Source organism: Thermobia domestica, chromosome 15, assembly GCF_964235325.1.
Source record: "Thermobia domestica chromosome 15, izTheDome1.hap1.1, whole genome shotgun sequence".
Classification (NCBI taxonomy): domain Eukaryota; kingdom Metazoa; phylum Arthropoda; class Insecta; order Zygentoma; family Lepismatidae; genus Thermobia; species Thermobia domestica.
Genome location: NC_137468.1, coordinates 102,271,843 through 102,340,708, shown reverse-complemented (window position 1 = coordinate 102,340,708; position 68,866 = coordinate 102,271,843). Strand labels below are relative to the sequence as shown.

Genomic DNA, 68,866 nt, shown 5'->3' with positions numbered 1-68,866 from the left:
TATTATTTTGAAAATTGTGTCATGCATATTGTACAACATGTATCTAGATATTGTGATGGTTGTCAACATCGTTCGTGGGTGCATACCTGTATTGATAAACAGTTTATTTGTGATCAAATGGACATTGAGTTTCCACCAATTGATATTGCAATAGACCTTAAAAGACTTCAACTGGAATTAAAATTATACGCTAAAGACAAACTAGTGCAAGAAGTTCAAAATACATTGTATCGACAATATCCAGATCCTTTATCTGGTATGGATGTATGTGGAGTGTAATAAAATGATCCATTTCAATGATTTGTTTTTTCATTTCAAGTACAACCCCATGTTCTGACGTGTACTATTGCACCATGATAAACAATGTTGCCAGAGGTTTTTGTTCTAAACAGTTCCGGTTCTTTACTAAGGAGTGCACAAACTTTTAAAAATGTCAAACCAAACTTTGAAACAAAAATTTCAAACAAAAAAAATTTTAAACAAAAATTTTGAAACAAAAATTTCGAAACAAAATTTTCAAACTAAAAATTTCAAACGAAAAAATTTCAAACTAAAGTTTCAAACAAAATTTTGAAACAAAAATTTGAAACAAAAATTTTCAAACTAAAAATATCAAACGAAAAAATATCAAACCAAAGTTTCAAACAAAAAAATTTCAAACAAAAAATTTGAAACAAAAATTTCAAACAAAAATTTCGAAACAAAAATTTTCAAACTAAAAATATCAAACGAAAAAAATGTCAAACCAAAGTTTTAAACAAAAATTTCAAATACTTTTTAAATGTTAAACAAAGCAAAACTGAATGCAGCAAAGATTTGAAAATCACCAACCAATCAGATTGCGCGAAAGATAGTGATCAGCCAATCAGATTGCACGAAAGATAGTGATCAACCAATCAAATTGCATCAACAATAACTTTGCCAATGTCAGATTACATCACCTTGTGACTAAATTTCAGTGTTGTAGCATGTATTCCCTTAAGACTATGAGTCATAAGATTCAATAAGGTTAGCTATCAGATTTCTAAAGCTCAAGGTCAAATCAATCACCACAAATGATCTTAGACTATGAGCTGTGACTAAAGTTCAAAGTATTGTTTCAAATTTTTCGCGCCTTATGTTAAAGTTCTGTTTATCACAATTCCCAAATTTAAAGAATACTTCTCTCGATATACCTAAGTCTTAGAATTAATCATATCATTATATGTTCAATAAGGGCAATAATGTCCGTCAATTGTTTACCTGAGTAGAACCAACTGTTTTCTGCAAGTGTGTACTCAAACTTAAGAAATCCCACAACAAAGGAAATGAATCCCTGTATAATATCTCATCAAGGTCAATCACGTGGTACATCGTATTGCTTACGTTTATATTTGGTCCATAGGCTGGAATAATCAAAACCAATGACGCAATTTCATTTGACAATTCTCAAATTATCCTACAATGGTTAAATGTACCAATGTCCTGGACTCCTAATCCCATCATAGGTCAATAACTGATCACGTGATCATACTCATATTTGACAATGATTTACCCAATGAATGAGATACTATCCAATTTTAAGAACAATTACCAATTATTGATACAACAATAAGAATTGTACCCCTCCCAAAATTTAAGATTGGTACACAAATACACCTGTGTCTTATGAAAAAGTAATAAATCCTGTACTTATTCAATAATAAAGCCGGTCAATAACCTTTAAATTTTGATTATTTGGCTATAAGAGGAACACCAACATCTACAATGGGTCCTAGAAAACGTTTACCGAATTTTGTTATTTGATAATTCCCAAATTTAAAAGGGAACATAAACATATGAAGGTAATAAACCTCTGTACATACCCATATAACGTGTTAAATACTTATCAGAGGGGTCAATAACCTCCGAAATTTGATTTTTGGTAGTTCTTTACCCATGAAAGAGAACAAGGTGGACCATGCAAATTTATAGTGATACATATTGAAGACCTGTACTATGATACCAAATGCTTATATTAAACAATTTCTAAAACCGAGTGGATGGGCCAAGATACTCCTCCCAAATTTTAAAGGGTACATAAATGTACCCATGTCTTATGATAGGAAATGAACCTATATACATGCCCATATAACCATATACGGTAATAGAACCTCATCAAAGGGGAGAAATTGGGCCAAAAAACAAACACGTGGTACAACATATTGCTTATGTTTATATTTTGGCAATTTTTTTATCCATGAAAGGGAACAAGGTGGACCACCCAAATTTATCATGATACATATTGAAGTCATGTACTATAATACCGAATGCTTAAACTGGAAAATTTCCAAAATTTAAAAGATTGGCCTCCCAAAAAATTTAAAGGGGTGCATCAATGTAGCTATGTTTTATGATAGAGAATGGACACCTATACATGATCATATAATCATATAAGGTAATAGGACCTCATCCAAGAGAATAATTAGGCCAAAAACCAAACACGTGGTTGTACTAAAATTTGACAATTTTGTACCCCTAAAATGGAACGAGGTGGACCACCCAAATTTATAGTAATACATGTTAGGGTCCTATACTATAATACCAAATATGTAAAATGGGCAATTTCCAAAATTAAAGGGGCGAGCCAAGGTACCCCTCCCGGGGTGCATCAATATACCCATGTCTTATAATAGGAAATGGACCAATATACATGACCATATAACCATATAAGGTAATAGGACCTCATCCAAGGGAATAAACCAGGTCAAAAACGAAACACGTGGTTGTACTAAAATTTGGCAATTTCGTACCCATGAAAGGGAACGAGGTGGACCACCCAAATTTATAGTAATATATATTAGTGTCCTATACTATTATACCAAATGTGTAAAATTCGCAATTTCTATAATTTAAGGGGTGGGCCAAGGTACCCCTCCCAAATTTTTAAATGGGGTGCACAAATGTACCTATGTCTTATGATAAGGAATAGACCCCTATACATAACCATATCACCATATAAGGTATTAGGACCTCATCCAAGGAAATAAATTGGGCCAAAAGAACAAACACGTGGTTGTACTAAAATTTGGGAATTTTGTACCCATGAAAGGGAACGAGGTAGACCACCAAAATTTATCATAATACATGTTAGGGTCCAGTACTATAATACCAAATGTTGAAATTGGGCAATTTCTAAAATTTAAGGGGTGGGCCAAGGTACCCCTCCCAAATTTTTAAAGGGGTGCATAAATGTACGTATGTCTTATGATAGGGAATAGACCCCTACACATAACCATATAACCATATAAGGTAATAGGGCCTCATCCAAGAGGATAAATTGGGGCAAAAGACCAAACACGTGGTACAACGTATTGCTTACGTTTATATTTTGACAATTTTGTACCCTTGAGAGGGAACGAGGTGGACCACCCAAATTTACCATAATACATGTTAGGGTCTTTTACTATAATACCCAATGTTTAAATTGGCCAATTTCCAAAATTTAAGGGGTGGGCCAAGGTACCCCTCCCAAATTTTTCAAGGGGTGCATTAATATACCCATGTCTTATGAAAGGTAATGGACCCCTGTATACGCCCATATAACCATATAGGGTAATAATACCTCATCAAAGGGGATAAATTAGGTCAAAAACCTCCGAAATTTGAATTTTTGGCAATTTTTTAGCCATGAAAGGGAACAACATAGACCCCCAATACTGATAGAGGTGCATACTATGATCCGAGGCTACCACACCAAATTTTTAGATTTGGCAATTTCCAAAATTTAAGGGGGTGGTCCTTTGTACCCCTGCCAAAATTTAGGGGGTGGGCCATGGTACCCCTGCCAAAATTTAGAGGGGTGGTCCTAAGTACCCCTAGGTCATTGACCCCGGGCCAGGGACCATGGGTCCTGAGGCAGGTACCCAGGGGCCAAAAAGTGTCCTCAGGTCATGCCATTACTACTCTTTCAATGAAGTTTGTGTTGATATTTGACCCACAGTTATTTTGCACACGCTTATTGTAGAGAGTCGAGACTTGATTCATCTTGTTTCATTTAACACGAACTTTCATACGATATGCAAGTTGACTCCCCTTTACCATTTAAAAATTTTTAGTTGGACCTCGTCTGGGTCCCTGAGACAACTTATTTTACTTTGATACGTTGTACTTTTGAAATGATGAAAAACATGTTTTTCTGTTTTCATATTTGTCTCACCGTTTCAGATTTTTCGAGATTGCAACGACTTTATGGACATGCTTAAAGATTTTAAAGTGCTGCTCCCAAGTGGAATGCTTGAGACCTACCCAATCTTGGTAACCAGTTATGATCTTACCTTGACCCAAGCTTTCAGGAAACATATACATCACCCTCAGTTTGTGGGTTCAGATTCAAGTATATCCCTAGTAAGTCTTAAATTTTAATATTTGCCTAACTACAATATAGTCCATACATAAGGTATATGTCTATATTAATCGATACATGAGATTGAATCGAACTAAATAATATACTTGAGGGCAGGGATGTAAGGAGAGGTCCCTAGGAGTCCGAACCAAACCCCTTTCGAAATCCTGATTTTTTTTTTGTACAGATCTGTAGATTCTGCAGTCTAATTTTAGGGGTAATTTTACAGATTTTAATATAATTTATCGTCAGATTGAATTTGGACCACCGAAATTCTTGATCCCCAAAATAAGTTCCTGCGTACATTCCTGTCTGAGAATAAATTTTCATATGTAGTTTCCTAGAAAATCGATAAAAATGTATTTTTATGGACGTTAGAAATTAATGTTGTTCGTTGCTAATCTTCTGCATTTGATAATTTTTATTTTGGTATGTTAAATTATTTATTTATTTTTTATATGCTGCATATGAAAAATATACAGTGTTGAGTAGCAGGTTGTATCTGTGGTTAAGAATTTTTTCCAACAATGACACATGTTCTAACAGTGACAAAATACTGCTTATAACAGTTTTCCCTACGCAGAAACCCACGTTATGCCGTCGATAACTCTTAAATTCTTTGCGTACAAATTTGTAATTCTCTCCCACCGGGAATGGAACTCTGAACCGTGTGGATCAAAGGTACGCACGCTAGCCACTAGGGAAGGGATGAGGGCTAGAGATTATTCAATGTTACTACATGAACATAATAATAATAATAATAATAATAATAATAATAATAATAATAATAATAATAATAATATCGGTAATCAAATAAGATATTTATATTTTTGATGCTAAGAAATCTTTCAAGTTTTCTCTCTCTCTCTCTCTCCCTGCAAACTAGAATTTTGGAGACGATGTTTGATAAGTCCATGCTCTGAAGACACGGTTGATTCTTACAGTACAATCAACATTCATAGTAGACCACTATTTATCGGTAACTAACAATTCACAACATTCTAGTTATCAACCACTGTCTTCAAACTTTATCATTGATATTGTTTAAACAATGGGTAATGTAAACAATATTTATTTGTTATCTACACCCAGGGAGATTCCCACTCAAGCATATGACTGTAAAGAAAATCCTTTTAGTTTCACCTTTTTTTTTCATATTTATTTTCAAGTATATAAAACGCATAAAATTCAAATTTGGTCTTCAGAGCAGTCTAGTGATTACAAAGTACAATAAACCAAGCAGAATACAATCGGTGATCCGAAGTTCTGACGTGTAAATATTTGAAAGGTATAATTGAACCCCTTTTCTCCCTCTTAGGATACGTACTTGAATTGAAATGAAATTGTAAAACCCAGCTTGGCCAAAGTTTAATTAAACAACCCTCCAAAATTCATCTGAAACAGTTCAAACATCATCATGGAACAGTTCAGTACAAATAACTCAATCTTCTGAAAAAATAAATAAAGGTACATTGTTTCATAAATTATAATCCAATGTGTGATTGACTCAATTAAACTGCGCAGTCGCCATACCACATAACTACTGTATATATCAGTAGGCAGTCGAAGAATGAGAAAGAAAACAAAGAAAATAACCTTTTCTTTATGGAAGGATGCGCCAAAGTTTACTAATATCTATGTGGACTTAGCCCCAGCATCCAAATTTGACAATTTTGTTCCCAGTGCTATAAAATGCAGATTTTATTACATTTTATGGGTTGCGAAAATTCTTCACAAATACCAGGATGTAAATTTTATTCTGTTTAATGAGCTGTGATACTTTTGTCAACGACCCGTTTGTAATTTTTTCAGGTTGTGATTTTTTTAAACAATGGGCCGTTGTGGAAAATCTTGTTTCTTTAATGAATTACTACAATTTTCACTATGGTCGAGGGATCCCCCAAACTTTGTTCTCTTTAATACGATGAGACAGTTTTGTACTTTTTTCTTTAATTTTTGCTGATCTCGGTCGTGTTCTCAGCGTTGAGTGGAGCATTGGAATAAAGTTTTGTGTAAATTTGTGAAAAATCACTACCTAAACCGATAACTTGATGGACGACGAGAGAACAGAAGTCTACATACATCAAGAGATGACAAAATTGTGGACCCTGTGACGAACTCTTCCGGTGACGACAACCATCTGAGCCTACTGGAAATAAGCAGTGTCCTTAATATCAAAAAACTAAGCGGTTAGCGTACGCGCCTTTGGCGTGGGAGACCCGGGTTCGATTTCCGGCGGGAGCTCATGTGCTTCAGATCCCACGTTAATCAGTAGGTCCCGTCTCATATAGCTTCGCTGCTGAAAGGGACGTTAAACTCAAAACCAACTCAACTCAACTCAATATCAATAAAGAGACATTTAGGCCTGTCATCCATGAAGATTTTAGAAATGGAAGCTGTGCACCTGTTCTGTACCACATGCTCTGAATATTGAATAGAAGGTGCTGCGAGTGTCAAGTTGTTAGAACTTCATCATAACAGTTGATTTCTCGCCAGATTTTCCCAAAACCGATGTCACTGGATTTTAAACATGTTTCAAGTAGCATCATCTTACTAAACGACAGTCGTCGTTCTCGGTCAAACCAGCAAAGTCTAGGCCAACCAAAATTTGCGAGTCAAATTTGTTGATTTTCTTGCCAGGCCAAACCATCCATTGCAACTTCTATCTAGAGGTCATGAAGAGATTCCAGATCACAAGTAATCAGCTCCAACAAATGGAGTCTTCTCCATGACAATGCACCTAACACAACTGTAACATTGTGAGGTAGTCCTTTGAAAAACAAATTACTTTTATCAACCATACGCCGTACTCGCCAGTAGACACCAGTAGGGGACTTACTGTTTCCATAATTGAATTCCATCACAAGAACAGCATGTATGACGATGTTGAGACCATCAAGCCGTGGCGGACAGCTTCCGGTCACTGTACGAACACGCAAACATGTGTATCGAGAAAGGAGAAAGTTAAAAGGACATAACCTTCCCGTAGACAATAATAGACTATATTTGAGAGAAATGTAAGAACGTGGTTGGAACTATACAGCGATGATGCGTCAGATGATATCTTTAATGAAATGGTTCATCTACAAGCGATTCAATCTGCCAATTTTAGTGCTGCTCTGACACCATTTCAGTTGCTCAACACAATTCTTGACTATTGCTCTTCGTATTTTTTGTACTCTAGCGGTTTCCGTGGTGGAGGCTGAAAGATCGTTTAGTGTACTTGCAAGCGTAAAGAATGTCCTTCTCTCATCGATGACTCAACAAAGATTATTTGACTTGGGAACTCTTATAATGGAGTCTATTTTAGCCCGTCAGGTAAATTTTAGTGTTATCATAGACACATTTGCTAGCAGGAAAGCAAGAAAAGCTGTTTTGTAAATTACGAAGTGTAACTCTAGTAATGTAATTAGTATATGTATTGAATGTAATTAGTATAATGTAACTTGCAGTTTTTATACCGGGCCCAATGATAACTGAACCCTGAGGCCCGAGTTGGCTCTCGACGGCCTGCTCATATGATCATATTTCAACGAATATTCTCCTGCGTGAGCAGTCAGTGTGGCGGTTGTGTATTAGAAGGGATGGCCATGTGCTGTAGTGTGCCGTTTGTAGGTCATTTTCAAACTTTCTGTGTTTATAACTTACAAACTTTCAACATATAAAAGAAAAAAATGGATTCCTGAGTTCACGTCGGTGCTACCTGATATGCGACGTGTTCCCAGTTCCTTTCGAATTTTTGACCTTGTATTGCATATGGCGATTATGATCACCACGTATCTATAAGTTGCGACTTCTCTACTACCATCACCCATTAACAGATTTAACATCTTTCTCTCAGATTTTAAAATGACAATGTGCAAAGACTTTTGACTTACCCTGTTGTATAGGCAGTATTGGATAAATTAAGAATAATACAAGAATTTCATTGATACAAATCATCTTTATTTGTGTTGCTTTTCATGAACATGCATGACAAGGAAATCTGTATCTTCATGTATTTTACTTTATTATAATAATCTGAGTGTTAATTATAACATAGGGGGCCGCGGTGGCTCAGTGGTAGAGCGTTCACCTCTGGTGCGTGGGGTCTCGGGTTCGATCCCAGCTCCCGCCAAGTGAACTTTGTGGTGGACAAACACCGTGTGCTTGGGTTTTCTCCCGTTTTCTCCCACTTTCTTCATTCCACCATTTCATTCATTTCTCATAATCACCGTCTCCTTTAGCCTAGCCGGCATAACCGTGGGACGTAAAACAAGATTTCATTTAAATATAACATAAAGGAATTGGTTAAAGGATGAGCTTATCACATTTATTGTTATTTTTTCCCAGAACTCGTTGACCTAGGCACTATAGTATATCGTACCTCCTCAAAAGGCAGTAAAATTGAATATAGAATGATAGCTCAAATAAAAGAATAAAAATAAAAATAATACAAGTAAGCAATGACAATGAGTAATACATCTAGTCTTTGCTACTGTTGCTTCCGACAATTGAATGATGTCTCCCAAGATGATCTTTTGATTTCATGTTATCTTACGAACATTTCTCTTTTTAAAAAGTGAAGTACTTAATTGCTATTGTTACCAACAGTGATGATACGTGAGAATTAGAACGTTTAGGTGCTTTATCTCAACAATATTTCTATCCAAACGATACTTGAGTGAATAGTATTACTTGAAAACAAAAAGCACTTGTTTGTGAAATATTGTAAACACTATTTCTTTCAGCACTCAAAGATGCACGATAAATGTTTCAATCTTTTTGTGAAATTCTTAATTAAACCCATACAGTTCGGAAACGAGCAGTAATAGTTGATACAAGCCTATTTAATATAGTTGTCTTCTAGATGTAGAAATGTTTAAAATAAATTAATAAATAAAACAAAACTATAATCTTCCAATCTAAATTCTACAATTATCAGCATATGACGAAAAAATGGCCCAAAGATAAGAGATATCATATTGAATTGAAGAAAATAATATGAGTAAATGTAAATCATCATGCATAGTTTTCGAGAAATACTATATATATATATATATATATATATATATATATATATATATATATATATATATATATATATATATATATATATATATATATATAGTATTTCTCGAAAACTATATATATTGTAAATTTAAAAATTGATGTACGTTAAGCTCGCCAGTTATTAAGATGATACTGATATCGGAGCATGACTCCAGCTGCATTATGACACGATCAAGGTGACTGCATAGTGTGAGTAGAGACCGGATGTTTAGGCATTAAAAACTTGAAAAATAGGCAGACAGATAGGTACTTAATATTTAAAAAATAGACTAAAATTTAACTCGAAATAATGAACATAAATAATCAATACAATTAAAAAATTCAAGTCATAGATAACGTTCAAAGAATGCAGAAACATGCCTGTTTGTTCATATCTTCTTTTACTGTATATATAAAACCGATATATATTTATATATTCCCAATGAAGTCTTATTTTGAAGAAAATGCATAGAATAGGCAACATAGGCACTAAAGCAAATATTTAGGCACTAAGGGGCGAAATAGGCAAAACAAAATTGGCTTAAAGTAAAACTACAACCCCCATATAAACTTTAAAACGTTATTTTTGATCATATATTTAATATTAAAGCAAAAAAAAATTGGTTAAGTTGATTTTAGCGTCACCTTCAGCAGCGGGGCTATATGAGACGGGTCCTCCTGATTAACGTAGAATTCAAACCACATGGGCTCCCACCGGGTATCGAACCTGGGTCTCCCATGCCAAACGCACGTACGCTACCCACTTTTTTTTTTTTTTTAAAAAAGTTAACTGACTCACTACAGCACACAACCCCTAACTTACTTGAACGACTTATTATTAATTTTACTCGTTTAACTTGCTTTTCCAATCACCTAGAACGACAGGCACACGAACACAGAAACATCGAGAAGTTAAAACTCACAAAGGCTCTCCCACCGGGAATCGAACCCAGGACCCCGTACACCAAAGGGACACGTGCTAGCCAGTAGACCAGCGCGGAGGGCACCAGTTAGCCACGAATGAGCTCATGAAAGGCAATTTTCCTAACATCCGATCTGCTAATCATAATTTTGTTCTATAAGGCTGATGCGATTACTAATAAGATAGCCCTATAGACAGTGTTCGAAGTGGAAAAAAAGCAGAGGCCTATGTTTTATTTCGATTTTGACTCGACATACCGGGTATCTAAATATTAAAATACAGTGAGGGTATGTTACCCAAAAGATTGTATTTCTATTTACATAATGACTAAAACTACTGCAGACTTTCTCTATAGTTATAAGGAGAGGGACATGAAAAGTCTTTAATCCCCCGCCAACAACCCTAATCTTGTATTGGAGAGAATTAAACACGAAAATGTTCAAAAACCGAATTCTTACATTAAAAATTTCCTGCAGCGAAACTATCGGACTGAGGGGAATTTCAAACCCCCCGGAAAATTCGCCCCCACAGCACACAACCCCTAACTCAACAATTAATTAACCTATTAGAGTACGGATTTTAGCAAATTATCCAATTATAACGATTCTAAGAATAACAACCAAAAGATCCAAATTACTTCATTTGTTCCCAAGTTATTGACAAAAGAAAATTTGTCAACTGTCAAATACTTTCTTTTCCGAGTGTTCCTAAGAAAAACTACAATATGGCACATCAAAATATAAACTGGATGAACTTTTTAAAAATACGCTTCATTTTAAAACAAACGGTTGTCAAATTATAAACTATTTTTACATAAAAAAAATACAATCTTCTTGCGTGCAAAGCTATTCGTCAATTACTGTGTATAAAACTTGATTTATTAAAGGTATTTAGCATCTATTCTCCAGAGACGGTATGTCTTGATCACTGAAGAACCAGAGGTGATATGCCTTCATCACGGAAACACCAGAGGCGGTATGGCATACCATCGCATACCGTCTCACTTCGACCACTGCCTATAGAACAAAATTATGATTAATACTTAACTTAAATTATAATATTGTATACACGATTCCAAATGTGCATTACCACCTGCAATTCTTTTCCTGCAATGGTAGGCAACCCAAAATCTCGGAGGTTGAGTTGGTTGAGAATTCGAAAGGCGTTGGGCCAAACCTCAATTCTGTTACAAATATATCAGTGTGGCAAACTGCAAAGAAAAGAATAAAGTAAATTGTTAAAAATGACGGTTTTATTATTGTGAGGGAAATTGATGACAAAAAAAAATTACAAAATTATCTTACTTAATCAGTCGAAACAAGATGAATGGTAAGAAATAGAAATCTGAGGAAAGCAGTTTCTTTCCTTTTTCAAAAAAAAAAAAAAAAAAAACGGTAACAAAATAGGTTAACGGAAAGAGAGAAAAACACAGATTAGGAAACACCATTAGCGTAGTAGATTTGCGGGCGTCCCATGGAAGATAAAAAGACGGGACCCTACTTGTAAACCCAAATATATTATTATTATTATTATTGAAAACTCGTTTCCTTTCCCGATCTCTGATTCTGCGTAAGAGCATGTCTGCATATAGCGATCATATGTGCAGTTTTTTGTCAATGAGCGGCCTCAAAGGCCAAATGGGGTGGAAATCTCCGAGAGAGAGAAACAAAAACACTTTCTTATGATAAATTCTAGGTCAAAGTTCGAAGCACTTGTTTTTGACAGGTGCTTTTTTCTTCTTTTTTTTCTTTTTCGGGAAGAGAACAGTTTTGGTGCCTAAGAAACTACAGTATATAATATTGCAAATTTGCAAGTGGATTTATTTACATTGCTATTTGTGGTAATAAAGAAATTGTCATTGGAAGACATTATAGTAAAAATTAACTTTGTTTCGTCACTGATCGGAAGTCTTAGGGGCTCCCTATGCCTCGTGCCCCCAAGATCGATATCGAAAATTTAGTATATGAATATATCGATGTTGATATATTTGCGATATCGAATGTTGATATGTGCCAATATCGATATCGATATATCGCAGAGATCTAGATCCGAGAAATGATGCTTGAAATATACTGGAATCAATAATCAAAATCTATCCGTGTCCAACGCTGAGGGGGAAAGCGGAGAGCCCGAACAAGCATTTTAAGCCAAAAAAATGTTAAAATAAAAGTAGTTATACTTCCCCCTTAATAGAAAACTATTAATGCAATTTATCCTTTACCACTGTTTGTGATTGTCATCAGAAATCAGCGACAGTACACATACTTTACATAATATAGCAATATACTCTATAATTTTTCACAACTAAGCAAACCGGAAGATGAAATTCTTGTGATAATAAAGTGGAATGTTCTACAAAGTAATCATAATTCATTATCCTTATTTATGTCAGTAATTTTGACACACTTAGAACTACAAGATTAATAGAACTAGAAATGAGAGATTTAATTTCTTTTTTCTCTCACACTAAAAGACGATCAGTTTTTTAATATATGTCCCCTATCCCGGGTTAATTCTGGCTACCGGGGTTTCGAGGTGATTGGTACCGGGAAGTGTAAAGTTTGTTGATCCTCAGATCTCGACAGTTTGTTAAAAAAGATTTAACAATTCATGTTGTTATTTCTTCTGATTGGCGATATTCATGGTAAATTACTGAACTTATACACTTAGCATAAAAAAGCGACACATTAACACCTTGCAGCTAGGCCATCCAATATATACCTTCTTACTCCACAATTGTGTCTGGTAGAGAGACCCACTCTCCTCCTTTCGTCTCTCTTATATTAAAATCAGCAACAGCATGAGCACAATTCTAATTTCAAAATATACATATATTAGGGTCAATAAAGTGAAAGAGTAAAAATGAGACGAAACGAGATACATAAGTTGATGTAGAGAGAAACTTAACCATATATCAATGATAAATTGAAACCAATATATATCTGTTAGAGGTACGGAAGTGAGACAGAGGGAAATGGAGATAGAAGAAGAAAAAGAAAAGGGAGCACAGATAAAAAATATTGGATTTAGGAAAAGAACCTAACAAAGTTCCGTTTTCAGAAATCCAACAGTAATATAGAAATAACTTTTTTTTTTAAAAAAAAATTGACAGAACTATTCAAATAAATACGTAGAGGATGCTTGAAAAATCAGTTAATTCACTTTCAAAATGAATACTAAACTTGGTGATCAAATTAAGTACTCAATTTCCATTGAAATTGAAAAGTTCCGAGACACATCTAGGATCATGCCAAATGTAACAAATCTGAAATACATTATAATAAACCTAGTAGGTAGTGTAGGTCATACCTTCCATTCCAGACTATTAATGCAAACTGAACAAATAAAAGAAAAAAGAAAAACATAGATAAAGGACGGAAAGAAAAACTGAATGAGTCCTATTTTACGGCTAAATTTCTATCAGAAAGAGTCTACGTTAAAAGTCGAAATTGTACCATAATGAGAAGTTACAAATGTTTAAAGATAAAATTGGATGTTGGTTCCTTATAGACGTTGCAAATCTTGCATATTTCGCATTTCATACGAGGATAAAACACATTGAAGAATTATAGGATGGAAACTAATTTATTGTGAAATTAATATAAATAAAATCTCTCTTGAAATAACCCAAATGACCCAGCGGGGCCATTTTCTAGTCATTTCTTAACATTTGTCTGTTCCGAGTATCTACTCTCGATTCCAGATATAACGGATATAACGTTGTAATTTGCAATTATAGAATGAACACGGTAGAGCTGAAACGGGTCATCGCAGTGACAACGGTGATTCGATTGAGACTCGGTAATCCACAGGCAAAAAAGAGACTTTACGTATTTCCTTAACATAGAGTGTGTATTTGTGTGATAGAGAGAAGAGAAAGATGCAAGACATGAAAAGGAAACGTCAAGAAAGATGGATAGAGAGGAGTTTTTATACACGAATATAAATATGAAAACTAATTATCATTACTCTGTGTGACGAAGACAGCACACACTTTTTATTGGGGTTCTTCCCTTGTAACCTGTCCAACCAACGTTGGTAGCGAATGTTTTAATGAGAAAAGAAAAATAGTACCTGATGGGGATTCGAACCGAAATTTTCCGTTTGGAAATCTAGGACGGTACGAATACACCAACCGTAACCCCCATTGTTATTATTTGCCCTTTCCCAAAGAACATTTGTAAATCGTCTGTCATGATACAGGTGTTTGCTTCCACATTCTTACGGATTGCTCGTTTAGTATCAGAAGTCACTCTTCGATTCTTTACGATCACTTTGTGGACAAAAAGACCTTTGTCTTGATCAGGATTCGAACCTATGCTTTGAACCTATACTAATCGTGAGTGAAGGATGTTACCCCTGCCCTATACTGCCACCTGAAACTATAATTCAAATCTGCTTAAGTTCAGTTCTGCTCTTTAGAACAAACCGGCTTCTTTCTGTAAGGTTATTTACATCAAAGTGCAGGCCGAAATTCATTCACGACGACCTGGAGACAAATTAGTGCGCACTAATAAACTAAATAACATACAATCCTGGAAAAATAGAAAATAATAACATACTATGTAGTAATTACGTCGTGCAAGTTCAAACCCCATGCTGTAAACGTCGCCAACACCTAGTGGCCCACTTACTGGTAAATGTCGATCGTCACTATAGCGACGCGTCGAAGGATTGCCGCTAGTGTGCCACTGGCGGCAGGGTTTCGTCGAGTCGAAAGTAGGGGTATTGAAGTTACCACCGCGTAACAGCGAAGACATTATTTTTGGTCCGCGCTCCTTCGATTCGTCGCGGATAATCGCGAAGGGACCAACACGAACTATCGCCAGTCATGTGCATGAGGGTATTATTATTTACTAGGTGAATATGCTCATTCTTCGCATGGGGGCAGTACTTGGAAGTCAAATTTGTGGAAGTATCACCATTAATTTCAGCGACCACAAAAAGTATGGATTTGACACTAATATCAGTCATTTTGCTCTTTTTAGATTTCTCTGTATCTCCCCCGTTGTCACCCGACCGGCATACAATGGTAGGTGAATTTACAACTCATCGCTAATGCAAGTGTCACCATTGATCTCAGCGACCGCGAAAATTGTGGATTTGACACTTAATATCGGCCATTTTGGATTTTTACATATCTCGGTTCCCCGCCCCAGTGACCCCCGTCCCGCAATCTAATAGGATGAATTTCGAAGTTAATGCGATCAGAGTTTCACCATTGATTTCAGCGACCGAGAATACTATGAATTCGACAGTACTATCGATCATTTTCTACTACTTTCACATGTCCCAGTAATCGTCCTCCTGAGACCCCCTGGTTCTGGTTCGAATTTTAACAAAACTGCGTCGCCTTGTTCTGGGACCTGGACCAAAGTATCCATAACCAAAATTTGGTAATTCTCGTACAACTTGTCTGGTCCCGAGGTCGGTCCTGGTAAACGCAACCCGCGAGACCTTCCTGTTTCAGATGTTGATAAAAGTGCTTCGCCTTGGTCTGGTACCTGGACCAAGGTACCTGTTACCAAATTTTGATAACTGTTGGTCCCAGGCGGCACACAGACAGACACACATAGAAACAAACTTTATTTTATTTATAGTAGATTATTTTTTCCTGACGAATTGTTCCTAAAGTTAGCTCCAGGGGTGAAGAGTAACCCTGCCTCTACATCATGAAGTGAAAAATCTTGAGATGGGTGTGTATAATTGTTTTAATTTAGATGGCGACTGTCACCGATCATTTGAAAGTGAATGTGGGAGAACTATGAAATAAAGTAAATAGACGCGCGTCATTTTGTTGTAAAATTACATGGTGAGCAGATTTTATCTGATCCCAAACGATTATCGACGAATATGCACAGTTAAAGAAGCAGTCTGATTAGCCAAATTCAAAAGACCTCAAAGATTTATCCCTCTACAAGCGACGTTTTCTTCATGGCCTCGGTGGACAAGTCGAAAGAGCACTCGCCTAGTAAACAAAGGTGTGGTGGTTCGCGCTCACCCCAGTATGTTTTTTTCTACTTTTTAAATGTATTTTTAGACTCACCTTAATGTAAACAAATTACGTAGTAATTTTTGTGGTTCCTTGGCGTTTCGTCGCATCTCTGCCGCTGGTGGTATAATTTTGAAGATGGAAGTGGGGCCACCGCAGATCGTCGCTGCGGGGCCGCCAATTTTCGACGAGATGTTGGTAGTTGGTCATCGGTGGTCCACCAACGCTTACGGCATGGGGAAAGTACGCTTATACTACTACTACTACTACTAATAATAATAATAAATGTTCAGCTTCAGTGTGTAGTTGTCGGTTCAAGGAATATAATATCAATATGCGGAGTCAATCTAACGAACGTTCTTTTAAGATTAGGCAATTCTTCCATTTACGCTTCCGTTTCCAGAAAATAAAAGCACGTGGTGTTTATCCATCATAAAGTCTGTATGACATTAAATGGGATCTATGTTATGTGCATATAGAAGTCGGGACGTGTACTACATATGCTATTGTCGAATATCTCAAGCTTGTGTGCAGCGTTACAAAAATATTTACTTACGTCTTGTGCGCGTGGACATAGGTTCAAGCCCGTTGGGGACTATAGAATACAGTGGTTCTTAACATACTTCAGCCAAAAGTGTAAGTCCCGTCGTTAGGAGGTCAGCTATAAGTTTTAGTCTTTCGCAGTAATTATTATTGATAATGTTTAGTACTGCTAATTGCTTTTATCTTTACGTATTTTTATTCTTTTCTTTATTTTAAATATATATCCAAATAAATGCGACCATAATTACTGTTACTTTGAATGTACCAATAGAAAGTATCATGAAACAATATTATGGTGCGAGTTCGTTTGCGGGAAAAAGTCAAATAATATTCGGAGAAAGACCAACACCACATTTAAACAATTTAAAATCAAAAACGACGGGAGGTTATGAACGCCATTTTAACGCATAATAGCATGCCCAATATCCATCGCTGTGTAAAGATAATAACATTTTACTCTATATCATGCCTGTTTTTTGGTAGGGACAAAAATACATGGCATTCTCATGGTGTCGGTCATGGAAAACTTTAGTCATGTGAAGTCGTTATGAAAATTCCAAACAACATATTGTGTCTATGTGTTCCTTGGCAACATTCGGGAAAACAAGAATTGACTTTTCAACTGTCTAAATCCATAATGGAAAACACAGACAAATGTGATTCTGAAACCAGAGTTTGAGCAGCAGAACGTTATAAAAACCTTCCAAGTTTTGATTTCAATTTCCTACCTTATCTGTTTTCTGTTGTATTATCAAGTTCAGAAATATTGTTCAATATCTTACAAAAGAAAATTCATGATGTAGGTTATTGCAAAAAGAAAATGAATGATTTTGAAAAATATGTAAGATCATTGAGAGACAGTTTCTACTGTATTTGGCAGAAAATGGAAAGTATTTGGAAAACCTGAAAAGGCATACTGTTTAAAATATCAAGTCGAAATGAAGTGGAATTTGAGAAAAAATTGTCACAATGCCTATATTTTGAAATTGTTGGTACGCTAAAAGAAAAATTTAACACTAAATTTTCTGATATTGAGAAACTAAGAGTTATTTGTAGTATCAACAACCGGTAACAATCGTCAAAGTGAAACGCTACGCCACTGTAACTGCATTTGCTATCGAGAAGCGCCGTTATGAGCCTTTCCAGTAAAAGTCGATCTTTGAATTGTATGACTGATGATGTCATTCACTTCACGATAAATGGCACTACTACTACATGTAAAATTATCACTATATACAAAGGGCACTAGGAAAGTTTTGCAATATAGCAGAATGGATGACCGCAGGAGTTTGCAACTTAGCGCGTGTTTAGACATGTCCAAACCTGCACTGTAGAAGCTCTGGTCATTGTCTCAGTGTCAGTTGATTTTCAGCTGTTAGTGAAAAAAGGTGGAGATGTCATTGTGGTCAAAAACTGAATACCGGACAATTTGCGCTACAACTTTGCACGTGGTTTAAGTGTTAATCAGTGTTTAAAGGAAATTACTCCTGTGCTTGCCGAGGATTGTCCTAATCGTACAACAATATTTATGTGGTACCGAGTTTCAAAAAGGAAATTTCAGCCTTGAGCACGCTCCCAGGTCAGATCGGCCATCTTCATTTTTGACTGAACAAAACATTGCTGCAGTAAGGAAAATGCTTGAGATAAAGATAGACCGGTTACATATCAAATAGAGGTATGCCTGAGCATTAATGCACCAGCAGTTCGTGCTATTCTCCGCAATCACATTCGAGTTAGAAAGCTCTGTACCCTTTGGACACCATATGACTTGACCGACGAACAGATGGCACACTGTGTTTCATGGTGCCGTGATATGTTTTAAAAAAAATGGAAAGTCTTCCTCTGTGAACAATATTGTAACAGGTGACGAAACTTGGCTTATGACATCCCGACCAACGCTCAAAACAAAGTATGTGTGTTCGAAGATGAGGAGACCCCCGTGATTTTTTTTCGAAAGTCAGTGAAGAGAATGGTGGCGGTATTTTTTAGTGTGCAAGTTGTCGAGTGAGTTGTCTTACAAACACAAAAGACAGTCACAGGGATGTGACATACCGAGGAATGTCGGCCTAAAGTTCTTACAACTCTCAAACAGTTGTGCCCAAACTCAAGGATGGACACAGGGTTTCTTCACCACGATAACGCTCCAGAGCACCGTTCAAAGGTTTGCTCAGACACTTTGGCCAACACTGGACTAGAACTGCTAGATCACCTTACGTACAGTCCAGATCTCGCTCCCTGTGGCTTCAAGCTGTTCTCCCATGTGAGGATCAGACTGAAAGGAAGGAGTTTTACAAGCGATGACATCCTACTAAGGGCTTAGGACGTTGAGTGTGCCCAGATCTCTGCCGAAAGATGACAGAGTTTCTCCTACGACTGGTTTCGAAGAATGGATACATTACACATGTGTGGTGGGAAGTACTTTGAAAAAGTATAAGGTCGTATTGCAAAACTTTCCTAGTGCCCTTTGCATATACGAGACGAACCTCTGTAAATATCGTTTTGCAATTACAGAGTTTCTACAGATATCAGTTTTATTTTCCGGGCTTTTTTTGCCAGCCTCCTCTTCCAGTCGAACATAAGCACCCCGGACAAAAATTAGTCACCCCGCTTGGTACTTACGTTAATACCGTGTAGCGCCGCCCCTGGCCTGGATGCGGTCGGGAAGGGAGTTTACAAGGGTCTACAAGGCCATCACATCCAGTTGAACCCACTCACGGAGGATAAGATCACGCAATTCCACCAAACGTCGGGGATGCTGATGTCGACGTTTCACCCACTATTCCAACTGGTCCCACAGATGCTCAATTGAATTGAGGTCCGGCGATTTTGCGGGGCATTCGAGGTGTGGTAGGGTACCTGAGTGTTCCTCAAACCAGTCACATATGGGTCCAGCTCTGTGAACCCTGCTGTTGTCGTCTTGAAAAATGGGAGTGTCTATAGGAAAGTAATCGCGAAGAAAGTGACTGAAGGGCAACACCTGCTCGTCCAGGATGAATGCTCGTGCTGATTCATGTTCGTGGACACTTCAATGAGTGAGCCCACCCCATAGTATGAAAAAACACCCCCAGAACATGACAGACCCACCCCTGGCCCGCGCCTGACCTTCCACACACTGCGGGTGAAATGCTTCATGTGCCGTCGGTAGACACGACGCCGGGCGTCATTCGAATACAGGCAAAATCGTGATTCGTCAGACCATATGACACGGCGCCAGTCTGCTACTGCCCATGTTTGATGATTATTGGCCCAATGCAGACGAGCAACTTTATGTGCATGTAGTTCCTGTTGCAATGTTCTCTCGCTGACAGGTTGGACTGGGCCTGCATTCATAGACTACAATAATTCCTGGCGGGTTTGGAAGCGATTTCGATTCACAAGCCTGGCAACCCATCTTCGGGCCCGATCTGTGAGAATCTTTTTCCGACCACAGTTCTGGCGTCGTGTTTCATGGCCACGTGTGTTACACCACTGCTTGTAGACACGTTGAACAGTCCGCCGCGAAACACCAACAAATCGGGCAACTTCCATCACTGTGTGGCCATGGGCACGGTCAAACACGATTGTCCTTTTTTGCCACTCAGTCACGTCCGCGCTCTTCCCCATCTTGCCGCACGCACACCACTTCGATCGGTTCTGTGTTACTCCATAGTAATGCCCTCTGATCGCCTCGAGGCAGTGTAGGCACGTTTGGCCATGTGGTTCGACCAATACGCCATCTGTACCTGTTTGCCGACTCAGCCTTGCTCTTGCGCGGGGGTGACTTAATTTTTTGTCCGGGGTGCTTACTTTGCGTTTGTGTTTTACTACATCCTCTTCTAGCCAACCATACCTCGTGACTTATGTTCCATCTTTGCAGGTTATTTTAAAATATTACAATTTAATGTTTAATTACAGAGTACGAAATACATAAACCTTCCTACAAATATTATATTGTAATATTCTTATTTCAATTTATCATTGCTTTAACTGCATCTGATTTGTGGACTATAACAGTATACGTATACCATGTATACTACACGGAATTACAACTGACTGTTAAGTTGCATATTAACAACTCGACTCATACAAACTACTTACAAAATTAAGAACACCTAAAAGTTTAACTGCTACGTCTAGTTTTCCTTTCTCTCTATTTTTTTTTTTTTTTTGTTTTTTGTTTTTGTTTTTGTTTGTTTCGATTCTTGCATACTTTAATGACAATGTCTAATGTCAAGGAAATATTCTTTATGAAACTTGATACACATGCACATGAAGAAATTTTACTTATACTTAATTTTCTTTCGGAGTTCTTGTAATTCATTTTTAATGCCCAATTGCATGGAGTCTTCTGCTTCTAGTCGTCTTTGTTTCTTTTTCTCTCCAAGTCGTTTTAACTCAGATTCTAATTTTCTCTTTTCCATATCTTTAGTTTCTTCTTCTTCTTGTAATTTACGATTAATCTCTTAAGTGTTTCTGGTATCTTCGCCGCGCTCCTCATACACAGTACATGTTTTTCTATCAATTTCTATTTGTCTAATTCTACCTACTTCATGGATAACATCAAACGTGTTGCTCGCACACTAGTATTTGTTTAAGCATGTTCTTTACTAAAATTACTTTGTTAGAACAACCACTTCCAGGATAGCACTACCACGGATAAAATAAAGCACATTTTCATTACTTCCCACGGTTACTTGAACAGTATTTAACACTTAGCGCAGAAAGAAAACTTACATAGAAATCTAACCCCTTTCTCTTCTAGTGAAATCGAAATCATCTTTCAATTCACTTTTATTTGCAGTACCAAGGGGGGTTTTCTTTGCTTTTCTGCAAGGCTCTGGACCTCCCTAGCTACCGTATTGCCTTAGTTTCTTTCTTTAGACCGGTTTGGCCCTAGGGTTGTCAATGGTACTCACTTTCTGAGCTTGAGTCAATCACCGGGACTTACGGTTTAGGTGAATATATATATATATATATATATATATATATATATATATATATATATATATATATATATATATATATATATATATATATGGATTTTCTATCTACTAGCAGCTTGCTGAACCCTATTTTCAATTTCTTTATTCGTAAGATTGTATATGTTTGGTAAATTTCCTTGACTACTTACATGTTTTCCTGACTCTCCCTGTCTTTACAGGTTTGCAGAAACCCTGATTTGTTGGGATAATGTCAATAAATTTACTTACCATATCTTTAGTACATAAATACAACTTTTAGAATTCTGTCTAAAACCTACACATGAGATATATATGAAAGAGCGTAATATACGCGCATAGGCAATAAGATTTTTGGCAAGGAAAATTAAGGAATACAATTTTCGTTATTAATTTAAACTGTATTAAAGATAACATTTAATAAAAGCATGCACAATACAATGTTTCATATTTAGCATTGCTGCACAATTTCTATTTTCCAAATAACCAAATATGTGCATACCATTTTGTAATACAGCGTAATGATATACTTTTCTTCGCAATGAAAATCTGACCATGGCAAGTGAACCAAATGAAGAAATGCACAATTTCGTAGAATAATTTTTCAATATTCAGGCAATATCTAAGTCATCCTTCACATAATTATTCAAGTCTTATCTATAAACCCTGAATTAATCTACCTAACGTTCCTCCTACAGTATTAAGTAATCGAAAATCCAGCCTGCATTAAAAATCCAGCACACTTGCCACGGTTAAGATTTTCATGCGTATACCAATATGCTTCACAAAATAGAATTTAGAAAAAAAATTACTCAGCAAGTTGATACATCATAGATAACCTAAAAAGTTTACTTCACTTACTACACAATGTGATCTTTTCTATTCTTTTTTGAGCAAATGATAAAATGGAGATATGCCGCACATAAAAGGGAAGTACAAAGCAAGCATTCCAATATGAAGATTCACCTTCTTCTGATGATCTATATACACGAAACGCATTTCATTAACTTCCTCAAAATATTTACAGAATTCACATAAAAATTTGGAACACGTAAGTTTTCTAACATGGTAGAAAATGCATCAGCAGAACTAACTGAACAGTTCAACTCCAAATTTAACACATCAATCACGTCACTGCCACAATAAACTGTAGGAGAGAAAGAAAAAAATTAGTGGAAACATGAAACTATAAATACAATATTACATATTACTTTTTGTTTTATTATATTTACATTGAAATATATATTTATTCCGAGAGTTCTCAATTGTGTGCAATAGGCAGCAAATGAACGTATCCTTCCCACACGCGTTCTTTCATCAATCACTTCATTTGATTTAAGTAAAGAAAACTTGACTTACCCAAATAAATAAATAAATAAATAAATAAATAAAAATGCGTCTTATTTTATTTTGATGTTATTATAGTTTATATCCGATTTCTAAAAATGCAAAACTCAAAATGTGTTCCCGAAATTTATAATCTGCAAGTCTCAAAGTTGGACATGGCAATATTGACTCAAATAGCAGTTTAAAAAAAAAAAAATCATAGCAGTTATTATACAGGGTGATTCTTTTAAAACTCACGGATTTCATTTGGGTCTAGAATTTCTAACTAAATTCCGATTTTCATGTGGTTTGTGGCAAATGATCAAGGAAGGATGAAAGATTTATGGGATTATGCTTACTTGTTTAAATTCATCCGGAGTAATATTGAGTACACCTCAAGAAAAACAGCAAATTTTCGCGAGTGTACATTACAAACGAATGAGGTTTTGGATTTTTTAAGCGAAATTACAGAACACAAATTAAGTGTTAGTGAGAAAACAAATTAAGATTTAATGGTAACGTCCATAAATCACATGTTATATAGCTATGGCCAGTTTCTTGCAACAAACGACGGAGAGATTTCTTGGACCTAAAAAGTCAATAACTGACATCTTCCACAACACCTGCCTACTGGTTCCGATGCTTCTCTGTCTCGGTCAGAATTGATACTGTTTCTTCTAATTTACTCACTAGCGACCATATTACGTTCCTGCCTGGGGCAGAATATGGGCAAGTTTATTTCTAAATGTCGTTTGTGTAGCAACAACAGCTTCCGTTTTCCAACTTTCAACGATAAACTCATGTTGCTCCGAAGAGTACATTATTCTCACTGCGTCCTGATCATACTCACACAGTAGCACAAAACTGTACAGCACAATTCCCAATACAACGGCCCCGTTTGCTGTTTCTTATTGACCTTGGTGAAGTTGCCATCTACCGAAGATAACTCAAATCTCTATACCGCACCGCATCTCATTCCATTTGAAAGATACACTGGCGAATATTTGCTGGTTTTCTTGAGGTGTGGCTGATATTACCCCGGCTGAATTTAAACCAGTAAGTATACTTCCAAAAATCTTCCATCCTTCCTTGATCATTTGCCACAAACCCAGTGTTTGCCCAAGTGGGCCCAGCCCGAAAAAAAAAAACGGTGTCTTTTTCGGGTTGGACCCACCTGAAAAAACCCACTTAAAAACCCGCCTGGGTTTTTGAGCTTTTTGTTAGTATATTATTGGTACAACTACGGTGATCACATTGAAAGTGATTTTTAACAGATTTTTGGACTTTCCTTGGGCGAATTAAATGCTTTCACGTTAAGGTATATAACAGCATTCAACATAAGACCTTTATAAAGTTCTGAATGAATAATAATAATAATAATACTCAAATATTTTAGCTTGAGATAACTGTACAGCAAATTAATGTATGGATTGTGCTTATTGCCTATTTGAAGTAAAATATGCAATTTTATATTTTAATTTCCGTGAATCATGTGCTCGCTGACTCGGCGACGCCGAGGGACGTTATACATCATACGTTTGACGGGTTTAAGGTCTTAGGTGCCGGTACTACCAGCAAATATGTAAATACATTAGTAAAACTATTAGTATTATTTCTTATCTTTGATGGTAACACAAGTATTCTTCAGTAAAATTTGGTTTTCAAACAACAACAGTTTAGTTCAGTCATTTGTCGCTACTCTTCAAATAAGCATTCTGTAGAATCAATACCAGCAATAGCGTAAAAATTCTTGTCAAATTTAAGAAGCTTAATGCTTGGAGTTTCAAACACTACGTAACACATACTAGTTCAAATGCTGAATTCAAACTTCCGTACTAGTGGAAGTTTCGATGTGTAGTAAAGAAAGCTGCATTTTTGGGAAAAAACACGTTGTGAACGAAGTGCGCGGTAAATTCCCATAATTGAACTCACAAACCATCGGTAGTGAACATTTCAACAATAAAGCTATTTATTTTACGCTGGAAGATATTTAATTTCATATAATATATTTTGAAACATTTATTTTATAAAACTTGAATTATATCCTTGTTTTAAATTAATAGTAGCTGAACTTACGCTCTCTACACAGCGCATCATTCACATATGAGCAGGAATCTTGTCATTCCTCACAACATCTGCACATGTCCCTTTACAGAAACAAGTGAAAGATGTCTTGATAAAAATCAGCAAGGGGGCCATAAAGGGGAGATTTTTTCGATTATTTTTTCAATATCTCACACCGTTTGCCAGATTGAGCCTACTTGCGGTTGGAATTTCTAATTCATGTATGATCAGTGTTTTCTTTATTCTTGCATGCAGTATGTAATAAGCAAATACATTACATACATAATTAATTATGTCAGTGATATATGGTGTTCATTGGGCACAACACTCCAAACAATGAAGAATGGTTAACCTTCGTTTTTCACTATCATTTGGCAATGAGTGAATTTTGTGGTGGACAAACACCGTGTGTGTGGGTTTCTTCGTGGTTCTCCCGTTTCCTCCCACTTTCTTCATTTCACCATTTCTCATCATCACCGTCTCCTTTAGCCTAGCCTTTATAACCGTGGAACGTAAAACTCAAATATTTCATTTGCCCATGAAACAAACGCCCGAGATATGCAACCCCTGCATACAACTATGTTGTGTTAGAATGTATAACTCATAGGATATGATGCTTTACTTTCTTTAAAATTTCAAAACTTCCAGTGTATTCATGAAAAAATGTAGTAAAGAAATAACGGTCACGTTTTTTTAAAAAAATATTTAATTAGAACTGGACAATCGACACAAAATTTGGAATCAATCAGCGAAAACGGCACGTTTCTAGCACTTGTGATTTCGAGATCTCATTGTCGAAAGGATTAGAGACAAAGATATGAACCTATCATTTTAATATATGGATACTTGGTATTCATATTTGGCGAACGTCACTGATTCTCCTAGGATGACTCGATCTACATTTGTGCGTTTATCTGCCTGTACAACACACACACACACACTACAGGGTACAACTTTCGGACTCTTAAGTTTAAATTTTCAGCGTACAAGCACGAGATACTCTAAATTTCCTGATTAGATTTTGGTGGCATACCAACGTAAAATTTCAAAATGGTGATCACTTTTCTCAAAATACCGGGTATCCACGCTACAAAGCGCAACTTTCAATCTTTTTAAGTTGAAATTTTTAGAGTAGAAGCACGAGACATTCTAAACTAGCTGTATATATTTTGGCGGCGATCCAAGATAAAATTTCAAAATGCCTGCCATTTTCGAAACAGCGGTTATCCACACTACTGTGTGCAATTTTCCGACATGTAAGTTGAAATTCTGAGGGTAGAAGCACAAAACTTTCTAAGTTTGCTGTACAGATTTTCTTAGCGGTCCAATGTAAAATTTCGAAATGGCGGCCGTTTTTTTCAAAACAGCAGTAAAATTGTTGCAAGTTGTGGCAATGACAATCTTGAAATATAAATCACATTTTAATACTTTTACTCCAAAGACATTGAAATATTTTGAAAAATCCCAATTAAACCCGAAAAAAAACATATGGGCCCTGGTGGGTTGGTTTTATCAGAAAAACCCGGGTTTTTCTACACCCTCCACAAACCGCATGAAAATCGGACTTCAATTAGAAATTCTAAACCCAAATGAAATCCGTGTTTTTTTTTGTTTTTTTTTTTTTTAATCATCCTGTATAAGAGGAGGAAAACAACATACTCAACTTCAACTGTTCATGAAAAATAGTTCACACGTTTAGTAGTTAGTATTCTTAGCCAGCAACTGTAATGATGATAATACACGAATTTGAAATGTGAGACGCATTCATCAACAGAAATTTTTTACCAACCGAAGAGAGTGGAAGTTTCCATTGAAATTGTATTAGGATTAAAATAAGACGCATGTTTGGAAAGTACAATTTCATTACTTAACAGCATACGTCAGTTACGTACTTTTAATATATCACTGGATTATACTTATCGGTAGCTTATTAAGTATTACATCGCGAATTTTCATTGAACTAATTGTTCTAAAATTACAGGTGATGAAGTTTGTATAGGTTGGTTACATTATTTTGCTGACGATCAAGACTACAATCCAAGACCTCAGAACGTGATTTATAGCTTTACTGAATTGTATTGCATAACATTTTCGGAATATTTTTGGTCAGTATTTACTCTATTACTTATCGTTCAGAAATGTGTAAGATATCCCCAAAATTACACCACTTACGCAAATTCAGTTAATGAATGTAACATTCTAATTATCAGCGAAGTGGTAAGCTTTTTTGTTTGTTACATAATCCTCGAGCTTCAACTATTTACCTATATTCTGACATTACAAAGACACTTGACTATTCTATGGTCTGCAGGTATGATTTTTTTGCTTTAAAAATGTACTACAAATACTTTTAAATTATTTCGTTTCCGCCCAGTACAAAGCTAATAGAAGTAAGCTTAAATATGTAGTGTGTTCAATTTAAAAGTGTTCTAACAGTAGCACGTAATTCTGTAGTTTCCATCACTTTGATAACACTGAAAGATGGTGAAGAAGAGAAATGCAGCTGGGACCAATGTTTGAGTCTGTCGTGCGCCACTCATTGTGAACAGGTGCTGTATTGTGCCAGAATTCTTTCTGGTTGCGGTTGAATTGTTGAGGAAACGATGAGGGTCAATGTTGAAAAACGTGAGTTTTAGTGAAACATTATCTGAAGATAGACTCTTATATGTTCAGTGTCGTGCAAATTTATGTTGTTGGATGGAGCAAGACGGAAAACTTCTCATATGACGCATTTCATTGTGTCTTTTTTTCTTTTTTTTTTCTTTCTTTTATCATTTCTACAGGACTGTGGCCTACAAGATTTCTTCTAGTGGGAGTATTTCATAGACAGTGCAGATTTCTTCTAGAGGGAGTATTTTATAGACAGTGTTTAAAAACAATCTACACACCATTCAAGAGTTCAAGACAAATATACAGACCATTCGAAGAGTTCAACTCAGACAGTCTGTGATACAAAACTTCGGACTCTACAAATGATAGTTACGAATATGGTGAAACGTGTGAACGCAAGAATTCAGACGGAAGGGCGTCATTTCCAACATATTCTGTACTTAAGTACGTAAATAAATATTTAAACATTTCCCACCATGGCACAGTGGGGGATTTCATTGATCTAAAGGAACTTTATTCAATTTTTGTGACTACGCAATATAGCAACGAATATCTGCGATGTAGGTACCTAATATGCCGTTGGTATGAAATTGCCGGGAATTCGGGTGATGGTCGCGTGTAACGGTTGCAAATATGGTCTGGAGTGAAGCAACAAAATGGGCTCTCGCAGAGCCTGTGACAGGTACGCTTTGTGTTAGCAGTTCATTTGACTTATGTCCTGCTATGCTTACACTAGTGATCAATGCAGTGCTGAAATATTATTGAGGGTGTCCAAAGGGAAGATGGAGCATTTAAACTTTGCATTGCATTGTAGGGTTCCTGGAGGGAAAAGAGTGTGTGTGAACGTGTAGAAAAATCTTGTATGTGAATTACAAACAAGGCTTTAAGTGAATGTTCTGTGGTGTTCAGCCTGCAGATTACGTTCACCTGAAAGCTTATTGAGGTTAGAAGTGAAAACAATCAAGAAAACTTGCGCAAGAACGTGAACACGTGGTTTGAAAATGGCTGCCGTGTTTACGTGGCGTGTGAGAACAACATGCGTCAACAAAGCGGTTGGAAGCTTTAACGAATTACATAATGGAAGGAACCGAGGTAGCAGAACTGACCACTAGTTCTCGAGCAAGAATAAGAAAATGTATTTATGATATACAGGTTAAATGGGACAAAACCAATCGGCATCAGGAGAGGTTTCGAGAAGACAACGCAGCATGGTTGGAAAATGAAGTGGACTTCAAGATAGCGCCTGTTCCGCCAACGGATACTTCTCTTGAAAATAAATGAGGTAGACCGAAGTAAGTATTTGCACAATGTACCTCAAAAGTGTAAAGTAGAAAAGTAAAGAACTTCTGGAATAAACCAGCAACGAGGAACTGTCGAAAGCTACTGAATTAAAACTACAGAGGGCAGCACAATGCGGCTCGGCAGCAATCGTCAATGAGCTTTGTTGTTCTTACTCCACAAGGAGTACGAAAATCAAGAAATCTCGAAGCGCTGCACTTCAAGTTCCGGCGAAATTATCAGAAGATGAAGCTTTGGCGTTGCTAGTTGATGGGAATCTTTCGAAAAATCAGTATAATGTCGTGTGTGATCAGGCAGAAAAGCAGGATGTAAAATGTATCCATCCTATGATAAGGTTAGAAATGCATTGACACACCGGTGAAATCCCTACTTGATCATGCCGTAAGAAGACTGGGTAAAACACAAGCAGATGTATTTCGAACTTTGTTCGATGTAGCATTGTCGATGCAACATTAACATTGTTGTGAAGTGGGGCTGTGATGGTGCACAAGAAAACATGTATCGAAAAACCTTTTTAGATGAGCATTCAACTGTCGAGAGCTTGTTTAATGTATCTATGGTCTCTATTTAACTTACATTGTCATTAACAATCGTAACTGTGTCATTTGGCAAAGTCCCGCTTCATCCTCTACCCGATATTGTCACCTTATAAATTTTGTGTTTGTAAAAGAAACGGTTGAGGTTCTACAAAACGAAGTCCAGAAAGTAGAAGACCAGATCGAGAAACTCACTCCAACCATAATAACTGTAGGTGACAAGGAGTTTACCGTTGCCTAAGATGATTTTATATGTCATTGATGGAAAAGTTTGTAATTCTGTATCCTCATGTGTGTCTACGCAAACGTGCTATTTATATGGAGGAAAACCGAGAGAGATGAATAATCTTGGTATTCTTTCTTATAAAACTGTAGATCCGAACTTTTTGACTCTCTCCGCTTCATTCTTGGAAACATTTTATGGAATGCATTATCCACATTGCCTACCGACTAGATATTAAAGCATTGCAGGTACAAGGCAAAGAAAATCGGATGAAAACGGAAGAAAAAAAGAAACGTGTCAAAGCAAAATTACGTAGGGAGCTCGAACTATTGGTAGATAAGCCGAAACAACAAACAGGAAACACCAATGATTGCACTACAGTCCACAAGTCTTTGCGGAATGCTGGAAAATCTTCCGAAATAACTGGAGTAAATGTCGATTAATTAAACGATTTCACATTATTTTAGAATGCTTAAATTGTGGTTTTCCGATTGATACAAACACATTTGGTGAGTACGCTCGTTGCACTTTGGAACTATTTGCGAGAGTATTCTTGGTATCATATGTCCGTAAACATACACAAAGTCCTACTTCACGGGAGAAACATTATTGCCGCGAGTATTCTACCGATAGCAGAGCTTTCCTAAGAAGCACAGGAGGCTCGAAATAAGGACAATAAGAAATATAGGGAACTCTTTACAAGAAAATCATTCAGGGTTAATACCAACACGGATTTAATTCATAGATTGCTGATCACCTCTGCTCCATATATTGCTAGTAAGCGTTCCTGCCAAGACCAAACGTTGAGACATAATGTCCGAGGTTGCTAAAATCATATTGTGTGAATGATTCCTCTGATCATTCCGAACACAACAGTGATTCAGGCTAATGAAAATATTTTTCCCATTTTTTGTTTGTACTCGCTGACTCTTGTTTATTGACCAGACTACCTCGTATAATACTCATTATAACTGAACGTTTACTTCGATATAATAAGCTGATCACATCAATCCTATTAGTTTCCTTTCACCAATTGTGTGCAATCGTGTTTACCTTTCTCACACATATGTTACTTCTTTGGTACATAATACACACACAACTTCTTTATCAAAGAAATCGCATATTTCGATCGAATAGAAGTTAAAACCTGCCAGAGGCAAATGTGCATCACACACTGAATAAAATTCCCTTAGATCGATGAAATCTCCCACTGTGCATGGGGTTTCTTTTAAATTGAACACCTTATCTACACATATGCCTAGTTACGAAGCGTACACAGCTGGCCATCATATTGTTTATTTCCATTTAGTTCCGAATTTCTTTGTTCCATCGTAAATAAATTACAGCAAATAAGGGAACGTTCCATCACACACCACTAACACTACCTTCCGTTGTAACCGAGAGCTATCTACAAACTCTGGTGCCTACACTGGACACGAAATTTTAAGATTGAACGATCTCTCTTAAAAATACATGTGAAACGTTTATACTTAACAATTCGGACCTACAGTCTTGAGAGAACTAAATAGCAACAAACCAACACATTTTCAGGGTGCCCACTCTCTTTTCCAAAAAATATTTTCAGAACATTTCTAGGACGTTTCCAGGACAAATCACCAATTTTCCAGGACTTCGACACAGGAAGGTATAACAGGATTGCAACTACTGTAGGTTCAAAACTCACAACAGTGAAATGAAAAGTACAGTAGCTTATGCAGTGAATATTAATGAAAGTACAGTATTAATACATAATTAAATACACAAAGCGAAGCGTAATGTGGTGCTTTCTTTTTGAGGCCTCCCAACTCCCCTTATAGCCACCCGATCCACCTACATCCAGCACATGTATTTTCATTCTTTCTATATGACATTTTAATTGTGGACGAACAAATTTACAAACAACAAAAATCTATTTTTCGTACATGGCATCTTCATTGCGTGACAGTATAACAGATATAATAAGGGGGAAAAAGGTATTATATTACAAATTTTTCAACTAAGTATGGAGTTGTATGATTTCCTCATCTATAGACATAAACTCTTCTTCTTTAGCGAAGCTGCTTTACGGATAGCATTCCACTTTGTCAATAAAGTAAAGCAAGGCTTCTACTCTGCTACATGTGCAAGCTGGTTTGCTTCAGTTTCCAAAGCTTCACTTGTTTCCATTAATTTCCTTTTTTTTTTCTCTGTAGCTGCTGTACATTTTCACTTATTTCTCTTCTTGCTCTGCACTTGACTTCTCTTTCAAACAGTCCTTATTTCCTCCAGCTCTGCCATATAGCGCTGTCCTGCATTGAAGGCATGGTGCTGCATTTCTTTCGTTATGTTGATTGAAGTAAGGTCTTTATGGGAAATGTTACCACACACCAATCTATGGAGGATTGATACTGGTACAAAGCAGTTTCAGGAGAATAGTGATGGTGAAGACAGCCTCCAAGAATAGGTTGATAGACTAGTGGATGAAAGGAAAAGAGAGAAGTTCTCCTAGTCAACTACCCTGTTGGGAGAAAGAAAGCCCACCAACCACCCACACATGTAGGATCATGACAAATTATTATTCAGTACAAAAACAGGAATAGCAATCAATTAAAATCTTCATTATAATTATGAAAAATCTGATATTCAGTATTTCTGTAAATTTCAAGGATATAAAGGCATTTTCAAGGACATTTCCAGGATTTCCAGGACGAGTGGGAACCCTGCATTTTACTTTGCCAGAAAGAGAAATAATTTTCATTCTGGTGTATATCGTGTCTGAATCAACATCACTTCTTAAGGGACTTGAATTCCGTGCTGGAGCTTAAACACAATATAGAAAGGCCCGATGACATCACTACCCACCTTATACTTTAGATTTCAAGAACTTTCTTAATGGCGCTGAGGAATGTTTAAAGCTGCCAGTTTTCGTAATTGAGAATGTTAACGTTGAGGAACATCGGTTTCAGGTGAGGTAGTCAGTGCAGCAAAAGCAAGAATCAAGGGTTTCTGAAAAGATTGCAGGCTAGTGTGGCATTGAGTGGGGAAATTCGGAACAGGATTTTTTTTAAGGTTTCCAAACTATTCTATACGTAAGTATAGTTAAGTCTTGTTAACGTAAGTTAACATAACTCTCTCTGCCCGTAGGAAATACAACGCTTTCAATTTCAGTACAAAAATGGTAAAAGAGAGTGAGGAAAGTTTCTGATATAGAATGACGAATATGTTCCATCTTCGTCCTCCTCTCGCTATGAAACCACTAGTGATTCCTTAATTTGGAAGATCTTATAGTTTGAAAGTCTCTCGTAGTTCCTCAATATGAAGCAAAAGTCACTGCTTTACTTTCGAGTGACGAAAGGAGAGAAGAAAGTACAAATGGTCAGCGTGAAAAAATCGATTTCGAGATTTCAATATATTTATATGTTTCATGGCCCATAGATACAGAGAAAGTGATTTTTTCGACATCTGTCCGTTTTGATGTACACTCGCCTCGAGGCCATACTGTTCAACGTATCAAGACCAAATTTTAAACTCAAAGGTTTTGATTCCCCAGAATGGTTTTTCGAACTTTTTTCCTATTCCTTAGGAAGGGTAGTTTACTGAAGGGTAAAAATAAAGAATTGCAATTTTCACGAAAACGGCTCTATTGATTTTGTTTTTAATTCAGAAATTATTTTTTCAATAACAATTCCATACTGTCATACATAATTTCCCTGCAAAAACTCAAGGAGGGATAGTTTACTCTTGGGGGTGATTTTTTTTTTTTTTTTTGTGAATTTTCTCAAAAACGACTCACGTGATTTTGTTCATATTTAATAAATAAATTTTTCATTAATTATATGTCAATATTGCATAACTCATTTCACTTGAAAGAATGTACGAGGAATAGTTTATTCTTGGGTTGTTATTTTTGGACATGTTTTTTTTCAAAAACGACTCGGACGATTTTTACATATATTTCATATATAAATGTTTATTTAATAACCTGAGAATATGACTTACTCATTTGCCCTGAAGAAATATACGAGGGGTAGTTTATTCTTGGGATGAGCTTTTTCGAACGATTTTCTTAAAAACTACCTAGGTGATTTTGTTTATATCTCATATTGATAAATACATCTTTCATTAATATCCTGACAATATGGCATAAGTCATTTGTCCTAACAGAATGTACGAGGGGTAGCTTATTCTTGGAGATGAGTTTTTTGGACGATTTTCTCAAAAATGACTCACGCATACTTTATGAACAATATTTTATTATTAACCTGACAATATGGTATAACGGATCCTGAAAATGTACGAGAGCTAATTTATTCTTTTTTCTTCAGATAAATTTCTCAAAAATGACTTAGGAGATTTTGTTCATAACTCACAAATATATATTTAATTATCTGACAATATGGTATAACTCGTTTGTCTTGAAAAAATATACAAGGGGTAGTTTATTTTTTTAACGATTTTTTTTTTTCAAAAACGACTCACGTGATTTTGTTCATATTTCACAGTTACATGTTTCATAACCTGATAATACAGCATATTCCGTTTGTCCTGAGAAAACTATGAGGGATGGTTGATTCTTGGGGGAGAATTTTTCGGGCAATTTTCTTAAAAAACGATTTAGGTGATTTTGTTCATATTTCATAAATATGTCATTAATAACTTAATAATATGGTATAACTCATTTATTCTGGAAAAATCTAGTAGGGGTAGTTTATTCTTGAGGTAAGTTTATTCAGACTACTTTCTTAAAAACAACTCATGATATTTTGTTCATCTATATATATAAAAGAGAACGTACAATTCTTTGTCCGCTCATCACGCTAATACGGCTGAACCAATTTCTTTCATTTTTGGGGGGTTATTAGGATTTGGACCCTAGATGTTTTTTATCATATCACTTTAATTTTTAATTACCAGTGTCTTGAGATAATTGACCATTCAAGTGTCCATAACGTACAAATCCTTTGTTATTAGTTCATCATAGGTAAAAATAAACGTATTTATATGCAACCCGCATGACCGTGTCACTCGGCGGGTTAACATAAATGACAGGCGATATACAGCGGAAAATAGCTTGAATCTTCTGTTTAAAATTTTTTAATTGATTTGCTTATTTTTACAGACACTTTTACAATATGCCAGCACCGGGATGACCGCAGCGAAGCGGGGCGGGTTAACATAAATGACAGGCGATATAATGTTAAGATTTACTGCAATCTTCTATGGTTTTTATCATATCACTTGAAAGCGAAAAAGTAAAAATTATCTAAGTAACAAAGTTTATTGCGTTCCGGGGTGACCGCAGCGAAGCGGGGTGAACGCTGCTAGTAGTTTATAAATAAATATTTCATTAATATTGGTATAATGTTGCATGAATCATTTCCATCAGAACATTTATAAACGTCAGTTTACTCGTGGGATGAAAGGGAAGATTTTCTGAATCTTGTAAAATAAGACTCATGCTATTTTGTTGCTATTTCATAAACATATAGTTCACTAATAACCCTCACATATGACATGTCATTTCCTATGGAAAAATCTACAAGGTATAGTTTAGTTTTGGGGGTGATTTTCTTTGGGCGACGTTTTCTGAGAACGGCTTATAATTTGAATTGTATTTTACAAGAAAACGTTTCATTAATAACTGCAGCATAACGTGATTTAGTTTAAGAGGGCAGACTTCTAAAAATGACACAAAAGCTAACTATTTTTCTTTTGTCCGTTATTCGTAAGTGAAAAGAGATAATGAAATGACACACACAATGATGTTGATTCAGCTCGCCTGAAAGCACTACGACAAAAAGAATCTGGAGCATGGTTGCAAGCCATACCCTCAAAAAACATTGGAACATTTTTAGATACTATTTTTCAGATATGTGTAGCGTTACGCCTAGAACTAAATATTTGCTATGAATTCACATGTGCGTGTCAAAGTCGAATGGGTGAGAAAGGCTAACACGTATTAAGTTGCATTAAAAGCGGGGGAAGAATTTCACATCACAGTGAATTAAATCAAATAATAAAACGCACCCTCACCAGTATAGGCTGTCTTAACATTTTAGAGCCACCAGGAATTTTCCGGAATGATAAGCGACCAGAAAGAATTACCTTGATACCCTGGAAAAGGGGCAAGTGTCTAGTATGGGATGTAACATGTGTAAATACCTTCGCCCCATCTTACTTAACGTCAACTAGTGAAGAAGCGGGTAGTGCTGCAGAGACAGCATGTATGCGGAAACATTCTAAGTATTCAAAACTTAAAGATCACGTTTTTATTGCGTTTGCCACAGAAACAATGGGTGTTTTTAGCAAAGAAGCCAGAATGTTTCTGAAGGAATTAGGATCAAATTTAATTAATAAATCAGGAGATCAAATTCCCCAAGTGCTTATTTTCTGACACAAAGGATAAGCCTAGCCATACAAAGAGGCAACGCAATTAGCATATTAAACTCCATCCCATCTTTACCCAAGCTAGATGAAATTTTATATATAAAATAAATATAAGCAACGCCATTCGAAAAAAAACATATAAAATAGTATTTTTTTTCAGGCATATTTTGATAATACTGAAAATTCAGTCTGTTACACTAGTGATTATGTGGAGTTATTGATGAATTATTGTATATTTAACTTTATCCTCCTCTGTGGAATTATATTTCTTTCTTTACGTCTGAAAAAAATAAGACAACATTGTAGATTCGATTAAAATAAAAAAAAAAAACTTTATTGAAGACATAATGCTACACACACATTATTAACTTATCACAATAATAGAAAATGAAATGAAATCTTTGAGTTTTACGTCCTACGGATATGCCGGTTAGGCTAAAGGAGACAGTGATGATGAGTAATGGATGAAATGGTGGAATGAAGAAAATGGGAGGAAACGGGAGAACCCCGAGAAAACCCACGCACACGATGTTTGTCCACCACAAAGTTCACTTGGTGGGGGCTGGGATCGAACCAGGGACCCCAAGCACCAGAGGTGAACGCTCTACCACTGAGCCACCGCGGCCCCCACAATAATAGATAATGTTATTCTACACCCGAATTTTGTCCTGTTTATTACTGTAATAAACTGACTGTTTATTACAAAATAAATACAAATATTATTTACAAAGTAGTTAACAAGGAACCAAGTCATCAATTACTGTTGAGTTCATTATTCTAGTCTCTGCCTTAACCTAGATTTTTGGGTAATTCACTGGGCCACACTGTAATTTCTGCGGATGGCAACACTGAAAACTCCTTTGATTCGTATTTTCGGGTGTAGAATAACATTACCTATTATTGTGATAAGTTACATTTCATTATCTCTTTTTATTTACGGAAAACGGGCAAAAGAAAAATAGTTAGCTTTTGCATCATTTTTAGTAGTCTGCCCCTTTAAGGAATTGGAGTGAGAAAGTTTATTGCGGGGCCCGTTTTATTTTTAACGGCCGTACCATTGTTTTAATGTAATTTAATTTTCTGCAAATAAAGTTCAACAAGTATATAAAGAAGAAAAAACTGAGCATCTTTTCAGTTTATTTGTGACACAGCCTAAGAGAAATACAGTTTGCTTTCCCACCAGTTACATATGAAGAAACACTTCCTATATTTTGACAATGCATTGTCCTATTTGACAGTAAAATGAAGGAAAGATACTAAATAATTACAAAGAAAATAAATTGTAAAAAAGAAGAAGCCAGGAGAGTTGTTGATTCACATTACATATCTTTAAAAGTGGTTTTCTAAAAACCTTATTCGCCTTGAATCTAAGTGTTTTATTTCTCATGCATTTCCTAGCAATTACCTTTCCCTTCCGAATTTTGTTCAATTAATCACGGTTTGATAACATACTCCAATTAACTAAAACCAAATTATCATAAATGAAATGTACTTTTAAAATGATTACCTCGAGATAGAAAATTCTGGCATTCCTGGATCGGAACCTTTTCGGAAACCTGAAACAGAAAGATAACTTCTTTAGTATATTTCAGCAACGAAGTACATTAATTATTGTTCTTTATTAATATTGTAAAACTCTGTTCCATATAGGTTGTAAATAGAGCGTTAATAAAAAGAGCGTCCGGAATCGACTCCCACTACCGGCGTTCATTATAAAATTCCACTATAAACAGTATTTTACAAAATAATACAAAGATAATTTCTCTAAGCTTGTAAGGTTAAAGGTAGTCTTTGACCGTGAAATCGCAGACTGGATCTCCACAAAGCCCCGTAGCAGGCTAGGCAGAGTGGCGTTAGGGTTCCCAATGCTCCGTGGTAAGCAGTGGGTTGGTTAGGTGACCCCAGAGCCCTATAGCAGGTTAAGCGACTGAGGTTAGGATCCCCGATAGAGCCCCGTAGAAGGCTAAGCAGCTGAGGTTAGGATCCCCGAAGCAGATTAGAGGCCTGGGGTTAGGTTACTCCTAATGTTCCGTTGCAAACAGTAGGAGGGACAGCAGAGAACTGGTACAGGTCCGCTGTCGGCCATCAAATTTATAGGGGTCTTCAAACGGCGATGGCGCTGCTTTCCGTTGTAATCGTCTGCTTCTTGGGAGTAGACAGAAGACCGTCATCTGCAGGTCGTAGTGGATCCACGTGGTGTGAAGTATCCTCTCGTAAAACCATGTGGTGATGTTTACAAAGGGTGTTCAAAAAGTTCTGCATAGTCTGTTTTTTTTTTTTTTATTTGTTGCAGGAGGAGAATGAATTTTTTTTGTGAACATATGTGAACATTTAGCTATACGGAGGGCCTACTCAATGAAGCCTCCGTCAGCTGTGACGTATCTGGTCCAACGTTCTTTCCATGATGTAAATACACTTTGGTAAAATTCTGGGGATTGACTTTTACACCATCGTTTGACACACGAAATAAGGTCTTTCTCACTATCAAATGTTTTACCGCGCACGTAGGCCTTCAGACGTCTTCTGCTCTCAGGTTCGAATATAAACAACCATGTTTCATCCTGGGTAATGACGCCGTCAAAACACTGTTTCTACTCGTCATGAGACCCTCGCACACATCTTTCCTCATCTTTTTCATTTCTCTTGTCAATAATCTAGGCACCCAACGTGCACAGATTTTTCTGTACCCTAGTGACTGTACCACTAATACCACACTACCCAATGACAAACCAGCCATTTCAGCAAGTTGTTGTGTCGTCACATATCTGTCATTTTGGATTTGATTAATGGTCTCCTTATTCACATCACTCACTACCGTCGATGGTCTACCGCATCGTGGATCACCTTCCTTAAACCTCTGCAACCACCGCTGGATACTGCTGCGATCCACTGTGTCCTCCCCATAAACAGGGAGTAACTTCCTGTGAATCGATGTGGCAGAGTCATCGCCGGTCTTGAAGAGGAACTCCATCACCGACCGTTGTCGCAACCTGACATCTACTTCACGGTCCATTACGGCTCACCTGTAAATAAGAAAATACTTTTATATACCAACTTATAGCTAAATGTTCCAAGTATGTTCACAAAAAATTTCATTCTCCTCCTGCAACAAATAAAAAAAATTACAGACCACTGCAAAACTTTTTGAACACCCTTTGCATAAACATAGGCGTGAAGGCTGGTACACAATACCAGGCGGGACATTACAATATACAGGAAGACGAGAATTAACTCCTCTTAAAAACGTTCGTAACTTTTTTGATACTTAACCAATTTTCATGAAACAAAATGCACTTGGTTCCTTACAGTGGCAACATATATTATATAATGTCATTTATGTCATAGATGGTATTAGTGGCGAACCATAATCGAAAGTTTAATCTTGTGTAAGCGGGCTCAGCTGGCATCCCGCTACGAAGTATGGCAGTCCGTGGTACAGTTCTGCTCACAAAAAGTGGGACTGCCTTCCAGAGAATAAGCCCGAAAAAATGACATTAGATTTTTACAAATTCCCTTTAAATCTGGCTCTTTTTCCCTCCATTTTTTTGCCAGTTCGGGGTGGAAACTGAAAGATAATATTGCAATGCACATATGATAATTTCGTTGACAAAGAAAATTACGGTAACTTTAAGTCGCAAATGTGATATATTATTTATATTTTTAATCTAGAACGATTAAATAAGTGATGAAAACAAGGAAAATATCGTAAATATGAACAGACTACAATGATTAATCATCTGCTTCACGCAATTTGCCAATTGTTTTATTGCCAATTCAAGTGTCCCCAAAACATACCTTGATCCAGTTACCCTCTTTGGAGCCAAAACTAAGGAGTATTTCATGAAAAATCCATTGAAGTCAGCAAGGTAAAAGTAAAAATATTTGAAAACATTCTGTTGTTTTCTAGTATATCATGTGAGTTATCCAACCCGTCTTTTGTATAGGAAGTTGAAAGGGAACTGCATTTCAAGAAACAAAAATAAAATCACATTTACTTGCAATGTCAGTATTACAACCTAGCAAAAATTAACGAAAACTTGAATAAATTTTGTTACCCATAAGACGAGTTATTTTTCTTCCCATTTTTTAAGATGGGCTCTTAAAACGATACTTTTCTGAGAAAAATAGATAAAGACATTTGTAATTTATTTTCTGTGAAGTCCCTCAGCAAGTAAAACTGTAATTAGTATCGAAAATAAACATATACACACGATGAGAAGAATCTTTAAGAACATATAATGATTTGTATGTTACTTCTGGTGCGTGATGTCATTGGACTTTGAGGTGAAGTTTTCGGATATATTTCGTTTCCTCCCACTTTCTTTATTCTACCATTGTCTTCCATCTCATTATTACAATTCCCTTTAGCCTCGGTGCATAAAAGTCGGACGTTAAACTAAACAAAAATGTTCTTCTATTTTTAAATTAGAATACCCTCCCCCCTAAAAAAAAAACTATTTTTAAGTTAAATTACATGGCAATTCTACTTTTGCGAAGACGAGAAATTGGAACATTTAAAATGCAAGAATAATGCTGATGTGTCATTATGTTAAAATAATCCTTACGCATTTTAAATTAATAATATCCGACAACTGAAAAGTAGGATTCTTATAACAGCATTCCTTATTAGAAGTTCAGTAGTTTATGTATCTTTACGTTACTTCGCACTTAACGATCCCACTTGCGCCGATGAAAACAAATAAATTTTTCATGTTCGCTTCTCGTTCCATTGCTTTTCTGAGATAGACAAATATTATACTAAAATCCACAACTGCACTCATGTTTAACTTAACAATTTCAACATTTTTAACATTTTAAAAATTCAATTTATGATTTAATTTCGGAACTTCATTTATATGTAGTTAGTTATTAACTCTGTTGCTCATATTAATTTATTCTACACTACATTCAAGTATGTACTACCCACTGCCAAGGAATGAATTTCACCCGTGAGTGTTCTTAAACATGCAAAGCTAAAAACACGAATTAAAGCTATAATTTTTAAAGCTTTTTCTAAATCCCGGAATGCTTACTCCCATTTTATTAAAGTCACAAAGAGAATAAGGTTTACTGCTTTAATATCTAAATCAATACGTAAACAAGGACATAATACTATAGAAAAGAGAGTACAAGCAATTTTAAAGTATTGTATTATCAATTGACTCTTAAAATCTTTGTCAAAAGAGACGACTCCAAAACAAAGAAAACTATAAAAATTAATTTAATACTCTGGAAACAAGGCACAATAAACTTCAAAAGAAATATAAAATAAACATTGCATGATACACAGAGTAAAGAGGAAGAAAAAATACACGAATGTGTCACGATTTGAACCCAAAACTCTGGCTTACCGTATGGATGAATGTGGTTGGCCAGTACGCTACCCAGCCTGCTCCTTGAGCAGCCACACATTCTATCATTCTTGAATTCGGTACTCAGCCACTCACACTACATAGACTCCACCACAACTACTATTGTGCTTGGAGAACCCAGTGTCTACACTACTGACGATTGAATTTATATTATATTTGATAAATTTAAAAAATATATATAAATACCGATTTTATCACATCAATTTTTCTATAGATGCGAATTTAATTATATACAAAGAATGAGCCAGAGACCCGGGTTTCAATCACGGCCTATTCGTTTTTTTTTTTTTTTTTTCCTACTCTTTGTATTCATTGAATTTGCACCTATAAAGGAATTGGTGAAATAGAAAATCGGTAATTTCGGCAATGTTTCAAATATAAACAGAACTCCACAATCGTTAACCTATTTTAGTCCCAAACAATGTTCCTTAAGCATTACGGAGAAAGTACAGCAACGTTTATCACCATAATATATATATATTCACAAAAGTTACTGATATTTGGCAGGAGCATATTTTTAAAAAGTCGGAACTAGCTTGCGGCACGAAATATATATAAAATACATAAATTTCGCCTAAAGTTATAAAGTCTAAAAAAAAAAAAATAATTCAGTTTTGGAAAGGGGAACGGACCTCTGTAAATACGCCCCTATTATCTGGGAACAAACAAACAGACGCGCACACAAAAGACTTTTTGTCTTAAATGTCCATGGTGATGTTCCAGTTGGAATAGTTAACGATTTAAAAACCGCATGTTACGAAGAGAAGAAAGCAGGATTCCCCCGTTACCCTTCAAAATGGGATTTTCCCTAATCATCCTCTGCATGACACTCGTTTTAATACTGTGCTGTACATACACTTAAATCTCATTGTATTGTGATTATTATCTTTCATAATCGAAATAACTGAACAGAAACTGCATTTTACTTATTTTCACCTTGAATTAATTTATTTCAGAATTTGATTTAAATCAGCGATTTTTATTTTTTAAAAAATCAACTGATTTAAATCAGACTAATTTAAAACAATTCACCCTGCTTAATAGTACAAGTAAAATGATAAAACGTAGTTGATAATTCATCCTAGACGTACTGGAAGCACGTTATATAATGAAGGAAGCACGTTACACAGTTTTCCAGCAATAGCCTTGCATTTCTTATATACATAGTTATATGGTAATTGAAAGGGTTGGCTGGTTTAAACTAGCTGGAAAAAAAAAGTTTAAAACAAAAAATGAAAAATGTTCGTAAAAGTGTAAGCGTTTGTAAAATCTTGAACACACATTTAAGGGTTATCACGTTTCACTCCCGTATATTATTCGTATTATATTCAGACCTAAATTCGCCATTCATTACTCAAAAAGATTATACTACAAAAGCATTTTTTTTTTATATAAGTTTATGAATGTTTGTTTTGTGACTTTTGGTAGTTTATTATTTTTATGTAATTGCAATCAAAGAAAAATTTTAAATATTGTTTCGTTTCAATAATGTTTAGTATTGATAAAATACATCGAAATGCCGTACTTTGTGTGTGTGTGGGGGGGGGGGGGGGAATCATATAAACCCCACGAGAGGCATTTAGTGAAATGAGAAGTATCTTTGGTATCTATTTATGTATAAGAGTCTGAGCCAAAGTGGACTTAAATAATTCGTATCTTTATTCACTTTTCTTACTGATATGCAAATTAAGACATTGTATTTCTTTAATTTGGACTAATAAAAGTCGTTGTTAACTAACATGAACTAAATTAGTTCTTCTGTACTCCGTAGTACTTTGAAACTATCCATATGTAATTCTGCATAATGGTTTCACTTGTGCAACTGTTTATCTTTTTGTCCTTCTGAAATGACTCTTGACAATTATATCAAGAAGCATGTAAAGATCAGTACAATGCATTTTTATCAGGATTCCTTTGTGAGTGAGTCGGCAGACGTATTGCATTTGTGGCCAATTAGTCCTGGTTCCGAGTTCAAATGGAGGACAATTTCTCTCGGATGTAACTCGAGAAGCAGTTTTTATTCCGCTTTAAGCTTATGTGACCCCTTCCAGCATAACCCGCATGTTGCATAATAACATCAAGGCGAAACAAACTTATTTCTGTCCATATATGATATGAATACATAAGCAAATTATTTAAACAAAAAAACTGGTTTAAACTAAAAACCCGTTTTTCTTTTCTTTTTTCAATAAAAACCATGGTTTTTTTGCCAACTCTGGTAATTGAGAGACCAGCTGGGAGAAACTAATCATAGTCTTTTATTAATTTGTTGCGTACAAGATATTCGGAGATGCCTTCCAAATGATTTCGACACTGTATCTGCATGGATTGAAAAATGCTGCAAGGATCTTTTTAATGAATAAACTACGATTTCGGAATTCTTGTCATTATAGACATGAAAATGCCGAATTATAGAGCAGGTAAAGTGCACTTCACTTTCTTAACTAGACATAAATCTAGCGTTGAACAAGTACCGTCAAAATTCTCAATATAGTGGGCTTTTTGTTTTTTCAACTACATATCTATTAGTTTAAAATAATTGCATAATTTCCATTGAAGTTATAGCATTACAGCATGTAATCAATTCATTATATAAGATAATAAAAGCTTTTTTTTTTTTTTTTTCAATCCTGATGAAGAGTAATCGAGAAATTTGGCCTAAATATTGACCATTTCAGAAATTCATTTCATAGAATACGTACAAGATTAGTAATTTTGATTATAATGATCATGATCAATTTTCCTGTACAAGTATTATCCATTATTATTGTCCATAACTGACTGTACGAAATTTGATTTGATTTGATATTCAGTTTAGCGTCCCTCTTAGCAGCGAGGCTATATGAGACATGAACTTACAGCTTAACGTGGAATCCGAACCACATGCGCTCCCGCTAGGAATCGAACTCGGGTCTCTCACGAAAAGGCGCGAACGCTAACCGCTTAGCCACGAGGAAGGTCTCTCTACGAATATATATATATATATACAGGGTTTGACCGGGAAGTAATAGGACTGATTTTATTCCGCCATGACTACTTCGGAGCGTACGCGCACCGACTGGATCCGGTAGAGGGCGTTCCTAGCTAACGAACGAGCAGCTGGTCAGTTGTCTCCGAGCACACGGAGAGTCAGGACAGGCTTTTTCGCGCGACATGTTTCTGTGAGTGATGCAAGCCGAAAATGCAGCGTTCGTTAGAGCAGAGGTACGCGATTAAATTCTGTGTTAAACTCGGTAAATCTGCGACAGAGACGTTTGATATGATCAAGCAGGCTTACCCAGATGATGCTTTAGCAAGAAGTGGTGTGTTTCGCTGGCACAAGGGGCCGGGAAGAGGTCGCCGATGAAGACCGTGCTGGAAGACCTTCGACAAACACCGACAAATGTGACTCGTGTGCGCGAAGTTTTGAACTCAGACCGTCGACTAAGTATTCGTTTAATTGCCCAAATGTTAAATTTACCAAAAACTGTGGTTCATGAAATTGTGACGGAGCATTTGAACATACGCAAGGTGTGCGCGAAGATTGTCCCAAAAGTGCTCACTGACGACCAGAAATTGCGGCGAGTGGAATTGTGCCAAGAAAATTTGAACATGTCTGAAAGTGACCCCCAATTTTTGAATAACGTAATCACAGGTGACGAATCAGGGATCTTTGAGTATGATCCCGAGACAAAGAGGCAATCTTCCGAGTGGCACACGCCGGCGTCTCCTCGCCCAAAAAAGGGAAGAATGAGCAAATCCAAAATGAAAACGATGGTCATTGTCTTTTTTGACATCAAAGGCATCGTCCACAATGAATTTGTTCCTCCTGGACAAATCGTCAACGCCAAGTTTTACGTGGAAGTGCTCAAGAGACTCAAACGAAGGGTCAATCGGGTCCGATTTTTTCCGAATTTCGGAAAGTAAATTTTCCGATTCCGGAAAACAAAATTTCCGGAATCCGGATAATTTTGGCCATCCCTAGTTTAAAGGTATCGGTCAAGGTATTGATCTGAACAATCTGACAAAGTGATAGGAATTGCAAGAGCAAAAGAAAGGCGTTACTATGTAATATAAATAATGTATAATTGACTTGTTGTAAGAATGGAGCCATAAATGGCGGTAATTGTTTATATGTTGGATTGGAGTCACAAGTGGCTGAAGATATTGATATTTCGGTAGATGAGCCAAGAGTGACAATTGATATATTAGGTTTAATGTAATGTCAAGGGTGGCTTACGTTATTGGAATATTTTGTGGAATAGGAAGGTTCTAGTATAATTATAGTAGCTTGTGAATGTGGTATAAGCCAAATAAAGTTACCAGTGAAAACAATGGCAGCGAATATTATTAGTAATTGCTAGTGGTCAGGACGGTTGATTGGAAGATTAATTTACAAGTTAAATACCCCTTTGTTTTCAAATATTTTCCATTACCTACCAGAAATGCTTATTACCTACAATTAATTTTTCACAAGAATCCTTAAATTTCTCTTCAAATCTCAAAATCGGCTTTATCTACCTTCTCGCATTCATATTTTGCATGTCAAAATAAGTAGTACATATATTTGGTTTTATGCTCAGGGTTTGAGAAGAAATAATAATAATAATAATAATAATAATAATAATAATAATAATAATAATAATAATAATAATAATAATAATAATAATAATAATAATAATAAGTTGTGATTTTTAATTTTCTTATCTTCGTCAAATTTTTGAAACTGTTGAGCATAGGAAATCGAAATTTTATACAAATCTCTCTTCCAGTCTTTTCTTTTTTTTTAATCTACCGTTTACAAGGGATATTTGCATAAAATTTCAATTTCCTATGCTCAACTGTTTCAAAAACTTGGCGAAAAGAAAAAAAGTTAAAAATCTCCTTTCTGTGAACGTTTACATTTCGCAAAAGTTCGTCTTATCCACAGACTAATTTCAAAAGCATATATTCAAAATTTCAAGTTCATACGTACAATAGTTTCGGATATCTGTTGAATGTCGAGAAAATGTTCAATGAACCCTTTTCCCCTGAAGGGATAGTATTTCGTAAAATGTTGTATTAACCTCTGCCTAGGGGTGAAGATGAGCATTTATACAAAATTTAACGTTCTACGTTTAAATATGTTGGAAATCTGGTGAATGGCAAATAAATAAAGTATAGTTGTCCTTTTTTGGTAAGGTTCACATTTTGTAAATCAATTCACGCAAAACATATATATAAAATTACGGTTCATATTTTGCAAATCTCCCTCTTATCCATGTAGGTTCAAAATATTTAATAAAACATTTAAATTCCTGCCCTAAGTGGTGAGAATACTTTGAAGCTTTATTTCTCTCGCAAAACTCTGTCATATCTACAGCCTAAGATTCAAAGAGAATATTTGTACAAACTTAGTTTGTACGCGCAACGATTTCGGATATCCGGTGGTAACTGGATTTACTCTAATATACAACTGGACAAGCCGAATTGCCCGTCCCTCGCACAAGGAGAATAGAGGAATAGGATTATGGAAAATATCTGAATCTGTTTTTCCCTCAGGACACGCACATCAGTGAAACTGTAATGATAAAATCCATAAAATATTCTACTTTTAGTATCAACCTTGAAAACTCCTAGCATCTAAAATATGCTCGTTAATCAAAGGTACATGATAAAAGCCCAGCAAGAGGTGAGTACTATGTTCTAGGTCATTTCAAACGGGTCAACAGATTTCTTAACTCCGAAAACTATGGATTTAACACTAATCTCGAACATTCTGAATTCACTCCTTCCCTCCCCGCACGTCGATGGAAGCTAAATATGGATTTTCGTGGTATCGGTAGTGCGACAATCACCTCAGTCACCCGGACGCTATAGATTAGAAACTAATAACGCTCGTTTTCTATTATTTTTATGCCACCCTCTTCCACACGTAGGGCTGTCTTATCCTCACTAAGGGCTAACCTTGTACTTGAATGGCATTGGGAGTCTCACTATTCATCTCAGGGATCCCGAAAACTATGCATTCAACACTACCATCGGTTTTTTCTAATATTTTAACTCGTAATTGCATCTTTCCCTTTCGAATGCTAAAGGGGCTGAGCTTGACTTACACAGCATTTCAAGTATTACTATTTATCACAGCGACCCAGGAAACTAAGGTCCGACACTAATATAGCTTGTTTTCGATTTTTCTTACATATTATCCCTTTCTAGCCACCTAGGGACATTAGGGGGTCTTAATAATCCCTCAATATTTTCTTCCAAGTTATAGCCATATGTGTACCAAGTTTGGCTGAAATTGCTTCGGAGATTGTATTCTAATGACGCATTTACCATCTAAATGCAGATTAACAATATACGTGCCCAAAAGTGATGGCTATATATATAAAGTTGAGGAACCAAAGGCTAGGACGCGAGCTATGATGTCAAAGTGACTTTAAAATATGATGAATAAACGCATACCGGTATTACAATTCCGAAATTTATATTGTATACAAGTACTTTTGTTACGTATTAAATGACAATGTTTTTATCTTTCTTTTTAACTTTAATATTATATATTATTTTAATATTACTGTACTACTTTAGTTAAGAGTGTCATGGAGCCCACCTAGGTATCAATTTCCGCCAAATTAAAAAAAATCCTTTCAATTTTTTCCTAATAAATCCTGCCCTCTTGCTTTGGTGTTGCATTTCTAAAGAGTAGCATACAGATTGATAATATGCATGCAAACTGATCTGGTATGCCAAAAACAAGAATCAACTTGTACGTTTCTTGGTTAAACGAGTCCCTAGGATTCCAGCTTTACTTTCGTGCAACACACTGAAATTATTTATTATATGCGTGTAAACCGATGCCACAAAACGAACACATGCAAAAAAAAAAAACAACAAAATGCTTATTCACTTTTGTCCACTTGAAGCAAGAACCAAATCTATTCCGCATCAAAGGAGAGCGGAGCTAGTGAACTCGCAGGACAGGATGTTTGTAGGTGCAGGCACGAAGTAACAATAGATATCCACAAAAACGAAAAAAATGAAATGAAATCTTTAAGATTTACGTCCCACGGTTATGCCGGTTAGGCTAAAGGAGACGGTGATTATGAGAAATGAATGAAATGGTGGAATGAAAAAAGTGGGAGGAAACGGGAGAACCCCGGGAAAACCCATAAGCACGGTGTTTGTCTACTACAAAGTCCACACGATCCACAAAAACGAGTATTCATGCATAAAACACTCACTAACTTGTGCTAAGTGACCGCTACAAGCAAGAATTGGATCTAATCCGCTTCACATCAACACGAAGCGACGCCGGGTATGACGCTAAAACGACAAACCCTGTTATGCATGCCCACTACCTGCAGCAGTGTGATCTTGCTTGCATGTTTAATTTGCAAATGGTTTGATGTGGCTTTTGCAATGATTCAACGTGCATAAAATATAGTAAATAGCTCTCACGATAAACAAATTGTCAGCTTTAAACATTACCTATACATACATGATTTTCTATAGCACTTGTGAGTTTTTACACTAGTAACCCTACTATTGTAAACAAAACACGTGTTGCCTACATTGCACAGGAATACAAAGAAGGTGAAATAGTTTATATATATATGGGTGATTTCACGAAAAAGGGAAATTTTCACTTGGAAATTTTTTGTTCCGTTGATGATCGCCTATTTCGAAAAAAATATCAGATGCACTTACTACCACTAAGTACATGTTAATTAGGTGTTCAGCAGAGCTGATTCGTTATTGGTGTAGTAAATAAAAAATAATAAACTTTTCAGCACCCACGGAGTTGAGATTAGTTAACACGGAGTTGAAAATTGCTGTGGAGTTGAGAAACGTGATACATCTGAGTGATAAATTTTGGTTTATAAGTGATTAAGCATATAATTTACATAAAAATTGATAAAATTTTTCAAAAAATTTTGTAAGTTAGAGTTATTCTCCTTATGTTGAATAAAATTCTAACAAACTAGATGACACGTAATTTGTTATACAAAAATTCTCCAGAAAATACTGCAAATATATGAAAATATACAGGGTGCGGCAGTAAAACCGGCCCGTCGTAATATTCTGGTATATTGTGTTTTTGGCAACACTTAAATAATCTACCTTCCTACCAAGAGATGGCGTGTCGAGGTCGGGTCGACTTACGTGACCTGCAGCAGTCACGTGCAGCCGCAGCCAGTGAAACTTGTCGAAACCAGTTGAGAAAAAGGCCTCGTTGTGTTAAGCCGGGTGTGTGATAATGCCGTATTCGATACCCGAGCGTGTTGCCATTGTTGAAGGGTTCATTCTCACTGGATCTTTTGTGAAAACAAAGAATTTGTTTCGGGAGAAATTTCCAGGACTTTCTGTGCCAGCAAAAAGCACCATTAAGGAATTGATTGAAAAATGGCGGCGTACAGGATCGGTTCAAAATGCTCCCAGGAACTGACGACCATCTGTCTGCACACCTGAATTAAAGATGCAGGTGGAGGAGATAATGACAAGAAGTCCTCGAAAGTCAACCAGGAGATTGAGTCAACAGGTTCATGTGAGTGAGAGAAGTTGCAGACGTGTTTTAAGGGGACCGAAGTTAAAACCGTACCGGATAAGTGTTGTGCAAGAACTGAAGGAGCCTGACCTGCAGTAGAGGGTGCATTTCTGTTCACGGCTGTTGAGCAATGTTGCCAGTGGTTTCTTGGATCCACTAATGCTCATCATGAGTGACGAGGCGTGGTTTCACCTGTCTGGGTACGTAAATTCCCAAAACAACCGGTATTGGTCGACAGAAAATCCACACGCAATCCACCAGGTACCCTTGCATGATGAGAAGATTGGTGTTTGGTGTGCCATTTCCGCCACACGCGTTATTGGGCCCATATTCTTTGAGACAACAGTGACGTGTATATGGGAATCCTGGAGGAGTTTTATACACACTTGACCGAAGAGGAGCGTCAGTTATGTTACTTTCAGCAGGACGGTGCTACATGCCACACATCAGCTGCATCATTGTCCCTTGTGCATGAGATGTTTACACCAGAGAGGACAATCAGCAAAGGCTTGTAGCCTCCTCGGTCACCAGACTTGTCCACGTGTGACTTTTACTTATGGGGACTGTTAAAGTTTAAAAAAAAAAAAAAAAAAAAAAAAAAAAAAAAAAAAAAAAAAAAAAACTAGTCTAGAATGTACCGGTATATATTTTTGGTCGCTCTACTGCTCTGCATTTATTGTGAACTTTCTGTGGTTATACTCCTTTGTGGACTTTCTGAACTGTGTACAAGTTTTTGTAAATACTTCGTGTGTGTCTCAGTGGAAAGTGTAACCTCAGTTTGCACGTTAAGTGCTTAAATTGTGATTTATTTCCATGTACTCGCAAGTGCATAACATCTATGTGTTTACATTTTTCTTCGTTAACTTATATCCTAATTTTGAACTGGCGATCGATTATTAATATATTTTCATTGAGTGCGACATTACTTAGAAAGGAGTTTATAAGTGTTTCGTTTATTTATTTGATCAGAATTCATTTTCAAACACTTACAGTAAATATTCTATTACAATCATGGCCATCTTGCTAACCGCATGGAGATTTGTACGGGGTCTACACACGGAGTACAAAACTCAGGGTTGGAAACTCATTTCTCAAAGAGTGTTGGTATTGTAATTGACCTATCGAAAGTGTTACCAGGTTTAGTCCAGAAACTTATTAATGTTACTTGTGTTTTGTGATTTGTTTTCATTATATGGTAAATATGAAGTCATTTAAATCTTTTTGTGACTACACTGTGACTTTTACAATTCTTACTGCAATTTTGGCTTACGTACTTTGTTTTAATACGCTGCTACGCTGGAGAGTTATCGCATATGAAAATCGCTTCAATGAGAGACAAACCTATGGTGATTCTGAGATTGTTTTTTGTCCATTTTCTGTTTCGTCAGGCGCCTATACTTCAGTCTTCAGATTTGTAACCTACATCCCACAAGAGACCTGTGTTCGAAAAAGTGCTAATAAAAATATACATTTCTTAATACTAAAAATTTTACTGTGCGGTGATATTCAGTTAAATCCTGGCCCAACTTCTAATGAGAATCCAAACGATATTACTTTTAAATGCTACTACCAAAATGTGCAATCTGTTAAGAATAAACTGTTTGACTGTGCACTTAATATACCAGAATTTCTGACCTACGATTGTGTTATTCTCAGTGAAACGTGGTTAAATGAAAATGTATCGAGTGCTGAAATTCCTCTATTTCAATACTTTAATATCTATAGGAGCGATCGAGGAACTCATGCAGGTGGAGTATCTGTGTGCGTTCATTCTAAGTGGCCGAGTAGACTGAGGGAAGACTTGAAAACGGCGTGTGAAATAGTTTGGGCTGAAGTGCATATTAATCCACGTAAAAAACTGCTGATTGGCTGTTTTTATCGTCCGCACAAAACTAGTCCTATGGCCCTTCTGGAAGCCTGCCGGGATTCTACACTAGCTGCACTTTCGGAAGGAGATGTTTTACTTTTTGGTGACTTTAACATGCACATCAAGTGGTCCGATGAACGAACAGCTATTCCCACCGACCTACAAGAGACTTGGTTCCTGAAAAATTTTATTCATGGACTGAGACTCGCCCAACACAATATGTACAATACAAGAGGAAATAGGATACTACACTATGTGTTGTCTTCGCTCGATAAATGTGTTATCACTCCATCACTTAATCTGTTCTCTTCTGATCATGAAAGCTTGGAGGCCTTATTCCACATAAAAAAAGTTCACAGAATAAATAAATATTACTCATCTAGTAATCATCGAGCTCCTTTGTGGAGGAAAGCCCCTTGGGTTGACATTAATCGTGCCCTGTCTCTTATTCCATGGGACATTCTGGAAGTGGGTTCTGTCAATGAAGCCCTGGATTTCCTCAATGATATTGTACATGCAGCATGTGAAGACTTTGTTCCTAAAAAGAAATGTAAGTCTAGTAGGTACCCTCCATGGTTTGATTCGGAGGCGCGATCCGTTTTAAAAAACAAAAAACTGTCATGGTCACTGTGGAAGCAACATCCAAATGAGAATACATATAAGAAATTTTCTGAGATAAGATGTTACTCAAAACAGTTGCTTAAAATAAAATATGAAAACTATATTGACAGTATAACATCTGATATTTCTACAAATCCAAACAGATTTTGGTCCCTCATAAATTCAAGAAGAAGTGCTTCCCGCATTCCTGAAGAAATTTTTCACGACTCGATTGTAGTAACAGGTGAAAGTAAAGTTCATATTTTTAGTGATTATTTCTACAAGAATTTTTGTGTTCAGACTACTCCTACGCCGCTTCCCCCTGTTCAGCAAGTTTGTTCGCACTCGTTGTCTTCACTCAGTACTTCTCCTGATGAGGTAAGGCATCTTCTTTCTTCTTTACCTTTGAATCGTTCTCCTGGTCCTGACAATATCAGTTCAATCTTCTTACGTAATACTACAGAATCTCTGGCCAATCCTTTATCACGATTTTTAAATAGATGCTTTAGTGAAGGTGTTTTTCCTAGATCGTGGAAACAGGCTAATATTGTACCTATTTTGAAATCTGGCAGCGCGAACAATGTTTCATCATACAGACCCATTTCTCTCTTGCCCATCCTTTCTGTGGTGTGCGAGAAAATAATCAAAGATAGATTGCATAAATTTGTTTCACCCTACTTAGATCCTGCTCAACATGGCTTTCTTCCTGGCAGTTCTACTATCACAAATTTATCTTTATTACTTTCGGAAGCAGTTAAATCTCTGTCCAATAATACACAACTTGATGTAATCTATCTAGACCTAACTAAAGCTTTTGATCGCATTGACACTAAGCTTCTTCTTCATAAACTAGCACATAGATTTAATATTCACGGCAACTTCTTCTCATTGTTACGAGACTATCTCACCGAGCGTGAACAACGTGTTGTTCTCTCTGGATCTGCTTCGAATTTTGTTCCTGTTCTCTCTGGTGTTCCGCAGGGTAGTATTCTAGGCCCACTTCTTTTCCTTCTCTTCATAGATGATCTCCCGTCTTATCTTGAGTTATCTGATACCAAAATTCTTCTCTTTGCTGACGACTGCAAATTATTTCGGGAAATTAGGACAGCTCAAGATGTGATTGAACTGCAAAAAAACCTCTCAGATCTTCTGGGCTGGTGTAGCATGTGGAATCTAAAAGTAAATCCCTTAAAATCTTCTACCATTACATTTTCATTAAAGAAAAACAAAATCCCTTCTACCTACTTCATTGGAGATGATCCTATTGCCAAGGTCTCATCTCAGAAGGATCTCGGGGTTGTGTTCGACGAAAGACTTCTGTTTGCTGATCACATTGCTGCCATGACCAAGAGTGCTATGCGATTATTAGGTCTCCTGTACAGGTTTACTGAGATTAGGGATATTACAGCCTTAAGTATATTCTATAAAACGTTCATTTCAACCAAAATAGAGTACTGTTCCACCATTTGGAGTATGGCTAGCGTATCAACTCTCTCTCGCATTGACTCAGTTCTAAATTTCTTTCTTGCCATTGTCAGGAAAAGAATACCTTCTGTACGCTGTTTAAGTAAACCTGAATTGTTGACTGTTCTTGGCATCCGTACACCTTCATCTCGTCGCATGCTATTTGATATGATGTTTCTTCATAGAATTCTAAATGGGAAACTTAGAACTGAAGAACTAATCTCTAAATTTAATATTCGGGTACCTGCAAGAAGAACTAGAAATAGTGAACTACTTCATTGCAACACGCCTCGATTATCAATTATTCAGCGTTCTTTGTTCTATAGACTGGCTTCTGAATTTAACTCCATTGCTTCTGACGTGGATATTTTTAAACCTGAGAATGTTTTCCGACAGGAAATTATTGCTATACTTATGGAACCTTAGTTTTATTTCAATTTGTTATTGCTACACTTATGGACCTTTATATAGCTTTTTGTTTATACTTGTTATTGTTAATTTTATATTCTATGTTATATAGTTTCAGTGTAAAATGGCTGCCTTGCTGTATCTGGAACTTTGGCAAATAAATAAAAATAAAAATAAAAATAAATAAAGGGAAGAGTATACGAAACAAATCCACACACAATTGAAGAACTCAAGACCAGGATCCAGGATGTCACCAATAGCATTACAACACAAGAACTGACAAGGGTATATATGAATCTCCTCAATCGTGCTCACATGTGTGTTGAAGTGGGCGGATGACACTTTCAGCACCTGCTGTGAAGGTGAGTAGTCATATTCAATACATTACATTTCATTTTATGTGTTCACTTTACGTGCCGCACCCTGTATCTAATGAAGGTTTCAAAATTGAGTACATATATATTTAAATATATATATATATATATATGAATATGTGACGTACAATAAGAAAAAAAGAAATACACATACACTTATCAAATATTGAAAAATTATTGCGCTTTCAGTATGTTGACTATCATATGGAGAGGACAGACGTTTCACATAAGCTTACGAAACAAATGAAGTAGTCACTAAACTTGTCTATTGTCTACTTCATTTGTTTTCTGAGCTTATGTAAACCGTCTGTCTTCTCTGTGTGATCAAGTCAGCACGTCGAAAGTGCAATACTTTTTCAACATTGGTAAGTGTATTTGTGTATTTGGTATATATACAAGGTGTTTCAAAACAATACAGACATCGTTTGGGAGCTGATTCCTGACACCAGGATAAGACAAAAAGTATAGACAACCTGGGTGCACCATAAAACTTTAAAGGTCCATAGCTCCAAAACTATGAGACCTGCCGTAGTCGGGTCACAACTTCACTTAGGAACTAATATGTGCGCTATCCAAAAATATGTTTCAGAATCCTGAGGTACACACCAAGCAATTTTTATAGAGGAAGTTTGGCTATGGGCATATAATCTGAAGTACTCACCAACTACTTCTATAAAAGTTGTTGTGGAAGTACCGCAGGATTCCGAAACATGGATATTTGGATAGCGCACATACTAGTTTCTAAGTGAACTCTTGACCCGACTATGGTAGGTCCCATAGTTTTAGAGCTATGGACCTTTAAAGTTCATTTTTTCACATTTTCGGCAGCCTATAACTCCGAAAGGAAGCATTTGTGCACCCAGATTGCTCTACACTTTTTGTCTTATCTTAGTGTTAGGAATCACCTCCCAAACATTGTCGGTGTTGTTTTAAAGCATCCTGTATAATGAACACTAAATGAGTGTAAGGCACTCATCATTTCTCAGTTTTCTTTGGATAATTCGAGATTCTTTTGTTAAGTAGCCCACATTTTCCACTCCAATGAAGGAAATGTCTTGAGGAAACAGGGAACGGCTGTTCTAGTCTACACAGAATGTCAACTGCCAACGCTTTTTGAACGTCAGGTTTGGTAGGCCAGGAGAAATTTCTCCCGATCCGCGTCATAAAATTGACTGTCCGTACATTGCCCTCAGACTCTTCGACAATCCCTGAAAAGAAAACAATTAGCTGATCATAAGATAAGATTTAGTAAGTCCTTGTAATCAGAAGCTTTGGTGAAATAATAATAGAAGCAAGAGTGTTTAGTGCTTTTAAAAGTTAAAAAATAATTTGAATGTTACGGGGGTACCACTCTTCAAAGTATATAACTGCAACTCAGTCTAAAGTTCTTGGTGGATTGTCATCTGTTAAACCAACTTTTCAAGAAATGTTTACATCTGAAGAAATTGCCACTGATGGTGGAGAATAGTAGTTAAGTTGCCCGAGGTGGAAATGAATGCAGCTATCACGAAAGAGAGCGGAAATTAATTACTTGTGGTGTTGTGCTACACCATGTTACTTGATGTACTTTTGATGTTCCCACAAAACGCTTCGTGGTGAGAGGAAGCTGCTGTTCGACAGATGAAATTTCTTCCTTTGAAAAAGTGTATATCTTGACACCTCTGCAATGTTTTCTCATTTGTTTAATTAATGTTTACATCATATCCTTGAGCAATAAGGCATTCTGCGGTTCTTTCAAGAGTGGCCCTGATTCCATCGGGAGCACCTTTCCCATTTCCAGTTTCGGAATAGTTCCATGTACTATTCTTGCATTTTATAATTGATGTTGACAGGTAAGTAGCAAATTTTTCAGCAACTTGTGCGGATTTTTTCCTTCGTAATATTCTCTCGATGATGGTCGCCACCTTTTTCTCTTTATTCTTTGCTCTCTTTCGGATAATGACAATATGCCTTTTATTTTTCCTTCTTATTTCCTCTTTCTCCACCTTTCTCGTTCTCTCCTCTTGAACTCCTCATACTTAATAGGATCATTCCTGACTACCAACCGACGCACAGTGGAGTATTATGGCCATAAACCTGGCCAAAAAGGCAAATTTTAAAATCCGTCACATAGGTGTGAAAAGCACTCCCGCGCCAAGGGAGCATATCTTTGAGTCACACAATGACCATTTCCGGTGCCTGAGCCACTCCTGGTGTGTCACAACCCTACTTGATGTTTGGCTATGAGTCTGCCCGGGTGTGTGTTTCACAAGTTCATACTTTTCGTATTCGATCAGTTTATAGTTTTCTGTGAGACTGTATATAAGAGGATCAACTTCGTACTTTTCTTGGATGTAACGGAATGTAAGAGCTTTTGATTTATGTACGTATATTTGCATTACTATTATTCCTTTTATTTTTTCTATTCGTCTAAACATAGAATACTTGTTTTACTATAAATTTTTCCAGAACATTTATTACCAAAGTGATTCTAACACTGTGTCAAGCTTTATCCCATTGATATTCTGAATCAGTGGTATACTACTTACTTGATTCAAAAATAAAATTTCCCGCAACCAGTTGCTTTTTCCTTATATTTGTACTTTTGTAACATGATGCAGATAAATTTTCAGTAAATCAAAGTGATAATTACTGCCCATAATGAAGTTGAAACACAAAAATCAAATTATTATACTGTATGTACGTGCGTAAAAGGGGTGAATATAAATAACAGAATTGTAAAACATTGATTTTGTAAATATATACACACGTATTTATATACAAAATATATACATATGAGCCAGAAATGCACAGAGACGAAACCCTTTAGCCGTCATTTTAATATACTTTCACATAAAATATATTTAATAAGTATCAAATATTATTATAGTTATATACTGTTTTTATTTTTTTTAATTTTTTTATGGTTCTGAAGATGGAGAAAGAGTTTAAAAGGCGAGAACTCTACGAGTTAGTTAAGGGATGCGAAATCAGAGCTATTGAAGAAAAGTCACTAGAATATACATGGAAAACAGAGTAGCAGAAATGACAAAATGTCCCGAAGCTCAAAGAAGTGCCCTGAAACGGTCTCTCCGATATTTTAAAACCCAATTTAAACAAAGGTGGTCACAGTCACAACAAGGAGGAAAGATTTTTGCAGCAGAATGAAGATTGGTTGGCGGGTGGTGTAAAGGTGCCAACATTTTCATCTAGAGTTCCAGGCCGCCCTGAAAAGGAATTTCAAGAGTCCAGCGAAAGGAGTAAACGGAGGAAAACTGAAGAGTTGAGACAGCAGACTACCCCTGAAGAATTAACATTCGCTGTTTCCATGAACCTGGGGGCTGCAGGTAATCCTGATGCAGCAGATTTGTTTAAACAAATCACGGAAACCCCAACTAGGGCTTCTAAATTCAAAAAGGTATTAGGAAGTTCCGAGCATATTGAAATAAAGAAACATACACCTACTGAGGTATTAGGCATTTTGATAGATGCAGAATTAACCAAACATCAGTATGAAGTCATACGGGATGCAAATAAAAAGATATATCCCTGCTATTCATTGGTAAAGGAGGCTAAAAAGCAGTGCTATCCACCCGAGGATTCAATTACCGTTACCGAATCACTCTCTGAAGTTAAACTGCGCGCATTGCTAGATCACACAACCTCCCGATTATGTAAGTATCTGAAGGAAGCATTGGAACATGTCTCTTTTGAAGAGAAACACAACTTAGAATTGGTCTCAAAATGGGAATGTGATGGGTCACAGCAGTCACAATTTAAGTAAAAGTTCCAGAATTTGAGTGAAAGTGATGCAAATATTTTCCAGAGTTCGTTTGTTTCCCTTAAACTGATGGCAAACGTAAAGGATAAGAAAAAAGTTATTTGGCAAAACCCAACCCCTTTCTTCCCCTAGGTTGTGCAGACCGATACGTATACGATTTGTACATGAAAGTACAGACATAACAGTAGAAGAGATCAAGTATGTTTAAGACCAAATAAAAGCGTTAAAGAACACTGAAGTTCAGTTAGGTGACAACCCAGCTATCATCAAACACACGCTTTTACTTACAATGGTTGACGGAAAAGTGTGTAACGCGGCATCAGAAACAACGTCAACTGCAAGGTGTTATATCTGTGGGTTGACGCCAAAAGATTTTAATAACCTTGACAAACGTGGTGCTGTAAACCCTGAAATTTTGAAATTTGATCTTTCAACCCTCTACACCAGGATTAGATTCCTCGAGCCAGTTCTCCATTTGTCATACAAACTGAACATCAAGAAGTGGCAAGCGATAAGTCTGGAAGAGAAGAAGAATGTTAGTGAAAGAAAAAAGGAAATCTAGATGAAATGTAAGGAAGAATTAGGACTCCTAGTTGATGTACCTAAACAGGGATTTGGTAGCACCAATGACGGAAACACTGCCAGACGTTATTTACTGATCCAGCTACAGCCTCAAAAATCACAGGAATACACTTAGATTTGATCACCAGACTGAAAGTCATCCTGGAAACAATAACAAGTGGTCACCACATTGATGAGAAAAGGTTTGAAGAATATACGTATGCAACAGCCAACTTATACGTAGAGCATTATGGATGGCACCCCATGACACTGACATTGCATAAGGTCTTAGTGCATGGAGCGACTGTAATAAGACATGCAATAGTACCGACAGGACAACTCTCCGAGGAAGCCGATGAGGCCAGAAACAAACATTTCCGGATGTACAGAAGTAAATTTTCAAGGAAATTTAACAGAACAGTATGCAACCGAGATGTCCTCAATCGGCTTGTATTAACTAGTGACCCCTTCATGAGCTGCTCCAGGAAGACATCCAGGAAGAAGAGTAAACCATTCAGTAGTGAGACACTTGCACTTCTTCTACCAGAACCAGCTGAAGGGAGCTCCTCTCGGAGTTTAGAAGAAGAAAGTGATGAGGAAGTTGAAAGTGATGAGGACAACTAAACTTATATTTTTAGATGTCCCAAAGAACTGTATTTATATGTAAATATTGACATCTCTACACTTTTTATGGTTATAGGTATATGTACAGGTTTGTTTGTTTGTCGTTTTTGTTTACAAATTACTTCTCAAGTTCTTCAAGCCAATTAAGTTTACTAGATTTAATATCGTTAATTTCCAGTTCCGATTTGCAAAAGTTATTCAAATGTCATTTCGTACAACACAATATTTCTTTAAAACACACTTTGTATGTATTTAATTAATCATGTGTACGTTATTTTAATTAATAAATAATATCTTATTTTTGATGCGAAAAGATTCCATTATTTCCACTAGCACCCATTTTCTAATTAAATAACAGTGCATGTTGATTCAATAATGTATGTTTTCATGTCCAACTTTACAAATTCTTAGCTTCTTAAGAATATATATTATTTATCACCACTTTCAATTATAGTATTAAGTATTTATAATGTGTAAACTGTTTTTTTTACTCAAATATAACCTTTTTATTCAAAACTAACACTGCAATATCACAGCAAAGAGTTTTGGCCAGATTTTCATCGCAAATACTCCACTGTGCGACGTTTCTTTTCGGCTTCCCTCTTTCTTTCTAGCTTTTCCTTTTCACTTAATCGTTTTCTCGGCATTTTAATTTGATATGAAAAAAACTTGTAACAAATCTTACTTATAGACTATTACACAAGAAACTTTTAGAAATATAAGAAATTCATTGATATTGAAAGATTTTGATGAACAGTTTTTTTTTTTTTTTTCGTTAAACGCCTACGTACCAAATGTATTTTTTCGGAATTTTTAATAAACTTCTATTGAGACTCATATGTGATAAATAATAAGTTGGAAAAAGTTACAAATTAGATAAGAAATAATCCAATATCAATCAATCGAAGAAATAAACAAATATCAATTAATATACGCACTTGCTTTCCACGCACAAAAATATTTTTCTTATAGCTTCTTTAAAAGGCTTTTTTTTTCTTTCTTTTGGTGCGCATAATACTTATAGATTGAGACGTCAATAGGTTAAAAACAGACACCATCCATCTTGACTTGACTGAAGTTTTATCTCCGGCTACCTGACAGCCGCAAAACTGAACTTCCGCGAAACACTCCTTAAATAGGCTAGGACCCACTAGCCGGCCTTTGAGTGTGAATGACACGTGGTCAGCGTGTCGGCTCCTACGGCCGTTGTGATTGTCTGCGCGATCAGGTTTCAGCACATCTCTACTCAAATGAGTTTTTCAATTGCCTCACTGTGCGAAGTAAACATCATTAATTTTTGAGCTTCCACCGGGAAACAAACCCAGAACCACGCAAGAAAGGCGAGCGTACTAGTCACTAGACCATAAACGAGTTTTATTTCTATCAATACGTTGAAAGAACAAATATTTGGAAGAGCATGAGCATAACAAACACTATAGGATTATCAACTCCGTGAACTTGTCTCAACACCGTGGATTCCTTAATTTTTAGATGGAATGGAGTTGAGAAAATTGAATATAATTTATCTTTACCGGCACAGTTTTTAACCAGTACATGTGAGTAATTGTGTACGAATTTTTCTACGTTAAGGCGTAGGTCTCTCAAGGGAAAGAAGGTATATACCATATAAATAAATTCAGTAATAAATACCATCAGATGGAACAAGAAATTATGTTTCCACTTTTTACAGTTACTGTTATTGAATTCTTGGTTCATTTACAACAAATACAATTCGATGAACAAAATATGGCTGTTATTATTTTCGTCTACAAATTATATGCCACCTTTTGGAAGTGAAACAATAGGCCCAAGAAACTCCGCCATTGGATATACCAAAGAAAAGACAAGCGGAAGAAAATCACCTGCCAACGGAATGTTCTGTTGGACCAAAAGATGAATATTGATAAAGAAATGCAAACAGAACAATATTGGAAAGGATAGCACCTACCATTGCGCGAAATGTGTTGGGCAGCCTGGATTGGGTTTGAAGCCGTGCTTTAATGATTACCATAACAAAATAAAACTTGTACAAGCTGTTCTGAACTATATATGTGAAAATACTTATATATTATATTTCTTTCAGGTTATAAAATTGAAAATAATGAAGGACGCCTATCGGCGTCCGTAGCACATGAGATGAAAAGTTTATGGCATATGCTGCGGACGCCCTTCGGCGTCCTTACAACAATTGCGCAATAAACATATACATTTGATGTAAAACTGTTATATTCTTGTAAAACAAAGCAAAAGCATCATGTCCAACAACAGGGTTGGCAAAAAAAAAAAAAATTGTTTTGATTGAAAAAACAAAAAAAAAAAAAAGTTTTTTTGGTTTAAACCCGGTCTTTTGGTTTAAATAATTTGCTCTATGTATTTATATCACATATGGACAGAAATAATCTTGTTTCGCCTTGGTGTTAGTATGCAACAACCGGGTTATGCTGGAAGGGGTCACATAAGCTTAAAGCGTAATCCAAACCCCTTCTCGGCTTACATCCATGAGAAATTGTCTTCCATTTGAACTCGAAACCGGGACCAATTGGTCACAAATGCGATACGTCTGCCGACTCACTCGCGAAGGACTTCTGATAAAAATACGTTGACTGATCTTTACATATTTGTTAATATAATCGTCAAGAGTCATTAGGACAAAAGGACAAAAAGATAAACAACTGCACAAGCGGAACCATTATACAGAATTACATATGGACAATTTCAAAGTACTACAGAGTACAGAAGAACTAATTTAGTCTAAGTCAGTTCACTACGACTTTTATTAGTCCAAGTTAAAGAAATATAACGACTTACTTTGCATATCAGTAAGAAAAGTGAATAAAGATACGAATTATTTGAGTCCACTTGGGCTCTGACCCATTTATACATAAATAGTTACCAAAGATTCTTGGCTCAATAATTGCACCTCGTGGGGTTTGTATGACCCCCCCTCCCCCCAAAAAGTACGGCATTTCGATGTATTTTATCAATAGTAAACATTATTAAAACGAAATAATGTTTAGAATTTTCCTTTGGTTGCATAACAATAATAACAAACTATAAAAAAATTACAAAAGAAACATCCATAAAGTTACATAAAAAAAAGTTGCTTTTGTAATATAATCTCTTTGAGTAAAGAATGGGGAATCTAGGTCTGAATATAGTACGAAAAATATATGAGAGTGAAACGTGATAACCCACAAATGTGTGTTCATCAAGATTTTGCGAATAGTTACACTTCTATGAACATATTTCGTTTTTTGGTTTAAACCAGCCAACCCTGTCCAACAATAACATTTTTTAGCAAATCCGACGACCTATGCCACCAAGCTCAGCAGTCAGTTTGCGAGTTCAGTTGTAATTCGATTAAAACCAGCCAACTGTACTCTGTGACAGCCCACGGTGTTCAGAAATCTGGGTAATAATTAACTTTTTACGTATGTTTCGTGTTATATTTGCAAACTGTTATACATGGCGCACCTACTTTGTGACGGTTACTACCAAACAGAAAATAAGAAAAAAAATAAAGAGGTGATTCTTTCTAGTAGTAGCTTAAAGAAATGCTAGTGACAGAAAATTCCCCTTTTTCGTGGAATCACAGAAAGAATTTTTTAATTCTTTGAGACATCGGCTCGAACCAGCTCAGTTGCGATGAGCCACCGTCTCGGCTCACGTGAGCCATCGGCTAGAGCCAGCTCGGTTGGAATGATCCATCGGCTGTTGGGTGAGCTGTTAGCTCGGTTCACTTCTTGGTTCGGCTCGGTGGTGACTGAGCCGTGGACAACACTAAAAGAATAGGTTTACTTTTGGCGCACCACTAGAAAGAATTGTTGAAAAATTAGAATTCTTTCACTAATTTCCTTCCTACTGTCCCTTAAAAGGTTTTCACTGGGCGACATGAAAATATTTCACTTGTCATAGATAAAATTCAAGGCGACTATCAGAAGTAGTTGATGAAAACCAGGGTTTGCCCAAGTGGGCCCAGCCCGAAAAAACTTACCGGGTTTTTTCGGGTTGGACCCATCTGAAAAAACCCACCTGGGTTTTTGAGCTTTGTGTTAATATATTATTGATACAACCAAGGTGATCACATTGAAAGTGATTTTTATCAGATTTTGGACTTTCCATGGGCGAATTGAATGCTTTCCCGTTAAGGTATACAACATTCAACATAAGACCTTTATAAAGTTCTGAATGCACTGAATGAATAAAAAAACCTTACCTTAGCTTGAGATAATTAAGTAACAAATTAATGTATGAATTGTGCTGATAGCCTATTTGAAGGAAAAAAAAATGCAATTTTATATTTTAGAGAATACTTTCCGTGAATAGTGTGCTCGCCAACTTGACGACGCCGAGGGACGTTGTTCCTCATACGTTTGACGTGTTTAAAGCCATAGTTGCCGCTACTACCAGTAAACATGTAGTGCATTAGTAAAACTATTAGTATTATTTATGCCTTACCTTTGATGGTAACAAGGATTCTTCAGTAAAATTTAGTTTTCCAACAACAACAGTTTAGTGCAGTTATTTGTAGGTACTCTTCAAATAGGCATTCTATAGAATCAACACCAACAAAAGCGTAAAAATTCGTCAAATTTAAGAAACTCGATGCTCAGAGTTCCGAACTACGTGCCGCTTACTATTTCAAGTGCTGAATTCGAACTTTCGTACTAGTGGAAGTTTCGATGTACAGTAAAGGGAGCTGTATTTTCGAGGGAGGGGGAAAAAAACACGTCCCGAAAAAAGTTCTCGGGAAATTCCCCCAATTGAACGCACAAAGCATCGGAGCTGAATACTTCAACAATAAAACTATTTATTTTATGCTGGAAGATATTTAATTTCATTTAAGACATTCTGAAACATCCTAAATATATGTAAAACTACATGATCTGACATAAATTATTGAGCATTTCCTGTAGGGCTACAATGATTAAATTTGGCATGATGATAGCTTTCCGGGACTAACCGACAGAAAAATTGCCAAAAGTGAATATTTTTAATTTTTAGGGGGTCTAAAGAGGGGATGAAAAATTTCCCCATGTTATTTAAATAGGCCTTTTTTGGACCTATAATCTCATGTTTTAGGTACTTAGAATTGGAATAAAAACTTGAAATTCGGTATGCTTGTATGTTTTCTTAGCAGTACCTAAGTAAATCAGTAAACATTTAAAAATACAACTTTAGAGTGGTTTTATAGGGAACTGAAAAATCTTTCCCATGTTATTTATATGGAACACCTTTTACACCTCCAAATTATTGAGCACGTCCTGTAGGGCTACAATGGTTAAATTTGACATCATTGTAGCTTTTCGGGACAAACCCACAGGAAAATTGCCAAAAGTGAATATTGTTAATTTTGAGGGGTCTAAAGATTGGATGAAGAATTTCCCCATGTTATTTAAATAGGCATTTTTTTTTAAACTTATAATCTCATGTTTTAGGTACTTAGAATTAGAATGAAATCTTGAAATTCGGTATGCTTGTACATTTTTGTAAGCGTTACCTAAGTGAAGCATCAGAAATAAAAATTTCCAACCGTAGAGTCGTTTTATGGGGAACTGAAAAATCTTTCCCATGTTATTTATATGGGACGTCTTCTACAGCCCAAAATGTTTAGGCCCTTCAGGCATGATTAGAATGATGAAATTTGGCATGATTATAGCATTCCAGGACTAACCGACAGGAAAATAGCCAAAAGTGAATATTTTTAATATTTTTAGGGGTCTAAAGGATGATGAAGAAATTCCCTTGTTATTTAGATGGGCGTTTTCTTGGGATACAAAATCTTATCTTTTAAATAGTTGAAATAGGAAAAGAAATGATAGAATTGTGGGTTCAAGAGATGCGACGCCGTAGGCCGAGCAAAAACAGTGTGTGGGGGTGATGTCTCCGGGTGGGCAGATTCGGGAAATATGAAGAGCAAGTTCACGAAATTCACTGTTGATGCAAAGAGCGATAGATAAGAAATTCGAGGCCGTGGGCCGAGCAAACTTGGGGGTCTGGGGGGCAGAGCCCCCAGCTAGCCAAAAGCTAGTTTATTTTATAAAATATGAATTATATCTTTCTTAATGGTCTTAAATTAATTTTCTGGAAAGATCCCTCTTGCAACGAGTGCTCGGGAAATTCCCGTAATTGAACGCACAAGGTATCGAAAGTGAACTTCAACAATAAAAACCATTTATTTTACGCTGTTAAATTAATATATTTGGTGTTCACATTTGGCAAACGTCACTGAGGCTTCTGGGATGATTCAATCTGCATTTGTTCTTTCGGCTGCTTGTACCATACATACTACAGAGAATCACTTCCGGTCTTTTAAGTGTAAATTTTCAGAGTACAAGCACGAGACACGCTAAATTTCCTGTATAGATTTTGGCGGAATACCAATGTAAAATTTCAAAATGGTGACAATTTATTTTTTTCAAAATAGCGGGTATTCACGCTACAAAGCGCAATTTTCGGTCTTTTAAGTCGAAATTTTTAGAGTAGAAGCACGAGATACTCTAAATTAGCTGTGTATATATTTTGGCGATGATCCGACGTAAAATTTCAAAATGGCGGCCATTTTTTCAAAACAGCAGTGAATAGAAAATTGTTGCAAGTTGTGACAATGATAATCTTGAAATATAAATCACATTTTAACACTTTTACCCCAAAGACATTGAAATATTTTGATAAAACCCAATTAAACCCGAAAAAAACCAATAAAACCCGAAAATACCCGAAAAAACCCATATGGGTCCAGGTGGGTTGGGCTTTTTCAGAAAAACCCGGGTTTTTTCAAACCCTGATGAAAACTTACAATCCTTTTAAGAGTTGCGTACATATATGGCTTACGGACGTGTAGCATAAAAACTACAGTGCAGAAGCACAAACCAACATGTGCTAGGTGGCCACTAAAAGCACGCAAGTTCTCTAACCGAGTCGGGCCAGGGCGAAGCTGGTGAGCTTACACGAATTCGCGAGGATGCGTCCCAAGGGAGCAGGCGCGTCAGCAAGTGGGCAGGGACAAGCCAAGGTAGTGGAAAAGAAGTGTATTTTGCTAATCATACGAGTTTGAATAGCACTGATTTTCTATTAGTAATGCTTTACTTCTAAATATAAAATACAGTTCAGTACACTGTGCAGAATTGCCGTGGAAAATAGCAATAATAGAGCCATTTAGATATGCACTCGCTTACTTTATCAGTCGTAAAGCACTGAATGATTTTGTACTAGTAACCCTAGACTTACAAACTTGAATTTTTGCAGTGTACAGAAGCTGTATGTAATGTTTAAAGAGGCGCGCTACTAGAATAAAACTATGACAAGTGCTACTGAAATTTATATCAAAATCCACTTGATTTTACTACCCTCGCTTATGCGCCTGCTTTTTTCGAACACACCCTCACGCCGGCCCACCACCTTTGTCATGCCTTGACTCTGTTAAACAGCATTTGAGCATTTTAGTGGCAATTTACCACAGATTGGTTTTTTGTTGCACTAGCTTTTATGCCATATATCTAGACGCCGTATTATAGGAAAATCGTAATCTTTCAACAATTACTCCTGATGGCCATCTTGAGTTTTATCTATGCCAAATGAGACACTTTCATGTCGACCGGGGGAAATCATTTAGGACATAATAACAGGGAAATTAGTCAAAGAATTATAATTTTTCCACAATTATATCGAGTGCTGTGCCATAAGTAAACCTGCACGGCGAAAATACGGCCACCCTGGTTCTTAATCTATCTACAAAGCAATTTCTAAACACTTACACTCAGATGATAAATACTACAATTGATATCAGTTTGACCTCTGGGATGGAAGTTAGTATCTACCCCAAATCCACCGACTTCTCCGGAGCCAGTAACCTATAGTGAGGCGTTTATATAGTATTCAGTCTTTTCACCAGCCACTTAGCACAAGTTGGTTCGTGTTTTATCCATTAGTTTTTATGCCATACGTTCAAACTGTATTTATACCGATTCTGATACTAAAACACAGTTACAAACAAGGATCTGTAATTACTACCAAATGAAGGGAAGAAACTAAATAATAAATAGGGATAGTAACAGGTTAGCTCACCGTTAAGGAAATTTTGACACATTTTCATTAAATGAATGAGTGTAATTTCTCGTTTTTGACTGAGTATAACAACTAGAACGGGCATTGTAAAGTTAACCCCTATCTATAATTCTTGTTTCTACACATGGAATACGGAATGTAATTTCAAAGAAACATTTATGGGTTCTAAAAACACATTACTAAGTGTTATTGGCACAAAACTCAAGACCATTATACACCAAAAAAGCAAACTAATACTTTGTACATTCACTGCTAACCTAAATATAAAACAGTTGGAATAAACGCCCAATGAAATGTTGTTTTTACTATAGTCAATGCGGCTGACAGCCGATCTTTAGTTTCTCTCCTCATTTTCACCATGTTCAATATTCGAATTTTTTAAGGTTTGAATGCAATACTCAAAACACAATATCCAACCACCCACAAGCACGATCCTACGGCAGTGTGTTATCTTCTTCTTCTTCTTTTTAAATTAAATAGATGGAAATTGTTGCCAGAAAGATCACACAAAAAGATGCTAAACGCATACTTTTTCACGCTCCACCCTAGCCTACAGTTTTAGGCTGATCACGAGAAAGCGGGTAAGGAAAGATTTACATCGAAGTTCCACCACCCGAATATGATGTACTAACACGTGATATTATTATAGGGTCAAGGTTGAACAAAACGAGCCCTGCGGGGCTTCTAACCTCCTTCGCTCGCTGATTTTCGCTCAGCTATGTTTCATACTTAAAAAACGTTTTATACACGTGCAGTCACGAACATTAATAAATGGAGGTTGGAGCCATAAGAAATAATGGCTTCAGCCTCCATTTATTGATGTTCGAGTCTGTACAAGAGAAAATGAGTACTATTTTTGGTGCAATTATACTAGACTCTATACGGATCAACAGATTGTAAAATGTTCGGAAAAATTTGGGAAGTCTTTAATTTGTCCATTTTATGTCAGTAACAGAACCGAACGAACCCCTGCGGGGCTTCTAACCCATACGTACTCTTACTCCTAGTCCTATTATTAGTTATACTATGGATCCGTATAGTAAACCTG

At 36.3% G+C, this 68,866-nt stretch overlaps 1 protein-coding gene across 1 annotated transcript; it reads right to left on the bottom strand.

Moving 5' to 3' along the window:
• Nucleotides 1-22,168: 22,168 nt before the first annotated feature.
• LOC145671169 (mitochondrial import receptor subunit TOM7 homolog) lies at nt 22,169-68,280 on the bottom strand. Its single transcript, XM_081740008.1, has 3 exons — nt 68,076-68,280; nt 37,720-37,768; nt 22,169-22,935 (listed from the first exon to the last, which is right to left on the bottom strand). Exons 1-3 carry the CDS (start codon nt 68,176-68,178, stop codon nt 22,920-22,922), a joined length of 168 nt encoding a protein of 55 aa, XP_081596134.1. The 5' UTR covers nt 68,179-68,280; the 3' UTR covers nt 22,169-22,919.
• Nucleotides 68,281-68,866: the final 586 nt, after the last annotated feature.

Excerpts from the sequence above, each read along its gene's own strand:
- LOC145671169 (XM_081740008.1), bottom strand. The coding sequence starts at position 68,178 with ATGGTGAAAATGAGGAGAGAAACTAAAGATCGGCTGTCAGCCGCATTG. Across the intron at positions 37,769-68,075 it reads TCCAACTGTTTTATATTTAG|GTTTCCGAAAAGGTTCCGAT; the intron begins GTTAGCAGTGAA and ends TTTCTGTTTCAG.